The following is a 62,825-nucleotide window of genomic DNA, read 5'->3' as shown; positions in this document are numbered from 1 at the left end:
TATGATCAACCTTTATGCCTAGCTATTTGGACAGTTACTCAGTACTGAGTGCTCTCCTATGCAGAGAAATAAACTGTTGCCTTTTGGACCCAAGTTGGAGGAAGTTTTCCTGCCAGCGCAGGACACTGCCCTTTTACCTGCTTATCTGCCTGGGCAGGCAAAGTCATGGCTTAGCCCCCAGCAGAAAATGAAAGTCTGGTTCAAGATGCTTAAACAGACCCTGGAGGGCCTGAGGTGGATCTTGCAGTCCATCTGCTGCTCTTTCAGAAACTCTCTGCCATCCTATCCTCTTCCTCTTCCCTCTTCCCCCTTCCCTCCAGGTGGCCCTGGGCTATCTTGCCCTGCCCCCTCTCCAGGGCCCAGGAGGCCCAGGTGACTGTCATCAACTGGCCCAGAGCAGATGCTTCCCTAGGACCAACTGTCCCAGCTCTTTTCCCCTCCCCCACCCCGCCTCTTTCTTTCCCCAGTGTCCTACCAATCTGCCCTGCCAAGCTCCAGCTTTGGTCTCGGGTCCCTCTGGAGCGATATTGTGATGGAAATGAGGGAAAGGATGCTGGACGGAGCCGCAAAGATTTACAGCTTCCAGAGGGTTTCCATTAAAATCCCTGACAACTGGTTATTTATGAGAGGGTTGGCGGCAGCGGGAGTTAATAGGCCAGAGGCTGGCACCCCTGTCCTTTCAGGGGTGATGACGGGAACAAACATGGGATGAACCGTACACCTGCCCTCACTGGAGAGCAAAGCCGGCTTCAACCCTGTCAGGCATCCCCTCCAGGGCCAGAGTGACAGCCAGGAAATCAGAAAGCATCAGTGATTTGTGCCAGGCAAACCCAAAACAGAAAATTCCCTGAGATCCGGAGCACCTGGGGGGTTAGGTCAGTTAGCATCTGACTCTTGATTTCCACTCAGGTCATGATCGGGGGGCTGGGGTGGGGGTGGGGTCCTGAGGTTGAACACCGTGTGGGGCTCAGTGCTCAGCAGGAAGTCTGCCTGAGAGTCTCTCTCCCTCTGCCCCTCCCCTTCATTCCACAAATAAATAATAAATCTTAAAAGGGGGGGGGGAGACAATCCCCTAGGCAAACACCCAGGGTTTTTCTGGGCCTGGGTGTGAAAGTTTGAAGGAGTATGTTGGAGTCTCCCTTCCAGGAGTCAGAAAATTGGGACTGTGTCCCCTCCCCTGAGCTCAAGAGGCCAGAGTGTACAAGGGAGACAGCAGGACATAGAGGTATGAAACTTGTTTTCGCTGTTTGTTCCTAAGACACCTACCTGACTAACTAACAAGACAATAACAAAATCCTCGGAATGTTGTTTGCTTTACAGTTGACACACACACTCTTTTTTCTCAGCTTAGGACTCTTCCTCTAAGGTGTTTTGTTTTGTTTTTTATTATTCTATTTATTTATTTGACAGAGATCACAAGTAGGCAGAGAGGCAGGCAGAGGGAGAGGAGAAAGCAGGCTCCCCTCGGAGCAGAGAGCCCGATGTGGGGCTCCATTCCAGGAATCTGGGATCATGACCTGAGCCAAAGGCAGAGGCTTTAACCCACTGAGCCACCCAGGCAATTTCCTTCTAAGGTGTTAACGGGGAAATCAAAGAGCGTCCTGCTCCTGTCTGTGCCAAAGAAAGTCTTGGTATATGTACCCGGAATGGAATAGGGAGTGGAAATGAGACAAATATTCTTAGAAAATCTTTTTTCCCCCCATACCCCAGTTTTGGGGTTTCGTTGTTGTCTTGTTGTCTTGTTTTTGTTTCTTTGCTTTAGGTCTCTGCAAGGTATGAGGGCATGTTCTGGAAGTGTGTACAATCACAGAATCAGAATTCCTGTTAAATCAGAAACGCTCTTAAAAACCAAGTATTTCCCTTGAATTCTATTTAGAAAAGGAAATCAAGGCCCAGAAAAATGTAGTGGCTCGACCAAGGCCTTGCAGTGAGTTCTTAGAACCCACTACTCCCTCCTTCACACAATCTTACTACCCGTTACTGGTGAAACAGAAACAGAGACTACTGCCCAGCACTCGCACGTTGCTGTGTAGCTGATGGGGCTGACAGAGCCCCAGGGAATGGGGCTGCTTGCCCTCGAGCAATGGAACTTCTGGGCTTCTGCCTTTATCTTGTCCTTTGTCATCTTCCCCTTTTCCTTCTGGGGGAAACCACTCTCCCTGAAATGAGCTGTTCATGGTTGTTTTCAGCCCATCCTCTTCCTGGTGTGGATGGCTCTTAGAAGCAAGTTCTATAGAAAAGTGTCCTTTTGCATGTGAAGTCGAAGGTGCGTTTCTTGAGTACTTCCTGTGTGCAAAGCATTTTGCCGGGCACCTTGGAAACCACACAGACACACGCACTAATGTGTGTACCACATGTAGCCGAAGGAACCCCTGCGGTCACACTTGCCTTTTTATTTTTCTTCAAAGAGCTTGGAGCATCCATTTCCTGTGAACATTTATTTTTGGTGGGTCCAACAATACGTGTGTGCATGAAGTGAGTATATAGTATGAAGTCCTCTTTCTTGCCCAGTGGTATCATTTTATACGTAAAAAAAATAGTATCTAGTCTAATCCAGACTTACAGGCAGTTAAATTCACATAGAATCTTTGCTCTTCAAAAAATTATTTAATGATGGGGCACCTGGGTGGCTCAGTGGGTTAAGCCGCTGCCTTCGGCTCAGGTCATGATCTCAGGGTCCTGGGATCGAGTCCCGCATCGGGCTCTCTGCTCAGCAGGGAGCCTGCTTCCTCCTCTCTCTCTCTCTGCCTGCCTCTCTGCCTACTTGTAATCTCTCTCTGCCAAATAATAAATAAAATCTTTTAAAAAAAATTATTTAATGAAGAACTTAAATATTCAATGGTTAGAGAATGGTGAAGTAAATTATGGTAAAATCGTTTATTGTTGGGGCACCTGGGTGGCTCAGTCATTAAGCATCTGCCCTGGGCTCAGGTCATGATCCCAGGGTGGAGCCCCACATCGCTTCTTCCTCTCCCTCTGTCCCTCCCCCCACTCTTGCTGTCTCTCTCTCTCAAATAAATAAAATCTTTAATTTAAAAAATGTGCACGTGTTAAAGATTTTATGTAACTCAGTCAGTGAGGGAACCAACGGTTCAAAAAAAGCAGCAGAATTTGCCTGGCAAAAGGAATATTGAAAGAAATTGTAAATGGATGCAAAAATTGCCCCCCCACCCCCCCAAGGGAAGGAGGGAAAACAGTCAAACCAGACAGGAATTCCTTGCCTATCAGTTACCTACAATTTACAGAGTTGTAAAATAATTCTTATAGAATCAATTCAAATCAGCTAACCAAGGGAGGGGGTCCAACAGAGAGGTTTTTCTCTACAGACAGCAGTTTTGAAAGTATGGGTGGGATGAAGAAATCTCTCTCTTTCTCCTTTTTAGTTTATTTAACATTGTGTTTTAAAACAGATAGCCCTCCCAAGTTCTTACAGGGACCCCTGCAAAACACCTTTTTTTTTTTTAAGATCGTATTTATTTATTTGTCACAGAGAGAGATCACAAGTAGGCAGAGAGGCAGGCAGAGAGAAGGGGGAAGCTGGCTTCCTGCTGAGCAGAGGATGGGGGGGAGTGTGGGTTCAGGGTTCAATCCCAGGACCCTGAGATCATGACCTAAGCTGAAGGCAGAGACTTAACCCACTGAGCCGCTCAGGTGCCCTGCAAAGCACCTTTAAATATTAACATTCCCTGAAGTGTGTAACAGGTGACTTAGTTTGCCCACACATTCTAGACACAGGATTAAGGTGAGGCATACCGGCTCCTGTTTCTCCAGAAGGTGATAAAACACCATAGCTGACCTGCACATGGAGAAAACCCAACAGCATCCTAACCTAGTTAGTAGTCTCCTTCTTTCCAATGATTGTTCAGTCCTCCTCTTTCTCAAATCCAGGCATAGAAACTCTCTGTACTCTGTAAGGCCTCCAGTTAGAGTTCTAGGTGGGTTACAGAGACAGCAAGCTTCCGTGATAACATTCCTCCCTCACCCTCTCTATTCATGGAGTTGAGAGTCCAAAGGCCAGAGTCATTGCCACTGGGTAGAGCCGGGCAGGGCTGGAGCTGAGGGCAGAGGTGAAAGTAAGCAGCTACTACTGCTGCGTGGACACCTTGTAGGCTGCCTGCCTCTTCTCCCCATAGTCCACTCGCCTGTCACCCAGATGCTCCAGATACGCACCAGCAAGGACAGTGATCATGTATGTCTGTTTAAACTGCAGTTTCAGGAGCGCCTCGGTGGCTCAGTCGGTTAAGCATCGGACTCTTGAATGGGGCTCAGGTTATGATCACAGCGTCATGAGATTGAGTCTGAGTAGGGCTCGAGAACAGGCAGAACTCTGCTTGGGATTCTCTCCCCCCTCCCTCTCCTGTCTCTCTCCCTCCTCGTGCACTCTCTCTCTCTCTCAAATAAATAAATAAAATCTTTTTAAAAAATAAATTTCTGGGGCACCTAGGTGGCTCAATCGTTAAGTGTCTGCCTTCAGCTCAGGTCATGATCCCAGGGACTTGGGATTGAGCCCTGCCTCGGGCTCCCTGCTCTGGTAGAAGCCTGCTTCTCCCTCTCCCACTCCCTCTGCTTGTGTTCCCTCTCTCGCTGAGTCTCTCTTTCTATCAAAAAAATGAATAAGATCTTTGAAAATAAATAAACAAGTACATGAATGAATTTCAGTTGAATAGAGAATTTCCACGTCTGTTTGGCTTCCCCATACGTACATACATATCCTATTAAATCTGATTTTCTCCCGTAAAATAAATTTAAACTCCATAAAAAACCCAGTTCCCAGTTGCAATAGCCACATTTCAAGCACTCGGTAGCCACATGTGGTTAGTGGTTACCAGATCAGATAGTGTAGGTAAGGAGCATTTCCGTCACCGCAGAGAATTCTACTGGACAACACTGCTGTAGATAACTATTCCCTCCATGTCAAATTTTGTTCCCATCCCTTTTTCTGTGGTCAAGCTTGTTATTCAAGTAAATCAAAGGTCTCCTTTGATAAAGACTCTCTCTTTGACCAAACTTTAGTCACTTAGGCTTCTCTGAGCCTTCTTCTGGATGAGGCCTCAACCTTGGGCTTTTGTGTCTGTCTTTGCCAAGTCTGCAGCTGGGGTCCAGGGGTGCAAGGGCCCTGGGTTCTGGGATCCCCAAACAGACCAGGTGCTTCCACTCACCACTGACAAAATCCAAAGGCAGAGAGACAAGTCATGGAGAAACAAGAAAGAAATTTATTTCAGGGAGGCCAACATGAGGAAGTCAGTGGACAGTCTCAAGGACCGTCTCCAAAGTCCTGAAAATAGTTAGAGGTTTAGATAGGGAAAATGTGAGACAAAGGGTGGTGGTACAAACAGGTGGGCAGTAAAGGTCAGGTCGATCATTGTCTTGGGGGTTAGTCCTGTTGGGTCCTGCTGGCTCTGGGCGGTCCTTGTAGCTTGGAGAGGGGTGGGGTAGTTTCAGTTCCCGTAGCGGGATGCTTTGCCTGCAGGGCCTTTTGCCTGAGTTAAGAGATAGGTGGGAAAGAACTTAATTAGAAAGTACAGACTGAGGTCAAAATGGAGGTAGTTGAAATCCTCTTTCAAGTCCAATTTCAGCAAAAATCAGCTTAGAGAGAATCCTTATTTATTTATTTATTTATTTATTTATGATTTTATTTACTTATTTGACAGAGAGACACAACGAGAGAAGGAACACAAGCAGGGAGAGTGGGAGAGGGAGAAGCAAGCTTCCCAAGCAGCAGGGAGCTGGATGTGGGGCTCCATCCCAGGACCCCAGGATCGCAACCTGAGCTGAAGGCAGACGCTTAACCACTGAGCTACCCAGGCGCCCCAAGAATCCTTATTCTTGAAATTTGATCGATCCTTAGTCTGCCGTCAGCAAGAATCCTATTAAACCAGTTCAGGAAGAATCTCCCATCTTTTTTTTTTCCAATTTATTTATTTTCAGAAAAACAGTATTCATTATTTTTTCACCACACCCAGTGCTCCATGCAAGCCGTGCCCTCTATAATACCCACCACCTGGTACCCCAACCTCCCATCCCCCTGCCACTTTTTTTTTTTTTAAAGATTTTATTTATTTGGGGTGCCTGGGTGGCTCAGTTGGTTAAGCAACTGCCTTCAGCTCAGGTCATGATCCTGGAGTCCCAGGATCAAGTCCCACATCAGGCTCCCTGCTCGTCGGGGAGTCTGTTCTCTCTCTAACCTCTCCCCTCTCACACTCCCTCTCTCTCAAATAAATAAATAAAATCTAAAAAAAAAAAAAAAAAAAAGAGCCTTCTGAAGGAAAAAAATATTTTATTGTCAGAGGGAGAGAGAGAGAGAGAGAGCACAGGCAGAGGGAGCAGCAGGCAGAGGAAGAAGCAGGCTCCCTGCCAAGCAAGGAGCCCGATGCAGGACTCAGTCCCAGGACTCTGGGATCATGACCTGAGCTGAAAGCAGATGCTTAACCAACTGAGCCACCCAGGCGTCTCAGAATCCCCCATTCTTGAAGTCTCTTCTTGTAATTTTCCGTCCATTGACTCCCTCATCCTCCCTGATAGCTGTAAATCCCCACTCGTCCTCATTTTGGGGGGAACTAAGCACAGTCTCTCTCCCCTTTTGTAATGTTCTTATTGCAGTCATCCCAAATAAAATTTTCCTTACTGTTTTAATAGGCTTCAGAATAATTTTTTCTCTAACACCTTTTTTTGAAGCTTTAAAATTAATGCCATGCTACCTTAACACTGTGTAATCCCTCTTCTAAAGCCACTGTCATGTGGTATCATACTCATTTATGCCCTGGTCTTCCCTTATGGATTACTGAACTCTGGTACCAAAGAGTCTAGTGAGTGTCACGATTAGGACCAAAGTTGCTGGAATCAGAATGCTTGGTACAGAGCCTTCTGATAACACTAGCCAGGTGAGCCCATGCAAGTAACTGTACATCTCCAAGCCTCAATTGGCTCATCTGTGAAATGGGGATAATAAAAGGGCTTCCTTATAAGGAGTAAATGAGAAAACCCACTGTTTCAGGCACAGAATAACTACTCCCAGCCCCAGTCTTTGTTTGTCTCCATTCCTAACACTTGAAGATAGAAATGGAGGATTTTCCCTGTAGGTGTGATATCAATTCCCATTCCTTCACTATCCAGTTCTAAATGGTTGTACTTGTAGCCCTCCCTTGACACTCCTATCAGAAATAAATCAGACTAATTTTTTAATTCTATGCTATCAAATTTAGCTTCCCAAAGTATCACCAAAACAACCTACTGATAAGACAAAACTGAGGGACGCCTGGGTGGCTCAGTTGGCTGAGCACCTGACTCTTGATTTTGGCTCAGGTCATGATCTGAGGGTCCTGGGATCCAGCCCTCTGTTGGGCTCCACGCTCAGGGGGGAGTCTGCTTCAGGATTCTCTCTCTCCCTCTGCCCCTCCCCTCCTTGAAAAAATAAATCTTTTTTGTTGTTGTTAATTAACATATAAGGTATTATTATCCTCAGGGGTACAGGTCTGTGAATTGTCAGACTTACACACTTCACAGCATTCACCATAGCACATATCTTCCCCAACGTCCATAACCCAATCACCCTCTCCCTATCCCCCCAGCCCCCAGCAACCCTCAGTTTGTTTTATGAGATTAAGAGTTTCTTATGGGGCACCTGGCTGGCTCAGCTGGTTAAGCAACTGCCTTCAGCTCAAGTCATTATCCCAGCGTCCCAGGATCAAGTCCTGCATTGGACTCCCAGCTCCACGGGGAGTCTGTGTTTCCCTCTGACCTTCTCCTGGCTCATGCTCTCTCTCACTCTCTCTCTCTCAAATAAATAAAATCTTAACAACAACAAAAAAAGAGTCTCTTATGATTTGTCTCCCTCCCAATCCCATCTTGTTTCATTTTTTCCTTCCCTAGCCCCCCCAACTCCCCCCATGTTGCCTCTCAAATTCCTCATATCAGGGAGATCATATGATAATTGTCTTTCTCTGACTGACTTATTTTGCTCAGCATAATACCCTCTAGTTCCATCTACATCGTTGCAAATGGCAAGATTTCATTTCTTTTGATATGCATTATATATATATATATATATACCACATCTTCTTTACCCATTCATCTGTTGTTGGACATCTTGGCTCTTTCCATAGTTTGGCCATTGTAGACATTGCTGCCATAAACATTTGAGGACACTTGCCCCTTCGGATCACTACATTTGTATCTTTAGGGTAAATACCCAGTAGTAGTGCAATTGCCGGGTCATAAGGTAGCTCTATTTTCAACTTTTTCAGGAACCTCCATACTGTTCTCCAGAGACGCTGCACCAGCTTGCATTCCCACCAACAGTGTAGGAGGGTTCCCCTTTCTCCGCATCCTCACCCGCATCAGTTGTTTCCTAACTTGTTAATTTTAGCTCTTCTGACTAGCATGATGTGGTATCTCATTGTGGTTTTGATTTGTATTTCCCTGATGCCGAGTGATGTGGAGCACTTTTTCATTTGTCTATTGGCCATCTAGATGTCTTCTTTGCAGAAATGTCTGTCCTTGTCCTCTGCCCGCTTCTTGATTGGATTATTTGTTCTTTGGGTGTTGAGTTTGATAAGTTCTTTATAGACTTTGGATACTAGTCCTTTATCTGATATGTCACTTGCAAATATCTTCTCCCATTCTGTCAGTTGTCTGTTGGTTTTGTTGACTGTTTCCTTTGTTGTGCAAAAAGTTTTGATCTTGATGAAATCCCAGTAGTTCATATTTGCCCTTGCTTCCCTTGTCTTTGGCAAAAAAAAAAATAAATCTTTCTTAAAAAGACAAACCTAAGATTATTCTTACCTTAGTGAGGAATACACCATCTTGGCAAAGTTGTAGTACCAGCTCGGGGCAGAAGGACAAAATAGTGGTATTTATTGAGACTTTGAAGTTTGGTTTGGGGAAGGGGGTGGATCTTTCAATGTGAGGGTAGAGGCAAAAGTTGACTAGGATAGGGTAAGAGTCATGATATAACAGCTTGGGATTGGTGGGCACAGCCAAACAAGGATTTTGAGGCCGGGGGTTCTAAGAGTCTTGAAAAGTATAGAGCTATCATCATGTGATGCTTTCTATTGAAGAATTGGTGGCTCTGGGTGATCCCAGGGTCCTGGGATCCAGTCTCACATCTGCTTCTCCCTTTCCATCTCCCCTGTGTTTGTGTTCCCTCTGTTGCTCTCTCTCTGTCAACTAAGTAAATTTTTTTTTTTTTTTTAAGATTTATTTGACAGAGAGACATAGCAAGAGAGGGAACACAAGCAGGGAGAGTAGGAGAGGGAGAGGCAGGCTTTCCGCGGAGGAGGGAGCCCAACATGGGGTCAATCCCAGGACCCTGAGATCATGACCTGAGCTGAAGCCAGACGCTTAACAACTGAGCCACCCAGGCACCCCAAATAAAATCTTTTTTTTTTTTAATTGGTGGTTCATCTAAAATGCACAGTGGATTCATTTGCATTTTTAACATCCAGGCAAAAAAGTTCCATGAAATAGTTGTATTAATATGGATGGTAAGGTGTGTGGGTGTAGGAGATGTCAATAATAAGGGCTTTTTAAAAAGCCAGTAAGTAAAATTAAAGGAGATATATCCAGGATACTGAAGACACTTATCCCTGTAGACAGAGTTTAAAATGGAAGAGCATAATTTTGGTGACACAGAAGGTGATTTGAACTTTCAACAGAACCCCGAGTAAAAGTTTGCTGGCTTACTATTTTCTGCCATCCATTCTTCTCAATTGAATGCCACCGATTTTGTGCTAAGGCAGTATAAGGAATGCTTATTCTTCTGCCTGAAATGTAAAGTGTCTTCAGGGGCATAAATTCCCCAGTTAGATGGCATGGAAAGTTTCTTTCCAGACTTAGAAGGATACTACACCTTGGAGAAGAGGCACTTCTAACCACCCATAGATAGCAATTGCGGTGTTAAAGAAGTAATTACTCTGACACTTGTTAAACCACCAAGAAAGGCTTTATCTAGGAGTATTGCCATAGGAACATTACAATAGATAAAGATTGCGCTCCACTCCAAATACAATAAGGACAAGTGGGTGGAAAATTACTAAGAAAAGACATCAAGGGTGGGGGAGGGGGATTCCTGCTGAACCGACTTAACAGGATACTTGCTGAAGACAGGCCAGGGATTGATCACTTATCAAGGATAAGGAATTCCCTCTAATGACTTTATTCTTATTGTATTTAAGAACACTACCTTGGCAGAATTAATGCTAAAAAATAATTTCTTTATAGGAAGGGAAAGATGAAACACAGAAACAGGGGCATCCAGGGATATTTCTGGGTCTCCTTTAGGAGCAGGCGGAAGTATGACTAAATGCCAAAGAGGGTCTCATCTGTAGGGCTCTTAGTGAAGTGCTATGTAGAGGCAGGAGAACAATGAAGAAGACCTCCAGATGGCCCTTTTTTGTTCAGGACTGAAAGAAATAAACTTCTGTTTTTTGGGTTTTTTTTTCAAGGTAAGTAAACGGCTCATTCTAGGGGAAGAAATAGGCTCCTTGGGGAACTCTTCCGGATGAGCGAAAACCACAGAGTGCAACGGAGCACCCCTGGGGCCCAGTCACCTGAGCACTACAAATCCCAGCAAGCGCCGCTTCAGGGGCGGGGCTTGGTAGCCGTTGTGACGTAGTGGGCGGGACCAGATGGGATCGGCTCTCCCCTGGGCTTTTAGCCCCGCCCCTGTGCCTTGCTCTGCCCTGTTGCTGTTGCGCCGACGCCGGCTGCTACCCCCGGTGAGTCCCTGGAGTGAAGGAGGGCAATTAGGGGCAGTTGGGCCTTCGGGTTCTCCAAATTAAGATTTCCACTCTTCAGAAAGGACCTTGGGCAGGCAGTGGTGCGGCTGGTTTCGGTTTTCACTTCCTTTCATCCTTACAGGGTAACAGTGTGTGTGTGGCGTCATGGGGCCCCTGGAGCCCCTTCCGCGGCCTTGGAGGGTCGAGGGCCAGTTTTCTCCGGAGGAGGGCAGAATTTCAGTGCTTGTGGCCGAGTGGCAGGCTCCCTGAGCAGAAGGGACCGCTCTGACGGGGGTCGGGGGTCCTGACGTCACGCCGTCAACGCTTCCCTCCCCCCGCGGGCCGAGGTCTGGGTAGTTACTTAATCCCTGTCCTTGAAGGCTTCAACATCGCTGTTTGCTACGAGGCCGAGTTACACGCTAGGCAAGTTCCCTTCTCTTTGGGCCTCAGTTTCCCTGTCTATTCCCTGATCGCTAAGGTCCCTTTCCTTAAGAGGAGGCCTTCTCTAATCGGAGATATTCTAGGCAGAACAAAGAGCAACTGGAGAGTAATGACCTGCTGCTTTACCGCTGATCTCCGGAAGCCCCTCCCCACCGCTACCATGAGCCCAGTTTGGGGGCTAACGTTCCCCCATTAAGATTTCAGCGCCTTCCGGGCATGTTAACTTTTTTCTATCACTTGGATTCTTCGCTCCCGATGCAAGCCAACAAGTGGTCTTCGCTGGTGCTGAGTAGAATAATACAGATGCTGTGTATTATAACTTACTTACCTGGTTGCAAAAACCATCAAAAACCGAGGACTTTCAATGTCTTTGTAGATTATATATGGAGTACATGATTAGGGAGTATCCAGGTGCCTCACTGTCACAAATATTTCCAAAGGGCCGCTACCTGAAACTCTACCTTTTAGTAGGTATGACAGCTGTGGAGTGGAAAGGACCCCAAGAAAGGTGGTGAGAGTTACATAGCCCTAATAGGTATCATCTTTCAAGTCAGATAGTACCTCTAGGGCTCTTGAAACACTTTGTGCTTGTTGATACAATGCCGTGGTTCCTTATTTCCTTAGATGAAAGGAAAGACTGTTAAAACAACCTCTTTCACTTTCTTTTTCTTTCACTTAGGATCATCATTGTAGCTGGAAAGTTTCTTGGAGGTTTTCTAGCCTGATCCGTGCGTTTTACTGATGAGGGGACTGAGGCCTAAAAGGAGGTTGTGCGACTTAGCCAAGACGTCAAAGCTAGTTAGTGGCAGACCTAAGACAGGAACCCAGGTCCCTTGGCTCCCAGCCTGGTTCCCTTTCCACAGCACTTTAAACCCGTCACCACCCATGTGACTTCAGCGGTTAGCCCTGTCACCCCTTTTCAAGGAAAAAGTGTACCATCTCAGTTAAGTTAAAGAGAGGATTAGAACACAGCGTTGAGGCTTTCACACAGTTTCTTCTGATTGCCCGCATCTCATACCCCATGACTGTTTTTCTTTCCTTCTCTCCTCCTGCTGGTACTGCTGGCGTGGGATGTCAAACAAGCGGGGGCAACCAGTCCCAACAGTTGTGGTCTCCTGGAGGTATACGCATTCTCTAAGGCACTCTGAAAGATACTAGGTAAAGAACTAAAACGAACTTGGAAATTTGGGTTTAGAACAAGTAGCTCAAGGGGCGCCTGGGTGGCTCAGTGGGTTAAGCCTCTGCCTTTGGCTCAGGTCATGATCTCAGGGTCCTGGGATCGAGCCCCATGTAGGGTGCTCTGCTCAGTGGGGAGCCTGCACCACCCTCTCTCTCTGCCTGCCTCTCTGCCTACTTGTGATCTCTCTCCGTCAAATAAATAAATAAAAATCTTAAAAAAAAACAAAAAAACAAATAGCTCAAGAATTTAAAGACAAGGGATGGTGAGTCTTTGCTTTTGCTCAGGGCCTTAGGAGCTACTGTCCAGGTTCTCTGAGGGTGGTTTTGAGCAAGCATCTCTTCCAGGGCCCGGGAGGAGTGAGATTCAGATCAGTTCATCCGTTTTGCTAATGGCTACTAGTTTAGAAAGTTAAATCAGCAGGATGAAGGAATTAAATGAAATGCGGTTTGGATTTTTTTGCTTATCTTTTGTTTTTACTGATCCCAGATGAAGAATTGATTTGCATTTCTTTCTTGGCTGTGGGAACTTTCGGTTTCCTTCTGTGAACTAATCCGGATAAACTACTGATAGTCTTTGATTTCTCTAAAACATGTGCCCATGGGCATAAAAGGCTAAGGTAAAAATGTTGAGCATACTCTACGGTAGAACTTCAGTGTTGTTTTGTTTTGTTTTTTTTTTTTAAAGATTTTACTTATTTATTTGACAGAGATCACAAGTAGCTACAGAGGCAGGCAGAGAGAGAAAAAGAGAGAGAGAGAGGTGGGGGGCGTGGGGAGCAGGCTCCCTGCTGAGCAGAGAGCCTGATGCAGGACTCAATCCAGGACCCTGAGATCATGACCTGAGCCAAAGGCAGAGGCTGAACCCACTGAGCCACCCAGGCACCCCAGAATCAGTTATTTTTAAATAAGATTATTTCCTCTTCGTGGTTCAGCACACAAGGGGATAAACTTTAGGAAAATTGGTGAATTGACTTGGTTGCGTATTTGCATTGTTAGAACCTGAACCAGGAAGGTTTATAATATTTTAAAAAATTTTCTGCTAAAAAGCGTATTAGTGTATTTTACAGATTGGCTCAGAGCAGAGGCTGAATTAGCTGTTCCTTTTCATCAGAAGAATGTAAGAGAATGTCTGCCCTCATGGAACAGTCCTGGGACTAGTATATTAGGCTTGAAAAGCTCATTAGATGAAAATGTGTCAGGTTTTCATAGAAGCCAGAAGCCGGTTCAGGGGACTCATTTTAAAACATGTTGCCTGTTATTGCATACATCCTCTGAGGACCCTAATCCGTTTGGAAACTGAGCTGGAAAAAAAAAATCAGAGTCCGAGTAAAGTGCTTCTGACAGTCCATAGACTCTCTGCATTATTTTCCCCTACTCAGTAGCTGGCTTTTGGACATCCCCGTTTGTTTTCCCTGCTCACTCCTCATGTGGCTGGCTAGTCTTGGGCATGAGAGTAGGAGGAGGGAATTAGGTTGAATACCATCCCATGATTTCCAGGGGGCCTAATTCATCCCCCTGCTTTTTTATGACTCCACAGCTCTCCAGGCTTCTAAATTTAACTTTTGCTCTTTTCCTACTTCTTTTCATTTCCCTCCATGGATATGGTCAGAACTACAGATGGTTGGCAGACAGGTTCTATAGTGGAAGGAGCAGTTAAAGAAGGGGAAGTTGAGGGGCACCTGGATGACTCAGAGGGTTAAGCCTCTGCCTTCGGTTCAGGCCATAATCAGGGTCCTTGGCTCAAGTCCTGCATCAGGCTCTCTGCTCAGCAGGAGGCCTGCTTCCCTCCCCACACCTCCCTCCCTCTCTCTCTCTCTCTCTCTCTCTCTGCCTGCCTCTGTGCCTACTTGTGATCTCCGTCAAATAAATAAAATCTTTAAAAAAAATAATTTAAAAAAAGAAGAAGAAGGGGAAGTTGATTCTTAAGTCATTCTGCTTTTTCTTCCATATCCTCTCTGTCCCCTCCACAAATGGTCCTTTCTGGACTGTTTCGATAGCAAGGTGATTTCCCCAGCCATTGTCAGAACCTATTTCCCCCAAGGAATCTGATACTGGGAGGGAGGAAAGGGTTTTAAGGGTCACTGACCTTAAAAATTAGAGTAGATCCCTTCCTTCCAGGAAAAGTTAAATGTGGTAACTCCTCACTGACCCAGTTCAGATTAGCTTGGTTATGCTCATGGCCTTTCACCCTGTGGCCTTTTCTGTCCTCAGCTTTGGTAAGAAGCAGAGAAGCAGGGCGCCTGGGTGGCTCAGTGGGTTAAAGCCACTGCCTTCAGCTCAGGTCATGATCTCAGGGTCCGGGTATCGAGTCCCGCATCGGGCTCTCTGCTCAGCAGGGAGCCTGCTTCCTCCTCTCTCTCTCTCTCTGCCTACTTGTGATCTCTCTCTGTCAAATAAATAAATAAAATCTTTAAAAAAAAAAAAAAAAGAAGCAGAGAAGCAAAGCCATGGCTGCTCTCCACTCCAACTCCTCAACCCCTTCCCCAGTCTCGGTAGAAGAGAGTTTCCTATTTCAAAAACAATTGAATTCCAAATACCTAGAGAGCCACTAGGTGCCCTCTGAGTCATCCCAGGAAGGTGATGAGATCTCTGAAATGGGAAACTTCATGGAATTTTATTTTCTAAAAAAATTTTTTTAGGGGCACCTGAGTGGCTCAGTGGGTTAATCATCTGCCTTCAGCTCAGGTCATGACCAGCGGGAAGCCTGCTTCCCCCCCACCCTCTGCCCGCCTCTCTGCCTACTTGTGATCTCTCTCTGTCAAATAAATAAATTAAAAAAAAATTTTTTTAAATTTTTAAAGATTTTATTTATTTATTTGATGGGGGGGGAGCAGGTCCCCACTGAGCAGAGTGCCTCGACCCAAGGACCCCGAGATCACAACCTGAGCCGAAGGCAGAGGTTTAACTCACTGAGCCACCCAGGTGCCCCGGAATATTACATTTCTAATAAGGAACCAAGACTGTCGACTTTTCCAGATAGATGATTAGGTGTTCAGATGAATGAAAAGAGCTAGTTTCCACTGGCTATACCTACACTCAGGCCTCAGAAAATGAGCTCTTTTGTGCCTGCCTGTGTGTGTGTGCGTGTGCGTGTGTGCGTGTGCACACATGCATGTCCTTTCTTCATTGTTCTGTTCATGAGCTTATAGATTGATTGTTTTTCTAGTAGGAAAGAGGGTATACGGAGCCCTCATACCCTTGGCTGGTCTTGCCTTTCAGAGTAACATCCATTTGCAAAACAGCTTGCCAGAGTTTGAGTGTGTAGAAGGTGGGTAATGGAGTGTGAATTTTATGGGTCCTTAAGGAAATCAAATCTGTGCCTTTTGTTTTTTTGGCACTGTGCCACTTGAACCAGCTATGCCAGCTGAACCAGCCATACCAAGAATTGACATAGCACTTGGAGATTATCATCTCTTCACTCTATTTTATTTTTATTTTATTTTATTTTTTTAAAGATTTTATTTATTTGTCAGAGAGAGAGAGGGAGAGAGAGCGAGCACAGGCAGACAGAATGGCAGGCAGAGGCAGAGGGAGGAGCAGGCTCCCTGCCCGATGTGGGACTCGATCCCAGGACGCTGGGATCATGACCTGAGCCAAAGGCAGCTGCTTAACCAACTGAGCCACCCAGGCGTCCCTCTTCACTCTATTTTAGAGAAGAGAAAGCTGAGAAACAGCAGCTTCTCCAAGGGTATCCCACAAATGAAGAGCAGGGCTTAAAAAAGAATTAGCCCCATGGTCATTCCCACCATTGTTTACCTACAAAGCCCCTTCCTTTCACTTTTTGATGAATCCCATGCATTTCACTTATTCTGTGAATAGTTAATCAGCAATTACTATGGGCTAGGCATTATGTCATGTGTCCAGGGGTGATCCTGTTAGGAAGTAAAAGAAGTGAGAGTTGGGCACTTAGGTTAATTAAGAGACAGGCCCTGAAGCCACTCTTACCTGAGTGTTCTTTATGATCCACGGACAACAGATTAAGTCATTTTATGAGCTCAGATGAAAACTGCTCTGTGCTGAGGACAGAGGGCTATGCTGACCTCAGGAAGACTTGAGACCCCTAGGAAAGCGAGGGGTCTGCAAGCTGAGAACTCTGCCTACCCTCCCTTAGCATCCAACAGATCACACAAGCAGCTGCTTATATGAGGAACTAGTTCTGACCTCGACTGGAATGTGACCACCCCCTTCCTCGGAAAAACTGATCTGAGGTTTGAGGTTAAGGATGTGGCAAAATTGTCACAAACCAGAAAGCTAATACATTTCTTGGTTCCTTAGCTCAGTCCCAAGAACAGATGGTTCAGTGCCACCAAAAAATCCCCTTGCCTTCTCTATGAGAAAATTGACTACTAGGAGAATTGGAAGAGGAGGCCTGGTTGTTTATAGTTCGAAATAAAAGCAGGAAATAAGTAGGGTTAGGCAGGACTAGAAGGGCTGTGGTTTTTGGTTGTTCTTATTTTTTAAAAATTGAGTTGTAGGGTGTCTGGGTGGCTCAGTGGGTTGAAGCCTCTGCCTTCGGCTCAGGTCATGATCTCAGGGTCCTGGGATCGAGCCCCGCATCGGGCTCTCTGCTCGACAGGGAGCCTGCTTCCCTTCCTCTCTCTCTGCCTGCCTCTCTGCCTACTTGTGATCTCTGTCTGTCAAATAAATAAATAAAATCTTTTTTTTTTAAAGATTTTATTTATTTATTTGACAGAAATCACAAGTAGACGGAGAGGCAGGCAGAGAGAGAGAGAGGGAGCAGGCTCCCTGCTGAGCAGAGAGTCCGATGCGGGACTCGATCCCAGGACCCTGAGATCATGACCTGAGCCGAAGGCAGCGGCTTAACCCACTGAGCCACCCAGGCGTCCCAATAAATAAAATCTTAAAAAAAATTTTTTTTTTAAATTGAGTTGTATACAATCTCCCAACATGTTCCAGCAGCCGAATTTGTAAGGGATCACGTGGTAGTCCCCTGTATGCAGCTCTCCTTCAGCCCCTGTATAACAGCCACGATATTGTTTCCATTTCCCCATGAAATCCTGGGTTGAGGATCCTGGACTCACTAAATGTTAGACTCAGGGAGCATTTAGAAGATGGAACATGTGACTTTTGAGAGGCAGGAAGTGTCAGATCTCAGCAATTCAAAAGACTTTATTTCTTTTCTGTATTGTTTTTACCTTCCTGATAGTTTGCCATCCTTGATCACATTCTCTCTGTACTGTGACCTGCAAAGGTGAAATACAGGTTATATCCCCAGTGTTACAAATAGGAATCCGACTTGCTTGCTGTCCTCCAAACATGGGCAGCATCTCTCTCTCTCTCTCTCTCATTGCTTTTATGCATGCCATTTCACTCACCTGGAATTTCCTCACCTCCAAATCCTAAGGCTCATCTTCCTTGAGGGCTTATCCGGGACTCTTCTCACCCCTCAAAGCTCTCCTTCATTTTCCTAGCCAGTTGCATCTCTCCCTCTTTTGAACCCCAGAGTACTTTGTATTGATTGCATTCATTTGCTGGTCACTCGTTTTCTCATCTAACTGCCATATTGCATCAGGACCCTTCCAGGGCGAAGACTATGCCAGGAAACCAAACAAAACACCCCACAATGTTAAGAAAATCACTAGCATCTGGCAAGCCCTTTCCTCTTGTAGACTCTGCTTGTACGTTATTCTGTCATTCTACATGTTTCTACTTTGTGTGACTCTATGGCAGGTAGTGATTTAAAGGCCTGCCGACTTTACATTATTTCAGTTAACGTTCATGAAAAACCAAATGACCTAGGTGTTCATAGCCCCGTCTTACAGGTGAGGCAGCAGGCAGAGAACCCAGCTGATGACGTGAGTTGCTCAAGCTCATGCGTTTATAGGTAGCGAGGCTGGAATTGGAACCTCACCATTCTGGTTTCAGAGCCCGTGCTTGTTTGATATGCCCGTGCTTATCAGATAATCTCTCAACCCTCCCTTTCTTCCTGCACCCATGCCCAGCTCCTAGCAGAGTGCCTTAGTATGCATGTGCAAGGACTCGATAGTTACAGGATGAATGGAACTGAAGGTAGAACCCAGCTCCTAGCAGAGTGCCTTAGTATGCATGTGCAAGGACTCGATAGTTACAGGATGAATGGAACTGAAGGTAGAAGCCGAAATGTAGAGCAACTGATCTTCAGAAGTCACAGGACTTGATGGGATAAAAAATCAAGACTCTAGGTCTTATTGTTCCCAGCTCCGGTTCTTTTCCTCCTCTAGGCTGCCTTGCTTATTTAAGGCATTAGAAGAAGTGCCACAAACAGCCATGAGCAGAGGGTATGTGAGGTATGAGAGGGTGGTGGGGCCTGTGGTGGAGATCAAAGACATTCTTAGAAAGTTCTTTTAGCATAGGAAGCTATGAAGTGAAACAGAAAGCAAGTTGTATGGTCTCAATCCCTGTCAGGCTTTTGCTTTTCCTGACTCGCCTCGAATGGAATGTTCCCTGGGTGAGAGCCCAGAAATCTCCCAACATTGCAGACAACTCTAAGCCTTATTCTATCCCGTATCTCATAACAGGACGCCCACCATGGAAGAGACAGTAGAAGATCCCCCCACATCAGCTGTCTTGCTGGATCATTGTCATTTCTCTCAGGTCATCTTTAATAGCGTGGAGAAGTTCTATGTCCCTGGAGGGGATGTCACATGCTATTATACGCTCACCCAGCATTTCATTCCCCGCCGAAAGGATTGGATTGGCATCTTTCGAGTAAGTGGTTAATTTAGTACCAAGTGACTGGGAACTAGAGGTGACTCTTCATTCCTGACTGTGTGACTGTCTGTGTGTTATAAGCATTTTGCCTCTTCTGTCTGGCCTTTTTTTTTTTAAATCTATTTATTTGAGAGAGAGAATGAGAGTTTTGGGTGTTGCACAGGGACAAGCAGAGTCCCTGTTGAACAAGGAGCCCGACACGGGGCTCGATCCTAGGTCCTCACTGAGATCATAACCTGAGCCGAAGTCAGATGCTTAATTGACTGAGCCACCCAGGTGCTCCCCCCCCCCGGCCTTTTTTTCTGGTCTGGCCATTTAAAAAAATTTTTTTTAAGATTTTATTTATTTATTTGACAGAGAGAGTACACAAACAAGGGGAGCAGCAGAGGGGGAGGGAGAAGCAGGCCTCTGCTGACCAGAGAGTCCAACATGGGACTCGATCCCAGGACTCCAGGATCATGACCTAAGCCAAAGGCAGACGCTTAACCCACTGACCTACCCAGGCATCCCTGGTCCAATTTTAAAATCCTAAACTCAATTCCCTGGTACTTCCCTACTTCCACCTTCACACACCAACATGTGCTGTGGGACTCAAGTTTTAATTTAACTTTAATTTTAATTTAAAGACCAATTGTAAATGTTTTAAAATTATCCTATTTTGAAATACTCATCTGTGAATTGACTAGGATGAGTGGCCCCTTATGTAATTTCTGTGACCTTAAACATTGCTTTCTTACTTAGAAGAATGTTTAACTTGTTTTAATATGAGTATTACATATCTAAAAAGGAGGTTGAGAAATTACCGGGTTTGACATGCTGCATCTAAGAAGTTTGTTCCTGAATAAGTATGACTTGTTTCTTTGTAAAGATTTCCATGGATAGAAATTTTCTGAGGTCCCTCAGGGACCTCTCCTGGTGCCTAACACCCTGCCAGTTCAAGTACAGAAATGGTACTTTGTTTTAGTATAGTCAGCTTATTCTTTGCCTCCCTTTCTCCCCCTATCTGTGTCTCTCTCCATCTCTCACGTCACACACACACACACACACACACACACACACCCATAATGACAGATCTTCCTATTATATCTAGAGACAGGAGATAAAGGTCAAATTTAAGTAATTTACACTGCTGAGTTCCAACATCAGTGACCTTTGTTTTGACATCTCCATATGTCATGTGATTGTTTGCCTTGTTGTTCATCCTGAAACCAGACATCATTCTTGACTGCACTGTGGAGGAGCTCATGCTCGTTCCATCCTTCATAGAGTTACTTTTCCATAATTGTTTGGAATTCTAAGCTAACTAACGGAACCGTGGAAGCTGGCGTTTAGAGGCAAGGAGAGCAGACAATCAGAGACACACTGGCGAGTATCAGGGACACCTCCTGAGATGCAGGATATGGACTCGTTAGACTAAAGGATGTCTTGACACACTGGACTGTTTCCTATTTTGGAAGATGATTCTTGGTTTTTTTTCTTCTCCACATGTAGCAAAACTGTCCAGTAGAACTTTCTGCAACGGAGCTGTCCTTCACTGTCCAGTACAATGGCCTCTAGCCATTTGTGGCTGTTGAGCACTTAAAATGTGCCTAGTGAATTAACTAAAATTTAATTAATTTAAATTTAAATGGCCTCATGTGGCTAGTGGCTATCATTCTGGACAGTGCAGATAGAGATAATTAAGAAAGAGGACAATTTGAAAATTGCTTGTTTGCCTTTGAAATGTAATCCTGACCCCCCCTAACAATTATAATTCTGTTTTGTCTAGACTGGTTGTATTTTCCAGGGACTTAGCAATTTCCAGTGAGGACTTGACCATAAACCAGATGAAAATCTTATGCTTTTTAAAAACAAATGTTTAGGGGCACCTGGGTGGTTCAGTGGGTTAAAGACTCTTCCTTTGGCTCAGGTTGTGATTCCAGGGTCCTGGGATAGAGCCCTACATCGGGCTCTCTGCTCAGCAGGGAGCCTGCTTCCCTTCCTCTCCCTCTGCCTGCCTCTCTGCCTACTTGTGATCTCTTTCTTTCAAATAAATAAATAAAATCTTAAAAAAAAAAAAAAGGATTAAAAAACAAACAAATGTTTATTTGCTTCTTAGCCTTTTGGCTAAGATCAAGTGTAGCATCTGTTCTTATCAGTTTAAATCTGATATGTCCTCTATCTGAGGACAATACATTAAATGGATTTTTGGAGTAGGGAGTTGGAGCTTGCTCCATCCACTCCACACGTCGGCCTGGCACTGCAGTACCTCCAGGAATAGTCCACCCTCCCCACTAAAATAGTAAATAAAAGATTTGTTTAGTAAATAAATTAATTAAATAAAAACAAATGTTTAAAATAATTTTTAAGGGGCGCCTTGGGGGCTCAGTGGATCAGACCTCTGCCTTCGGCTCAGGTCATGATCCCAGGGTCCTGAGATCCAGCCCTGCATCGGGCTCTCTGCTCAGCAGGGAGCCTGCTTCCGCCTCTCTTCTCTGCCTGCCTCTCTGCCTACTTGTGATCTCTCTCTCTGTCAAATAAATAAATTCTTAAAAAATTTTTTTTGAAAAATGCCTCTGTATTTGGAGTGCTTTGTGCATTTCAGAGATAGCGCAGTGATTCCATAAAGAAAACCATTAATACAAAAAGTGTCCCCTTGTGTTCATTATCCGTAAAGCTATTGACCTGAACAGCTACCTAGAAGCCTGAAAGAAAGTGTTAAGAGAACTTAGTAACACAAATTTTTAAGAACATATGATGCGCTGTGTCTTTGATGAGGTTTTCTGTGTGTGTGTGTGTGTGTACGTGTGCACGTGCGTGTATGTGCTCACTGAGCCTCATGGTCCAGCAACACCCTCAGACGGGGGGTGTTACCTCGTGCACAGATGAACAAAATGGATATACTCAAGGTGGTGACTTTCCCAGTGAGTAAGTGGTAAATGAGTTTGTTTGTTTCCTAAACCTCTGCTTTTTTTTTCCTCTTCTGAATTCATCTGAACAGCTGGTAAATTGGAAAATTAAGAACTGATTTAAAGTGTTATCTTCCGTATCTCCCTTGGAAAGCTCACCTGTGTGAGCTTTTTTTTTTTTTTTTTTTTTTTTAAGATTTTATTTATTTATTTGACAGAGACACAGCAAGAGAGGAAGCAGAAGCAGGGGGAGTGGGAGAGGGAGAAGCAGGCTTCCTGCTGAGTAGGGAGCCCAACCCTGGTTGGGCTCAATCCTGGGATCCTGGGACCAAGACCTGAGACCTGAGCCAAAGGCAGACACTCAACAACGAAGCCACCCAGGTGCCCCTCACCTGGTGTTCTTATAGTGCAGTCTCTCTCTCTCTTTTTAAAGGTTTTATTTATTTTAGAGAGAGAGAGAGAGAGCAGGGGGAGGAAGGGCCAGAGGGAGGGAGAGAATGTCAAGCAGACCACACGTTGAGTGTGGAGCCCAGTGCATGGCCCAGTCCCATGACCTGAGCCAAAATCAACAGTTGGACACTCAACCAGTGGAGCCACCCAGGCGCCCCTCTTTTTAATTTTATTTTAAGTAAACTCCACACCACACATGGGGCTCAAACTCACAACCCCGAGATCAAGAGTCGCACGCTCAGGGTGCCTGACTGGCTCGGTCGGCAGAGCTGCACAATCCTTGATCTCGGGGTTATGAGTTCAAGCCCCACATTGTGGGTAGAGAGCACTTAAAAATTTTTTTCTTTCTTTCTAATTTAAAAAAAAAAAAAAATCGCATGCTTCATCAGCTGAATCATTTGCAGTGCCGGGCTCAACCATATTCCTTAGCTCCTCAGCAGTCCCAACACGGGTCCTTCCTGGTACCAGGCAGGCGCTTGTGAACTGGTTTTGAATGTGCTCTGTGCTTCGTCTTCTCGATACAGCAAAAGCTACCAGCAACGATAGAGCCTAAAGTAGGAGTTACCTTTCCTGCCTTTAGTGCACAGTCCTGTGCTCCAGTTCCCCTTCCCCTGGGCATTTAAATATTTCGAGGGGCTCCAAGAGGGGACATGTTGTGTCACGAGAGGCCCGCCGGGCCCAGGACCACGCAGGTGAAAGGACCGAGGGCAGAAGTTGCAGGTGCCCAGAAGCTGTTTCCCTGCTCCAACACTGCAGTAATTCTTGGGCCTTCCCATATGATATTTTGGTCACAGTGCATTAAGAAACTCCAGGATGTGAATGAAGACTCCATAAAATTCCCGCTTCCTGTACCACCACAGGCCGCGGCGGCTGTGAGCTGCTTACAGCAATGGGGTGTGTATTAATGAGACACTAAAACATGCCCCGGTATGTTCTCAGGCGCTTTCAGTGTAGCCTTTTCAACCCTGCACTGATTCCTTCATATATAAAAATGGAATTTATTTTTAGTTCTTGTTCCTCCCACTGAGCTCAGGCAGGGTCAAAATATGGCAATAAATGCAATTTTGCTTCTCATTTGCTGAGTGCTCTCCCCTCGAAGACACAGTGGCTCCCTTTCTAGTCTCTGGTGTGCCCTTATCTTCCAGATATGGCTTGAGCCATCTTTTACCCCTCTTCACATTTACTGAGAGTATTTTCCACTTAGCCAGCTTTCTGCTCTGAGGCATATTTTATAGTATCCTTATATCGTGACTTACCGCATTCAAGACCTAGAAGAAGTCTCTGTGACCACCAGATTGTTGTCAATATCTGCCACCAAAAAGCCTTCATTAAGCTCGCATTAAGAAAAATACTGATGTGGGGCGCCTGGGTGGCTCAGTTGGTTAAGCGACTGCCTTCAGCTCAGGTCATGATCCCAGAGTCCTGGGATCGAGTCCCGCATCAGGCTCCCTGCTCCTTGGAGAGTCTGCTTCTCCCTCTGACTTCCTCCCCTCTCATGATGTCTTTCACTGTCTCCCTCTCAAATAAATAAATAAAATCTTTAAAAAAAGAAAGAAAAATACTGACGAAAATTCTGTAGACTGGACTGTTACCTGGGACCTACCTCATAATTTAAAAACCCTTTTGCCCCTCCACTCCTGCATGCACATGATTCAAAACCAGCATTTTAAAAAATGCATGAGTATAACCAGGTCAGTGTGGGTGACAAGACTGGCTGGCACACAGGAGAGGACTGACCCACAGAGACAGCGGGTCAGAAGGGCTTTCTGATTAAGAAGTTCTAAGAACACTGGGGAGAAGGTAGTGGGATCAGAGTCACAAGCCCAGAACTTTCTTCACTGTGTTCCCCAGTCACTGACCATTCTCTGTCTGAAGTGGTGACAGGATTTTTGGAACCTTCATCCTGGGTGTCATGTCAGTTTTCATTTCCTTCTGAGCCAAGTATTCTGAATGGGGTGTGTGTGTGTGTGGGTGTGTGGGTGTGAGTGCGCGCGCACGCACACGTGTGCACATGTGTGCCAATTCCTAGTTGTATCATAAGGGACTCATTCTGTTGTATTTTCAATATAAACAAATGAAAAGTAAGTGCTTTTTAAAGAGACCTCGCCCAAATAAGGGTTTTCCCCCGAGCACTTTCAGATGCTGAGTGAGAGCCTTCTGTCATTGCAGGTGGGGTGGAAGACAACCCGTGAGTATTACACCTTCATGTGGGTCACTTTGCCCGTTGACCTAAACAGTGAATCAGCCAAACAACAGGAAGTCCAGTTCAAAGGTGAGAAAAATCCTGGATCAAAGGTGTTTGAAGACAGCCCCTAAGACAAATTCCCTTGAGCTGAAGCTTTCTGGGGCAGATAAACGACTGGCAGATTTTTAGTTTTCTTAACGGACCTTATTTTGGTTTAAAAATCATGTTGTATTTTCAGCTTATTACCTGCCCAAGGATGATGAGTATTACCAGTTCTGCTATGTGGATCAGGATGGTGTGGTCCGGGGAGCAAGCATCCCTTTCCAGTTTCGTCCAGAAAATGAGGAGGACATCCTGGTTGTTACCACTCAGGTCTGTGAACATCTCACCCCCATCCTTCCTGCCAGTAAGAGTAGTAATTTCAGGATAGGGTGGAATTGGGATCAATAAAGCCTTTATTAAATGTCTTAATAGATACTATGGGGAGAAATGCATACAGTACCCACTCAAACCTACTCAGGAATAACTTAGGAATGTTGAAAAGAATCACAACAATAAGTGGTTCCTCCTTTCTCAAAAGCTGCTGTAACTCAGTTGGCATTCAGTTATTTCCTTAACTTTGCCAGTTGCTTAATTTTGGTCATCTGCACATATTACCACCACAGTAAATTATAAGCTCCTTTGGGGAGGGACGCACCAAATATGCTTTGTATCTTTCAGTTCTGTCTTTATTTTTTTTCTTAAGATTTCATTTATTTATTCAACAGAGAGCACACAAGTGGGGGATGAGGGAGGGGGAAAAGCAGACTCCCCACTGAGGAAAGAGCCCGATGTGGGATTGAGATCTTGACCCTGTCTGAAGACAGATGCTTAACCAACTGAGCCACCCAGGCACCCCATCTCCATTCTGACACAGAGCCCATCCTACTCTGAGTATTAGATCCATTTACTTACTCAGTTATTTCACAGGACACCCTCTTTCCGTCCAGCACTGTGGTAGGCAGTGAAGAATCAATTAAATCACTTGGCTCTCTTGGCCTCTAGGAGCTAAGTCCATTAGGAGAGACAAACAGTAGTAAGTGTTTGCAAGAAGAATCTACATTCTTCTGTTATTCCACCTTTTAACTCTTTATGGTCTTAATTTTGTTTGTCTTTCTTTCTTGGTAATGACAGGCTCAATGTTGCAGTTATATGGACGTGCCTCCATTATCCCCTACCCTACATACTGAGCAGGTGCTCCCATTCAGGGGACACAGATGTCGCCGTTATGAGTGGGAATCCACCAGACCCTCAGCATCCCAGCCCATGGGAATGTTCCACTAGAGGGACTTGAATATTTTATCAAGCTATAAAGGGTCAAATATGAATTCATGGGATGCTCTTTCGTAGGGTGAAGTGGAAGAAATTGAGCAGCACAATAAGGAGCTCCGCAAAGAAAACCAGGAGCTGAAGGACAGCTGCGTCGGCCTCCAGCAGCAGAACTCAGACATGCAGGCTGAGCTCCACAAGAAGGAGGTATGGCTGCTAGTGAAACACGAACCTGAAAACAAACAGACAAACAGAAAACATGAACCTGGACCACAGAGGTCAGAACTGGATGGTGTCTCTTATACAGCCTCACCTCTTTTGCTTGTGATCTTACTCCCCTATACTAATATCTTTGAATAGGCACCGTGTTAAAATTTTTATATGGATTACTTTATTTAAACTTTGGATTAGGTACTGTTATTACCCTGATTTTACAGATGAGTAACCTGAGGCTTAGAAGGGTACATAATCCCTTATATGGCTAATCTGTGATGGAGCCAGGATTCAAACCAAGCAGTCTGACTGCTGCTTCCTTATTCCTATGTAGAATGTAATCTCTTCGCTTTGGTTCGCTAGACTGTGGACCTCGAGAGAGTAGAGAGTATAAAAGCAAGGCTGCAGGTTATCCAGACTCTTTGCTACTTCTCTTTTGAAACATCCTTCCAGTTAACAGGTGGCAATTGAGAGTTGATAATGCAAGGAGCTTTAAAGAAGAGAGTCTTCTCTTGGGACTATAAACTAATTACACTGAGGTCGTACCTTATAAGTTCCAGAACATGCAAACCTTGGCAGTCACCATCTGTAGAGCCCTTGATATACAGGTGAGCAAACTGAGACCCCAAGGAGAGTGGAAGAGGTCAGGTTAGTGATCACACTGGGCTGGGACCCACTTCTCTTGTCTCCTAGACAGACTGTTTTTTAATACATTGCTGTCACACAAATGCCTTGTGTGATATCCTCAGCCCTGGGCTGGTTGAGAAGTGTGGGTAACAGGTCCAGGCTAGAGATCTGGCCTCTTCCAGGCAGTTAGATAACAGGTGGCAGAGGTATAATTCACAGTCTGTCTGTCAAGAACCAGTATCTGGCCACGAGCCCTACAGCTCACCTGCCAGGTTCTAGCCAAGGAATCAAAGGGTCTGGCTTCTCGAGTTAGCTCTCCTGCCGATTTGCTACTAGTTATGATAACACAAGCCAGTATTTATTTAGTACCTACTATGTGTACTGTTAGCGAGGCACTGTAATTAAGCAGATCGCTTCACTTAATCCTTAAAACCACCCAACAGCTCAGAGTTTAGGTGACTTGCCCAATGTTAAAGTCAGCTCATGACTTTGAAAGGAGCTTGGATTTGACCTCAGACTTTTCTGATATTAAAACCCATGTTTTGGGGCACCTGGGTGGCTCAGTGGGTTAAAGCCTCTGCCTTTGGCTCAGGTCATGGGTCCTGGGGTGGAGCCCCGCATCAGTTCTCTGCTCAGTGGGGAGCCTGCTTCCCTCTCACTCTCTGCCTGCCTCTCTGCCTACTTGTGATCTCTGTCTGTCAAATAAATAAATAAACTCTTTTTTAAATAAATAAAGCCATGTTTTTAGGAATTAAAATTAAAAACAAGAATGGGGAAGAAAACGCATGTGTTTTAGAGCCAGGACCATTCACTGGTTAAGAACCCCGTCTTTGGAGTCACACAGACTTGTTCTCCCACTTAATGTCTGATGAAGCAGGGGAAATTTTTTAACATCTCTGAACTTCAGTTTCCCCTTTCTATAAAAGTATTGCTGATATTTGTTTTCTGAGAGACTAGTACACGCATGTTCATAACACCATCTTTCCCAACAGCTAAAGGGAGGAGGCAGGTGTCCAGTGACAGATAGAAGGATACACGTTGTTTGGCATGTAGATAACAATGGACTGTTATTCAGCTTTAAAAAGGAAAGAATTTCTGACACATGCTACTAAATGGATGAACACCAAGGACATTAGCTGGGCAAAATGGGTCAGACACAGGGAAACAAATAGCATGTGATCCCACTCAGGAGGTACCTGGAGTAGCCAGCTTCGCAGACACAGGAAGTAGAGTAGTAGTTGCCGGGAGAGGGGGTGGGTGGGGAGAACAGGGAGTCAGTGTTTTCACAGGACAGAGCTTTGGCTGTACACATGAAAATAGTTCTGTGGGTGGTTATAGGACCAGTCGTACAACAGTGTGCATGTACTTAATGCCGCTGAACTAGGGGCTTAAAGTTGATGAAGGTGGGAAATTTTATGTACATATTCCTACAATTTCTTTAAATTATTTTTTAAAAGGATGATAAATGTATAAATCTTGGAGCTAAAAGCAGGGAGTTGTTATTGATGCACGAGGCTGGCTTTGGTGCAGAATGGAGTTGGGGGAAAAAAGCAAATGTATAGCCTAGTGGCAGGGCTGCCAGCCGCCTGTGGCTCTCGAACACTTGAAACATGGCGTTTTGTGATGCACCGTAAACATAAAGGGTATATCGGATTTTGAAGACGTATTATGAAAAAAGTTAAAATATTTCCCTCTTATTTACATATTGAAACAATATTTTAGATATATTGGGTTAAATGTACTATTAGTAAAATTAAGCGTAGCTGTTTCTTGTTGCTTTTTATTTTCATATATTTACTTTTTTTTTTTTTAAAGATTTTATTTATTTATTTGACAGAGATCACAAGCAGGCAGAGAGGCAGGCAGAGAGAGAGGAGGAAGCAGGCTCCCCGCTGAGCAGAGAGCCCGACGTGGGCCTCGATCCCAGGACCCTGAGATCATAAAGGTTTTATTTATTTAACAGAGAGATCACAAGTAGGCAGAGAAGCAGGCAGAGAGAGAGGGGGAAGCAGGCTCCCTGCTGAGCAGAGAGCCCGATGTGGGGCTCGATCCCAGGACCCTGAGACCATGAGCTGAGCTGAAGCCAGAGGCTTACCCCACTGAGCCACCCAGGCACCCCTCTTTTTGCTTTTTAAAATGTGGCTCCTAAACTTGAATTACATATGCGGCATCCATGAACTTCTTGGCCAGCACCTTTCCAAGAGAAAACCCACTTTATTTCATTTGCTGCTGTGTCCGTAGTGCAGGAACAGTGCCTCATATGCGCTCGTTAAATATTTGTTTACTGAGTTAATGGACAAATACAAGCTCCAGTGGAAGAGAAATTAAGGTGAATGCATTGCTTGGAGAAAATAGATTAAGAACAGTTTAATATGGAAACCCCTTTCCTTGGATATTTCATTCACCGTCGTGTCATGACATTGAATAAGGGCCTGACATGCAGTAAATGCTCAATAAATACATGTCAGCTGGCCTCGGTACTAAAAAGTGACTTAGAAATGGTCTGTTCCTTTGATGTCTCAATCTGCAGGAGGAGCTGGAAACTCTAAAGGGCACCAATAAGGAACTGGAACAGCAGCTGAAGGCGCAGAAGGACCACTGGGAGACCGAGCTGCTCCAGTGAGTGATTCCCAGAGGGGGGATCTGCTGTGTTCCCGGGTGTCACAGATGAGATCTCCAGAGCTCGTTAGATAGTCTTCCTGTTACGGCAGTGATAGGTGCGATTCTAGGTTGGAGCATTAGTATCCGAATGGTAAGGTAAAGTAACCTGAATTCAGGTATTAATGTGAAATGTCCAGTACATGTGGCTTGAGGTCAGGAAGCCAAGAAAGGACTGAAGAAGAATGGATTTTTTTTTTTCCAATTTATTTATTTTCAGAAAAACAGTATTATTTTTTCACCACACCCAGTGCTCCATGCAAGCTGTGCCCTCTATAATACCCACCACCTGGTACCCCAACCTCCCACCCCCCCGCCACTTCAAACCCCTCAGATTGTTTTTCAGAGTCCATAGTCTCTCATGGTTCACCTCCCCTTCCAATTTACCCAAAAGCACATACCCTCCCCAATGTCCATAACCCTACCCCCCTTCTCCCAACCCCCCATTTGGATTTTTTTTTTAAAGCTGGTGTTTTGTTTTATTTTTAAAGATTTTATTTTATTTATTTGACAGTCAGATCACAAGTAGGCAGAGAGGCAGGTGGCGGGGGGGGGGGGGGGGAAGCAGGCTCTCTGCCGAGCCGAGAGGCCAACCCGGGGCTCGATCCCGGGACCCTGAGATCATGACCAGAGCCGAAGGCAGAGGCTTTAACCCACTGAGCTACCCTGGCACCCCAAAAAGAAAGGATTTTAAACTAATTCCACAGCCTTAGGGCCAAGGCAGCCTTCACTCATTGAAGGCCCAGGGGATCTGACCCGGAATCAGCCTATCCTTCACGCAGTCCTCTTCTCCTCCACAGACTGAAAGAACAAAACCAGAAGATGTCCTCAGAAAATGAGAAGGTGGGAGTCCGAGTGGATCAGCTCCAGGTGGGTAACGCCAGACCTTTGCCAAAGTGTGTCATCTTACCCTGCCCGTGCTGCTCCGTGAGTTCCGCTGTGGGGGTGCCTAATGGTCAAAGCGCTAGTCTGCAGGTTCACAGAGTTTTCTGTTCTGGACCCCCCACACACACACACACACACACATACCATTACTCTTAAAGTCCTGGCCCTCAAGAACTGAATAATTCATTCAGTTTATATTTATCATGAATTCTTAAGATGGAGCACTGTCAGCTCTACCACTGCTTTTCTTTCTTTTTTTTTTTTTTTTTAAGATTTTATTTATTTATTGGACAGAGAGAGATCACAAGTAGGCAGAGAGGCAGGCAGAGAGAGAGAGAGGAGGAAGCAGGCTCCCTGCCAAGCAGAGAGCCCGACGCGGGGCTCGATTCCAGGACCACTGGGATCATGACCTGAGCCGAAGGCAGAGGCTTAACCCACTGAGCCACCCAGGCGCCCCTACCACTGTTTTTCTTAACTTTTTTTCTTTTAGCTACAAAATCTCTTCAAAGTCTTTCTCAAAAGCCTAGAATGAAAAAAAAAAAAAAAGCTGGAATGTAAAGCAGATATCAGATGAATCACTATTGGTTTTAGGAAGCTGTGCCTTAAAGAGGGGTGTGTTGACTTTTCCTCATTTGAGTCTTAGGCGCAGGGTGTGAGGGAGAGCTGAAAAGTGGGTGTTCTAGGGATATTTGGCAGTCAGGCGTTGCCAAGGAGTACGCATTTCTTTGTGTGAGTGTACATTAAACAGCATTGTTACTGTTCAGTTTTCTTCCTTTTATATCTTGATTATATTCGCTGTTTTTGCTTTAGGCCCAGCTGTCAACCCAAGAGAAAGAAATGGAGAAGCTCGTGCAGGGAGATCAAGATAAGACAGAGCAGTTGGAACATCTGAGGAAGGAGAATAGCCAGCTCCTCCTCACTTTGGCTCAACAGGTAGAGTCACAAATGGAACCAACATTTTTAGGCATTCGCGAGAAAATACGTACATGGTTCTTTGTTTACTCTGTCACATACGCCGACCATTGGTGGCTGTGGGAAAGGTCTCAGAGGAAGCCATCTGAGATGAGGGAGCTTATGGCTCTTCTCAGAAACCTAGGAAAAGACTTGCTTCTCTCTCTGCCGGCTGCTCGCTCATTAGCTCACGTGCGCGTGCCTGTGCTGGCCCAGCAGTGGTCCTGACATCTGTTTTTGTGCAGAGGGAGCACCAGAAGAAGATGGAGCAGACAGTAGAGGAGATGAAGCAGGAAGCAGCAGCTGCCAAGAAGAAACAGCAGCAGTTAACGGCACGTCTGTCTTTGGATGGCTTTGTGGGAGGGAGCCTGCGGGAAGGAAGGGATGGGTCTATTTTCAGGTGGCAGAAAGGATAAAAAAGACAGAGGAGAATAGCGTTTACCACTGGACATCATCCCAGACGGAAAGAGAATTTGTCATTTGCAAAACGTTGAAGAAGGAGAGGTGGCCATTCCTACTGTGTGATGAATGGCGGAGGGGGATTGAAAGTACTTCGTGACAGGTTGTCCAGTAGAGCCTTGAGCCAGGAATCACCCAGAGTCACCCCTACCCCTTTCTTATCATGGGGGCAGACAAATGAATAATGATAAAGTCAAGCTCTATGGTTAGAAAATATTACAGCAATCAAAATTTTTGTTACGATTAATATAATATTAGCAATTATCATTCTAAATTCTTCCGAGCTATAGTAATGTAGTAGTGAAAGCCTAATTGATAAATTTCTAGAATAGCTTGTTGGAAAAGAGGCCTCGTGGTGATGACGGGTGCCAGGAAGCCCCATTTTCTGAATTTCGCAAGGGTATGAGAAATCCTGCTGTCTGGAGGATATCCAGCTGTTGGGATAAGTCATATCATTCACTCCCTTGGCCATTACTCAGTCAGCTAGAGGCATCCCTCCCATATGTAAGCTACTAGATACCATCGCATGAAAAAGAGGAGAACAAAGTTAGAAAAGCAGCTGCTCACAGGTTGAGTTTGGCCCAGAGAAACGTGTTATTTAGCCTAGATGGTGTTTTTCAAAAATCGAATTGGTTGCCACATCTAAAAATGGGAACACTTCCCATTTAAAAAAAAAGTGTATTTCTAGCTTCTTGAAAACTTGGGCTCTGGCAGCCCAGAGCCCCCATTCCCGCACAGCAGCAACGCCCAGCCTGCGTGGCTACGGCTCCCTCTAGACGGGCCCCATGTTCTCCACTCCCCTACTGCCTCTACCGGCCCCCGTGGCCTTCACCTCCGCCTCTCAGCGATGTCACGGGCCTGGCCCCCACCAGCACACCGCAGCTCGTGGCCTCTGCTGTAGCGAGAAATCACTATTTCACATAAGCTGCCGCCCTTCAAAGGTTTGAACCTCCTTGTGGCAGGTAGGGGTTTCCTGGGTTTCTGTGGCCTATTTTTCAAGACCCAGGGGCTCGATTCTTGATTCCTCACATACCCAGAGCGCCCCTCACTGTGAGGACTGTGTATCTTATGCTTCAGGCGCCTAGGAGCAAGAAAACAGCAGTGGAGGAGCAGTTAGTACAAGAGGTGGAGCGCCTAAAGGCAAAGGTAGAGGCCGGGAAAGCCTGTTGCTTAGAGAAGTACAAAGAGTGTCAACGACTCCACAGGCAGATCAGGAAACTCAGGGCAGCTGCGCAACTGGTAGGTGCCAGAGCTCAGGGGGCCCAGGAAGCCAGGGGTGTGAAGGTCTGCGGTTCCTAGACCAAAGCCCAGAGGACTGCCCATCCTCATTGAGGAGAAACACTTCTCTTCCTGTTAAAAAGAGGAGGGATGAAGTGTGTGGCCAGAGACCAATCTGGGGGTCCCCGGAAGTAGAGGCCCCCGTCCAGCCATGGGTCTCAGGGAAGGTGGTGGTAACCATTGAGCAGGTTTCTGTGCAGACTCAGATAGCCCTTTCTTATTTCTGCCTTTTGAGGAAGTGAAGCAGGACCCGAAGAGCCAGCAAGAGCCCATGGGGATGGGGAGCCAGGAGCCTGCAGTCAGCCCTGTCATCCGGTAGCCCCTCTCGCATTCCTACCTCAGGGTCGGCTAGAAGCGCACAGCAGTTTGGGCACCAGCGTTCAAATAAAAAATCTTGGAAAAAAAAAAAACCACAACTAGTAGGATTAGCTTAAGTGTGTCTGTGAGGTATGTGCACGTGTCTGTCTGTAGGTAGGAGATGGGAAGCACGGACGCATGCCTGCCAAGTGTGGGGTTTATGAAGTTAGGTCCACCTGTCACAGCGGGACGCCCAAGGCCTCAGTCCAGGGTCCTTGTAGCCTTGGATAAGTGCCTTCCGAGGTTCCTTGTTCCTCAGTGTTAACTTTGAGTCCAGATGTCTGTCCTCACTGGGAGGACGTCCCATCAACCTAAGTCCCTCACGCTACATTGAGTGAGGTGTTTATTCCAGACCAAGATGCTTGTTTCCATGGTTGGGTGCCCTTAAATAGGGCTCCGGTTAGCCCTAATTCTGATAAGTCAGTCTTGGGGCTTTCCCCAAGTCCGTCTTTGTGACTTGTCCCCTCTTTGGTCACTTTCACGACCAGCTTAACCAAAAGACATCAGCATCTCTGATGCCGAGCCAGGCCTTCAGGCATTTTGTTAAACCACGGCATCACCTCCACCGTGCGCCCTCCGCACCCCCCAGCTGCCTTCTCCCCACCTCAGTCCCACCGCGTGGGGAAACCAGACCCTCTGCAGGCCCCTTGTGGTACCCTACCCTGGATCCAGATTATAGTATGTGAGCCTAATCCTAACCAGTTTTTGTTATTGACAGGATGAGAACTTGGGCCTGTCAGAAACACTGAATGAGAACAAGATCGTATGTAATGTTCTACAGAGAGAGAAGGAGAGATTGGAAAGAGAAAACGACGTGAGTGTGTACAACAGGGTAGAAAGTCCAAGGTGTTTTGTTCTGTTTAAAGATTTTTTTTTTTAAAGATTTTATTTATTTATTTGACAGACAGATCACAAGTAGGCAGAGAGGCAGGCAGGAAGAAAGAGGAGGAAGCAGGCTCTCCGCGGAGCAGAGAGCCCAATGCGGGGCTTGATCCCAGGACTCTGGGATCATGACCTGAGCTGGAGGCAGAGGCTTTAACCCACTGAGCCACCCAGGTGCCCCTAAAGATTGATTTATTTATTTTAGAGCGAGCGAGCATGTGGTGGGGAGGAGCAGAGGGAGAGGGAGAGAGAGAATCTTAAGCAGACTGCACGCTGAGCACAGAGCCCAATGTAGGGCTCTTTCTCACGACCCTGAGATCATGACCTGAGCTGAAATCAAGAGTCGGCTGCCTAACTCACTGAGCCACCCAGACGGCCCTGGAAACCCCAAGGTTTTAAGGAGCAGGAGGAGGGTGACCCAGACATGTGGTGATTAACAAGTTAAGTAAAAGAGCCCTTTCTGGGACTGTGGGTGAAACCATTGTTCCTACGAGTAAATTTAATCTAGTCCTCATCTACCACGAACCCTCTCTTGGTTCTGTAACTGAAACTTGTTTGTCTGGCAGTAGTCAGCTTGAAAGGAACACCTGGACGGAAGATCTGTCTTAATTCATTTTGCTCTTAACTCCCCACCTGTTGTAAGTATTGTCTTTGCAGGATAATATCCGATGTCATTTCTAGGCTAGCTAAGGGACCCCTTTCCTTCAGCGTGACTTTTTCCTTTTCTTCTGCTTCCAGACCAGGGCAGTAGTGACGGCCTGTGCCTGCCCTGGACCCGTGGTCGGCTCCTAATAAAATGCTCTGCATTCGTTCCCTCACTCATTCATACCTTCCTTTATTCATTCATTCATTGATCCAGGCAGTATTTATCTTCTGCTGTGGGTTAGACACAAGCTATTCTTGGCTGATTGAGGATGATGGCAGCAAATAAAGAAGCTGCACCTCGGGGCGCCTGGCTGGCTCAGTTGGAGAAGCGTGTGACTCTTGATCTCGGGGTTGTGAGTTCAAGCCCCATATTAGGTATAGAGATTATTAAAAACAATAAATAAAAACTTTAAAAAAAAAAAAAACTACTTAAAGGCACTTTCCTGCCCTTGCATCAAAGTCAGGTGTCCCAGCACTCTGGCTTATGCTCCTAGAGCTACACCTGCCACGGTTCTCCAGCTCGCCCCGCTCTCTAAGCCTTCAGGGCTGTGCCTCCAAGTGATCATCTCTAGCTTTGACTATGTCATTTATACCAATGCCTTTCAGCATTGTAGGGGCCTTAGGAGTCTGTTTCCGTCACCTTTATCCTCTTGATTTAGATAAACAGAGCTTAACTTTGAAATCTCTATTTTCCGGCACCTGGGTGACTCAGAGGGTTAAAGCTTCTGCCTTTGGCTCAGGTCATGATCCCAGAATTCTGGGATCAAGACCCACATCGGGCTCTTCTGCTCAGCGGGGAGCCTGCTTCCTCCTCTCTCTCTGCCTGCCTCTCTGCCTACTTGTGATCTGTATCTGTCAAATAAAATCTTTAAAAAAAAAAAAAATGAAAAAAAAATCTCTATTTTCTGGAATAGTCTGATGGGGCGGTGGGAGGGAGGGAAGAGGACACACACAATTGGCAACAGGGAGGAAAAGAGCTGATATTTGAAAGCTTTGTTAAGAGCTATAGTAAAGCCCTCTTAAGATATGAAGAGGGAGTTTACTTTTTTTTCTAAGAACTTTCAAAGTGCAGTCTGTCCTCCATGTCGCTTATTTTGTCTCATTCTCTCATCCCCCCACCCTTCCTCCTTTCACTCTCTCTGTTGGTATAACCCTTTGAAAGGATAAAACACGAAGAAGGGAAAATTGTATCAGATGAATATTCCATTGTGTAAGACAATTATCCTAGGAAAGAAACTAAAAGAAGCATTTTGCTCTCGGTAATGTGCAGCAGCTTCGACCTTCATATAGGTCCCGCCCCCTCATCTGTGCACACAGCGTTTGTACCCCATCTCGGTTGGTATATATTGAGAGACTTAAAATTCTTTTTTGCAATTAATTGAAACAAAATTCAGTATACACTTAAGTTCAAGAGTAAAGAACTCAGATCTTCCGAGTGCGGAGGCTACTACTTCCCCATTAGAATTACGACTTGTCGGTTCCTGGGATTCTCCAGCGCCACACTGTTCATGGAGAAGTACCCGTAACGGGCATCCCCTAGCCAGTTGCTTGTGGCCCTTCTTTGTTGTTGTCTTCCAACGTGTGTCTCTGAACATTCTCTCCCTAGCTTTTGAAGAGGGAGAACAGCAGATTGCTGAGTTACATGGGTCTGGATTTTGACTCTCTGCCCTATCAAGCGCCTACTTCGGATCAAGGAGGTGATGGACAAAATCCAGGACTTGTCTATGGAAACCCATATTCTGGTAAGATAACTGCCGTTTGAGCTAGAAGGCCCTTGCTTGCATCCCTTTCCCCCACTAATTTTTTTTTTCTTTTTTGTGGTCTGAGATGCTAATTAAGACCAGTCTCATTGTTAAGACTTGCTGGGCAGAAGCCGAGGACCCAATAGAAAGATTGCCAGGCGAGAAGTGTTAATTGAGAAATAAATCTGAATCTAGAAGACGCAAATCAGATCATTCGCCTAGAGGCAGCAGACACAAATTGAGTCCCGTGGCTATATTCCAAATATATAAATCAGAGAAATGTGTCTGTGTAGAAGATATACACATACAAAGCTGAGGAAGCTAATTAAGGTTTGGAAATGGAAGCGTAAGAGGTGGGGTATGCCGCCCAGGAATGGGCAGTTAGGGCAACCTCTCGATGGCCTGACCCAGGGTAGCAGGAATGTGCCCCACAGAGAGCCCGGGGTGGTTTAGAGGACAGGAAATGGGGATGAAAACTAGTCTTGTCACTCAAGGATGGAGGGTCAGATTGTTCTTGCCAGAGACGAGGGAACAGGGAACTTTTCCTCTTTTGTCTCCAAAAGTGGTAGAAGACCTCGTGTCCTTTTCTTGGACAGTGTAAAGCAGTCATGTTCTCCTTGGAGTCACAGTCAAATCTTTACAGAAGGCAGGAGTATACATTTATTTTCTCTTTAAAAATATTTTTAAGCATTTTCATTTAAAAATATCAGTTTATGTGGCTTCAGTCTTAAAATCTATTCTCAGCTTTGCACAGTGGCAGTATCGTAGCCAATGAGGTTTATCCGAGGCGCGATTGTTGCTAATTGAAAATCTATTCTCAGATTGTTTTCTTATTCTTATTAAATTGTGACTTTTTTTTTTTTTAAGATTTTATTTATTTATTTGACAGACAGAGATCACAAGCAGACAGAGAGGCAGGCAGAGAGAGGGAGAGGAGGAAGCAGGACCCGATCCCAGGACCCTGAGATCATGACCTGAGCCGAAGGCAGCGGCTTAACCCACTGAGCCACCCAGGCGCCCCAAATTGTGACTTTTTATTTAAATCTCATTTTGTCCATACTGAGAAGAGGTTGGGGTTGGGTTTTTTTGTTTTTTGTTTTTTTTGTTTTTCCTGATTCTGTAGCATAAACATGGCTATCGAAAGTCTTATTTCATTATTTTTTCCTCTTTTCCCTTCAGCATTGACCTAGATCCCCTCTATCAGCAGTTAATGGTACACAGGAGAGAGAGAGTCAGAGGCAGTGGGGAGAAAGGGAAACGAAGGGAGTTATAGAAACCAGCTAATAGATCACAGCTGGAGAATCCAGGGATGGTATTTCTCTCATTGAATGAAACCTTTTTTATGATCCTCAGGTATCCAGGAAAGTTCGGCCCCAGGCCTGGTAAGTATGCGAATCTGGAGACTGCCCACATCAGATCCTTGAAAAGTGCCCCTTCCTGCTCCAGTTCATGGGAGAACCCTAGGGAGACTGGTTCATTTTGATAACTCCAGAAGTCCCCTGGATCAGCTGGGTCAAACCTCAGCTGAGGGAGCCTGTTGAGGTGGGGAGAAGAAAGCCCAGTTCGCCCGTCAGCTTTCTGCTCCTGGGACCTCCGCCTGTGAGCTGGGGTTGGCACCAGAACTAGGGAGCAGATGTGAACTAGGCAGGCAGCCCAGCAAGGTGTGTCCGCTGTCCCCTCTGGGCTGGAGGCTCTTCGAACGCTGTAACAAGTTGTAGGTCCTTTCACTCCTGGGGTAGAGAAAGCCTCAGTGTCTGTCTCCCAATGTGACTTCGTTCATTCACCCTCTACTTCTTGAGCACCTGCCATGTGCCAAGTGGTACGCCCCGTGCTGAGGATGTAACAGAACTTGAGACATGGCCTGGGGCCGCAGAGAGCTTAGACCTGTCCTGACGCCTGTGCTCTTCCTCCCAGCTCGCCATCAAGAGATGCCCCACCTGCAAGTCAGACTTCACTGATGACATTTTCGATCACACCTTGGAGCAGCAGCGCATGCAGACCCTGTGTCTGAATTGTCCAATCTGTGACAAGAGCTTCCCAGCAACAGAGAAGCAGATCTTCGAAGACCATGTGTTCTGCCACACTCTCTAAGTGTCCCAGACGCGTGGATCTATACTGTGCATCGATTTTTATAGAGTAGAACCTATAGCTTCTACTTAGAGCTCTGACCCACGATCCTGCCTAACATGAAATTCCTAGGGATTTAATCAATCCTGGGGCCCTACGGGTGGAGTCGGAGTCATGGTGATTATCTGCAGAGTAGTGGCGAGGGCTGTCACTTCCATCCCTGTGGGTTACTACCTTTTAAATCCCATAACTAGCTGCACCATCCTCACGTCTGGTGCCCCGCCTTCTGCAGGTCTCCAGTACAAGGGCCCTGTACAAGCAATCGAGCTGGCCCTTTTACAACAGGCTTGACTTGAGTACTAAGCAGTTCATTTCCAAGTTGTCCCAGTGCCCTTCAAGGTCAGGCCTTGAGTGTGTTCATTGTCGGTTCCCAGTCTTAACCGTGCGGCTGGTGATCGAGCAGAGGTTGAGAATTTCTGCTGCCTCCTCAGGTCTCTCTCTCCCACTGATTGCATTAAACTAGCCACAGATGCCACGGCAGAGAACTCCGACATCCCAGTGGGATACCAAAGGTTTCTCATCTTGACTTCTCAGCGCCCAGCCAGAAGCATTTTATTCCTGAACTATAGACACAAAGTATTTCACTCACAGAAAGCCTTCTCTCTCTCTGGATACCTCTGTTTGGCATTTTCTACTCTTCGATCTTTCCTGTGCACATAACTGCACATAACCTTTATTGTAAGTCCGTCCTTAATGATTAGTAGGACTTGTTAGAAACTGTCGGGGTCTGCAACTTTCTGAGCAGGTGAGTTTGACTATGGATAAGTCAGAATAAGAACTATTGTTAATCTCTTTAATACTAAAAATAAACTCGTCCTATCTCGGGGACATTGTTCATTTTAAACTGGGTAATTGGGCTTTCTGGTCCTTTGTTTTAAGCGTCTGAGAAAAGGGGAACCAACAGGCTAGTGGGAATTGTAGAGCCCACTAGTCGATTTCACTTGTCTTAACTAGTCAACAAGACTGTCCTGGCAGTGACCTGGAGATGGAGAGGAAGGTGGTGGAACATTCGTTCGAGCAGTCTGGAGCCCTGGCTGCTTGCTCGAACCTTCCACGCACTTTGTGAAAGGGGTCAGTGTGCGTTTGGGAACGCTTTATGATCTAGGTTCAATTCCCTCCATTCAGATCTGCCTAATAGAACGATAAGAAAGAAATTCCATTTTCTCACCACCACCCCCAACTCCCCACCCCCCACCTCGGGATTGAACAAATGGAAATGACTCCAGGAAGTCAACCAGCTGGCCACTCGAGAGACTTCTGCAGAAACTTCTGAATGATGTAAACCATGATGTCACAAATAAGGTTGAGTCAACTTCCTTCTGGGGCTTTCCCTGATGTGAGTTATGCCCTAGACTAGCTGTCTAGTATTGTCCTAGTCATGGTTCCTTGTCTTCATTTCTCCTTTGATAAAATGAAGATGAAACTACACTCCTCCGGGGGCTTCTGGGCGGCTCAGCTGGTTAAGTGTTTGACTCTTGATTTCGGCTCAGATCATGATCTCTAGGTCCTGAGATCAAGCCCTGCCATTGGGCTCCACACTCAGTGGGGCATCTGCTTGGAGATTTTCTCCCTCTGCCCCTTGCCTGTGCTCCCTCATTCTCAAAATCTTAAGAAAAGAAACCACTCCCCCTCCTCCTCTATCACCTCACGGAGATGTCTCTTGGACTCAAGGCTTTTGCCCCTTAAGAATCCTGTGGCATTAAGACTAACTCCAGTAGGTGCGCCTGGATGGCTCAGTTGGTTAAGCCACTGCCTTTGGCTTAGGTCATAATCCTGGAGTCCCGGGATTGAGTTCCGCATCGGGCTCCCAGCTCTGTGGGGAGTCTGCTCCCCCTGACCACCTCCCCTCTCATGCGCGCTCTCTCTCAAAGTCTTTAAAAAGAAAAAGAAGAAGAAAAAAAAAAGACTACAATACAGAAATGTGATGGGGAGATGGTACCACTGTTTTCCTGGCAGACACCCTCCCTCCCTGCAGAATTGCTGCTGCTCCCCAGATCGGTCCAGTGAAGAAGTGCAGTTTCATTTATTTCGTACTCGTCAGCTCTTAATTAAGCACATGAATGGAGAAGAGCAGCGGTGCACATAATCCGAATGAGTGAATACCATTTTCTGGTGAATTACCGACCCCTTTGCCCCCGCTACCCTGAGGGTTACCGTGATTATCAACAGCAGCAGGAGCCCTTCCACAGGCTTGGTTTAAAAACCCGAGTGTTAATGATCCTTTTTGCTGGATGTAAAACAAAGCATCTTTAACCACTGTTCATTATCCCCAGCTGCTCTTACCAAGGCTTTGAAGGGGAAATTCTGCTCCAGGCAGCTCTTAGCGAAAGGAAACAATCATTCTTCTATAATCCACTCCTCACCCCAGCCTCCTTCTGCTAACCTCCTCGCACCCACACATGTTACGGCTGTAAAATACCTGCAGAAAGGAGCAGGAAGGTGTGGGAGCAAACCACATGTGCCTAAATTGGATTTTAGCATTTTTGTATTTACGCAACAAGCTTTCCTTCCTCATTCACCACTTCTAGGTTTAATATTAAAACATTTTTGCATTACTTACACACTCAAGTGACGGGCAGTAGGGGAAAAGTCAGCCAGGCACTCTGTGTGTGTGTGTGTGTGTGTATGTGAGTGAGAGAGAGAGAGAGAGGTGAGAGGAAGCGAATTAAAATCAGAAAAGGGAGGGGCGCCTGGTGGCTCAGTGGGTTAAGCCGCTGCCTTCGGCTCAGGTCATGATCTCAGGGTCCTGGGATCGAGCCCCGCATCGGGCTTTCTGTTTGGCAGGGAGCCTGCTTCCCCCCCTCTCTCTGCTTCTCTGCCTACTTGTGATCTCTCTCTGTCAAATAAAATCTTAAAAAAAAAAAAAAAATCAATAAAGAGAGTTGGCAAGATATTCTGGAAGCCTAACGCCCCCCTCGCCAGAACACCTGTAGCTTCAGCCCTTTTCCTTGGTCTTGCTAAAAATCGGGATGACATGAAACGGCCTTGTTGTTTCAACATCCTTCCCCTGCGATTTGGGTGATCTTCGGCAGCGGCAGTGGACCACAGCGAGCTCAGCTCTAACATGGTCTCCTAGCAACAAACGGTAATGAGATGCCAGGCCCGGCCTGAGAGATGCAGACTGCCACCCAGGAAAAAGCAAACTGCCCTCAACATGGGGATCTGACCCAGAGACCCCCAACTGCCCAGAGGTAACCGACAACGGGCCACAGACGCTGGGCCACCAGGCCCAGCCTTCTCAGTGGCTCTCATGTAAATATTAATACTTTGTCTCTGCACGCATGCTTCCTAGTTCAGACTATGTTCATATATTCCACATATACTTTAGTAATCTCTGAAGCAGACAGCTATTAACTCCCATTTTTATAGATGAATAAGTTGGAACCTGGATAAATAACTTGCTAAAAGTTGGAACAACCCAAATGTCCCTCAGTCGATGAATGGATAAATAAAATACAGTATATCTAGAAGATGAGATATTATTTGGCAAAAAAAAAAAAAAAGATTGAGGGGTATCTGACTGACTCAGTCAACGGAGCGTGTGATTCTCAATCTCTGGGTTGTGATTTTGAGCCCCACATTGAATGTAGGGATTACTCAAAAATAAAAATTTTAAAAAGAGGCACCTGGGGGGCTCAATTGGCTAAGCAGCCAACTCTGATCTCAGTGATGTGAGTTCAAGCCCCGTGTTGGACTCCACGCTGGGCCGGGAGCCTACTTTATTTATTATTTTTTTTTAAGATTTTATTTGTTTGACAGACAGAGGTCACAAGTAGGCAGAGAGGCAGGCAGAGAGAGAGGAGGAAGCAGGCTCCCTGCTGAGCAGAGAGCCCAATGCGGGGCTCGATCCCACGACCCTGGGATCATGACCTGAGCCGAAGGCAGAGGCTAAACCCACTGAGCCACCCAGGCACCCTTGGAGCCTACTTTAAAAAAAAAAAAGGAATTGAGTAACTTGCTTCACAACATGGAAGGACCTTGAAAACATGCTAAGTGGAAAAAACCGATCCCAAAAGAACACATAGTGTGTGATTCCATTCATATGAAACGTCCAAGATAGGCAAATCTGTAGAAACAAAACAGATGAGTGTTTTCCTAGGGCTGAGGATTGGCGGGGGGTACAGGAGAGTCACTGCTCATGGGTATGGGATCTCTTTTGGAGGGTAAAGAAAAATTTATTGTGGAGTTGTTTGCACAACTCAATACACTACAAACTACTGAATTACACACTTTAAGTGGGTGAATTCTATCTCAAGTATCTCAAGTTCTATCTCAAGTATTTTTAAAAGGTTAGAGAAAGGGCGTCTGGGGGGCTCAGTCGGTTAAGCGTCTGCCTTCGGCTCATAATCCCAGAGTCCTGGGATCGAGTCCCACATCAGGCTCCTTGCTCAGTGGGCAGCCTGCCGCCCTGCCTCCCACTGCTTCTCCCCCTGCCCGGGATCTCTCTCTCTCTCTCTCTCTCTCAGTCAAATATATAAATAAAATCTTAAAAAAAAGAAAAAAGTTTAGAAAAATAACTTGTTCAAGTCATCCACCCACTGACTGAAGGTAGAATGTCTTACAGAGAAGGTAAAATGTCTTAATGTGGGCTGGGCCCACATTACCGGATTTGGTTAGAGCGTACTTATTCCAGGAGAGCCCGTTGCCACAGCAGCCTGGGGTTCTCCCCCTCTCTTGGGCTGGAAGCAAGCAGCAGCTTTGGTCATGACGGAATCATGACGAACAGGGTCAGGGCAATCATCAGTAGTCCACCATTTGGCCAGCAGCTTTAGTGCTCTCTGGGAATATCTATTCTGTGTAGATGAATGTACCCAATAAAGTTGGGGGAGAGAGTCACCAGCCACAAATTTCAGATAATCATATTAAGGGAGCCAGCCTGCTCTGCCTAATGTTATTACTTTCTCCCTGTGGAAAGAAGGAATATGACACTCCGGGGACTAAGTCTATTGTTTACTCAGTCAATCAACATTTATTAAGCACCCACAGTGTGCAGAACGAGCACAGGGCCAGGATTTAAAAAAATAGAAAATTTCTTCCCTTGAGGTAGTTGCAAGATTAATGAAAACAGTCCCTCTGTCCTCAGGGAATGCTTAAACTGCTGGGAGGGAGAGGCTCAGGGCTCAGGGGTCTCCTAACCTGATGGGGAAAAGAGACAGTCACCCACAAAAGCGATTTAAGGAGGCAAAGATAAGGGAAGTCTTCTCACAGACTGAGGACAGAAGGGCCGTGAGACCTGAGTGTTAACAAAGGTGTGACCAAGGCCCAAGTCAATGATGTCTGATAAGAGAGCTTTTGGGGACACCTGGGTGGCTCAGTCGGCTAAGCTTAAGCATCTGCCTTTGGCTCAGGTCATGATGCCAGGGTCCGTGGACCGAGTTCTGCATGGGGCTCCTTGCTCAGTCGGGAGACTGCTTCTCCCTCTCTTGCTCCTTCCTGCTTGTGTTCTCTCTCTGTCAAATAAATAAAATTTTTTTTTTTAAAGAGTGCTTTTGGGGACACCTGGGTGGCTCACTGGTTAAGTGTTTGCCTTCAGCTCAGGTCATGATCTCAGGGTCCTGGGATCAAGCTCAGCGGGAAGTTTGTTTCTCCCTCTGCCTGCCACTCCCCCTGCTTGTGCTCTCTTGCTCCCTCTCGCTCTTGCTCTCCCTCTGGTAAATAAATAAACACAATCTTTTTAAAAATATATATTTTATTTATTTGACAGAAAGCACAAGCAGAAGGAGCTGCAGGCAGAGGGAGAGGGAGAAGCAGGCTCACCTCTGAGCAGGGAGCCTGATGCGGAGCTCGATCCCAGGACCCTGGGATCATGACCTGAGCCAAAGGCAGATGCTTAACCTACTGAGCCACCCAGGTGCCCTAAGTAAAATCTTTAAAAAAAAAAAAAAAAAAAGACACAGGATGGAATATTACTCAGCAATAAAAAGGAACAAACTTGGATCCATGCAAAAACTTGACTGAAGTCTCCAGAGAATTGTGCTAAATTTGCAATACATTTTACATTACATGCTTTATGTTTCCTTTACTTAACACTCTTGGCTTCAACATTAGAGAGACAGAGACTAGACCAGTGATTGCTGGGGCTCAGCTGCAGCTAGGTTCAGAAGGAAAGGGAAGGGGGGGATGGTCTGAAGGGCTAGGCCAGGGGTCCTTGTGGTGACAGAGCTGCACCGTGCCCCTGCTGGTGGATAAGAAACCTCCACGCAATACACTTGCACGAAACTACACATGAATGAGAACCAGTAAACTGGGACATCTCAGTTGACTGTCGGGTGGTATCCGTGTCAATATCCCAGTTGTGAGATTAGACCAATGTTTTCCAAAATGTTGGGGGAAACTGCATAAGGGGTACATAGGATCTCTCTGTACTGTTTTCTGTAACTGGCCTGCGAATCTACAATTACCTCAAAATTAAAAGTGTTATTTTAAGGGGGGGCACCCAGGTGGCTCAGTTGTTAAGGGCCTGCCTTCAGCTCAGGTCATGATCCCAGAGTCCTGGGATCGAGCCCTCTCTCACCGTTTCTCTCCCTGTCAAATAAATAAATAAAATCTTTTTTTTTTTTTAAATTTTAAAAATTTAACAAAAGAACAGGAGCTTCGAGAGAGCAGGTTGGGATGAAGGAATTGCTGCCGTCCATGTGATGAGAGCACAGTGTCCTCTGCGGGGCACAGGAAGAGAGGAGGCTGGAAAGAAGGTCCAAACCAGTCCGGGAAGGGCTTTGTGTCCCATTCCGAGGAATAAGGTGGGCTTGGTCTTAACAGAGGCAGGAGAGAGCTTTTGAGATTTTTAATAGGGGAATGATGTAATCGAGTTTGTCTTCTAGAATGATCCCTGTGGTGTGGTTCTGGGTTGTACAAACCCTGTGGAGAATGAATGGGGTGGTAGAGATAGGAAGCAGGGGAAGCCTGGAGGAAGAAAGACCAGTTAGGAGACTACTCCCTGCGGTGGTTCCTGAGTACAGCCAGGGCCTGGACCAGATTAGAGATACACAAGGGGGCAAAACCAGAGCTGTTCAAGGAGTTGAAATCAACAGGATTTGGGGGAGCCTGTAGATGCCAAAGAATGGGGGTGTGTTAATTTCCTAGGGCCGCCATAACAGATGAACACTAACCGGATTCCTTATAGCAACAAAATTATTCTCTCACCCTTCAGATCCCGGAGGCCCTTGGATGTTTAAAACCAGGGCGGTGTTGGCAGGGCCGCTCCCTCCAGAGGCTGTCGGGGACAGTCTGTTCTTTCAGCAGCTGTTGGCATTCCTCGACTTGTGGCTTCATTCGATGTCTGCCTCCATGCCCCTAGTTCCTCCCCAGTGTGTGTGCTCTGCATGTCTCTTGAGGACACTTATCATTGGATTTTGGAGTCACTTGAAAAATCCAAGAGAAAAGATGATTACATCTTCTGTCCTATAAGGCAATACTCTCTACTCTCTAGCCGTTTAAGGTAATGATCACAGGTTCTGGGAATTAGGACGTCGAGAGCACCATTCAACCCACTATAGGAAGGTAGGGAAGACCTACTCCTAGGCTTCTGACCCAGGCCATCAAGGAAGACGATACAGAAAAAAAGAAGGCCTTCAGAGAGGGAATTTCAGTTTTAAGCATGTTGAGTCTGAGGGACTCATAGGGATAGTCAGTAGGCCATGAGAGAAATGTTCCAACAAAGGGCTGGGTTGGGGCTAGAAGTCACTGTTGACATAGGACAGGCGCTGGCCTGGACGGAGAAGAGGGAAAGGATGAGTTGAGGACAGACCCCGAATAGCATCAACTTTAGGGGTTGGGCAGACATCCAAGAAAGGGAGAAAAGCCAGGCAAGGAGTCACAGCCTGGAAGTCAAGCAAGAAAACAGCTTCAGGAAAGGGGTTCAAGCCACAGTGTCAAATACTGGGCAGCTAGGCCTGGAAAGAAAACTTGACTTTAGGAATTGAACAAACATGCAGATGTGCCTACTTTCTCCCTTTTTAAAAATCAAGAACATTTGAAATGGGGCGCCTGGGGGAGCTCAGTTGGTTAAGTCTCTGCCTTCCGCTCAGGTCATGATCTCAGGGTCCTGGGATAGAGACCTTCATCAAGTCCCTCAGACTCCCTGCCTATCAGGGAGTCTGTGTCTCCCTTCACCTCCCCCAAGCCATGCTCTCTCTCTCAAATAAACAAATAAAATACTTTTTTAAAAAGAATGTTTGAGGGGCGCCTGGGTGGCTCAGTGGATTAAGCCGCTGCCTTCGGCTCAGGTCATGATCTCAGGGTCCTGGGATCGAGTCCCGCATCGGGCTCTCTGCTCAGCAGGGAGCCTGCTTCCTCCTCTCTCGCTCTGCCTGCCTCTCTGCCCACTTGTAATCTCTCTCTGTCAAATAAATAAATAAAATCTTAAAAAATAAAAAATAAAAAATAAAAAGAATGTTTGAAATGCATGAAGTGCGGAAAGAGTCAAGTATAGTTCTAGCAAGCAAACACAATCACTACTAACATTTCCAGCTGTGTTTTTTTTTTTTTCCTATGAGCTTAAAAAAAAAAAAAAGACCAATTTTTTAGATCAGAGTGCACAGGTAAGGTGCTTGGCTTGATTCCCAACCTAAGCATCCTTCTCTAAATCCCCCAGCTTCGGGGAATGTGTTCCTCCAGACCTCTGCGAGGATCCCCCAGCAAGCCTGCGGGAGCGTGGCCCTCTGGACTGGGGCCCTTTCCTGCACCTCCTCCCACGGAAGCTGCCGCCCTGCTTTGGGCTGGATAAACACCAGGCACTTTTCCCTTTCCCTAGGTCAATATTTCACATCCGTCTTCATTCATCTTCAACATCTGCTTGGTGGGAAGGGGAGGTCGTGTTCTGCCCTCCCACCTCTGATGGCCTCCTGCTCTGTGCCCTACCCCCAGCTGACCCCTGAACTCATCATTATCATATTATTTAAATCCAACACATACTGAGTATTTGTGCTATTGTTATCCTTTTTTTTTTTTCCCTAAGATTTTTAATCTGTTAGAGAAACAAAGAGAGCACAAGGAAGGGGAGGAGCAGAGGGAGAGGTTAAGGGAGAAGCAGACACCCCGCTGAGCAGGGAGTCCTACAGGAGGCTTGATCCCAGGACCCCGGGGATCATGACCTTAGCCAAAGGCAGACACTTAACCTGCTGAGCCACCCAGGTGCTGCATTATTCCCTTTTTATAGAGGATGAGGAAGGTGGCAGAGCTGGGCAGGCGGGGCCAGAGCGGGGGTGGGGGGGTGGGGGGGTGGGGTGGGGTTTAGGTGTGTAACGCTCTTGTTTGGGGAAACAGCAAACCCCCCTGTGGGGCATGGGAGGAGTGGGTGTGGCGCCGAGCCTGACTTCCTCTCACCCCGCTGTTCTCCCCTCTGCAATTAAGTTCATAGTCCAGGAAAGTCCCAGCAAGTGACAATGACCGTGAAACTTTCCTGGAAGATAAGAACTGCTTGGCCAGAGCCTGCCTCACCGCTTACCGACCCCCTTCAGTAACCCTTTCCTTGCCAGGCTTTCCAGCCTACCTTCAAGTCAGGATAAATCCTTCTGAAACCGCCCAGATCCCCATCACCCCCATCATGGGGACCCAACCCCACCGCCCCCGCAACACAACCCCACTGCCCTGCAGCTCAGCCCCCACTCAGCCCAGGAGAAGCAACCATCACGTTCAGCAGGAGGGCGATTAAGGCAGGGTGTTGGAGTACTTGTAAAACAGAAATGTACCCGTGTCCAGGAAATTGCTCTAAGCGGGCACCTTGGCAATACAGGCGCTCCGTCTCCTGCTCGTAAACCCCAGGCAAAGCCAAACAGATCATCTGTTTATCAACTGCCGTGGATTCAGGAAGCCAAACAGCCGCACCCATCACCAGGGCAAGTCCTCCAGTTCCCAGCCTCCAGAAATGACCACCCCCCTCACCCACCTCCACCCCACCCTTGGGAAGAAACCAAGGAGTTTTTCCAATATGCTCAGGGCTTCACACCCTTTGTTGTGGGTAAATTCTTCCTGGAGCCAACTTCAGTCTCTGTTCCTAGAGCCCGGAACAATAGGATTGTTTCTGTTTTGTTCCCCATGATACAAAACGTGCTTTTGCTTTGGATCCCAGTGAGCTAGTTGGCATTGAATGCTTGCGGTGGTGGTAAACCTGTGGGGTTAAGCACTTTGTATTTGGTGATTTTAATCCCCACAACAAGCCATTGATCTCAAAGGAATGAATGAACAATTAGTGGTTAAAGATATCATTGATATACCCATTTTAGAGATGGGACATCAAGACAGAGAGGTTGAGTAAATTGTTCAAGTTCATATAGTAACCGAGTTGGGATCTGAGCTCAGACAGTCCAACTTCAAAGCCCATGAGCTTCATAATTAATGCTCTGTGTCTCACTAGTTTTCACCCCCATCAACCTGCCATTATTCTCCTTTGAGCCAGGAAACCTACAACTGGTGCCAAAGAAGCTGAATAGAGTTATTAGGGACCAGACCCCAGGCTGGCTTCCTTCCCATCACTTAAGGCCACCTCTGACTAGGTCCACACCAGCTGCTGCCTCTGGACAACCGTGTCTTGGTCCCACCCTTCTCGACAAAGTGGTTTCCTAACCCTGACTGGAGGACTGTGCTAGACATTCAGGAAAGCTCCAGCCGACTGGCGGCCCCGGTCTCAGGAGGAACACGGAACCCCTATTTTAGGCGGGGTCTTGCAAGGGTACTATATGGCCATAGACAAAGGGGCCCCTATTTCAAAATGGCTGGGTTTGCTAATTAAAAACCACTTCAACCAAACATGCACTCAGTAGTCTTGTTGGGAAGTCAGCATTGAATTCCTTCGGAGGAAACAGCAGAGGAAAACACCCCGTGTCTCCTGCGGCTGGGGTGTCCTTCCTTAGCTCCCTGCACACCTCATAAACCACCCCGTCTCTAGCCCCCTGGGTCTGCGGCCGGCCCCGCGTTCCGGCCGCCCCACACCTGTGTCTCCATCGAGGAGGCTGGCTAGTCGAGTACCTCGGTCAAGAGCCCAGACCCTGGGTTGCCTGGGTGGCTCAGTGGGTTAAAGCCTCTGCCTTTGGCTCGGGTTATGATCCCAGGGTTCTGGGATCGAACCCAGCATCCGACTCTCTGCTCTGCAGGGAGCCTGCTTCCCCCATCCCTCTCTCTGCCTGTCTCTGCCTACTTGTGATCTCTGTCAAATAAATAAATAAAATCTTTAAAAAAAAAAAAAAAAAAAAAAGAGCCCAGACCCTGGGACTGGACTGGACCATCTGGCAACAACTTCAGGCAAATTATTTAGCCTCTCTCGGTCTCAGTATCCCCATTTGGCAATGACGATTACAGTCTCTACTGTAAAGAAAATGTGGAAAGCATTGAGAACAGCGTCTGCCTCAATGATAGTAAGCTCTTGATAAATGTTCCACTCTGCCACTTAATTAAGAGCTTCATGAAATTGGGCAGGCCTCCTTGAAAGAGGGTACGAGGTCAGAATCAAGATCACTGCATTCGGGGCACCTGGGTGGCTCAGATGGTTGGGTGTCTGCCTTTGGTTCAGGTTGTGATCTCCAGGTCCTGGGATGGAGACCCACGTCGGGCTCCTTGATCATCAGGAGTTTGCTTCTCTCTCTCCCCCTGCCTGTGCTCTCTCTGTCTCTCTCTCCCTCAAATGAATTAATATATATATATATATATATATATATATATATATATATATATTGGTTTGAAATCAGACAGCCTTGCCCTTGAATTCTGACTTGCCACAGCTTCCTTAAGCTCTGTTAACTTCAGTTCCCGTTCTGTCAAATGAACCCAATAACATCTACCTTGCATTAGTGTTACCAAGAAGATTAAATGAGACAATATATGTCAGGGGCTTGACACAGGGTCTGGCTGGAAAGGGACACTCAGCAAGTAACTTTTGTGACAATAACTAACTCACCGAGCTTCAGGCCTTTCCTGTGTCAGCTGGAAACAAGGCCTGGAGGGTCGGGCTTGGAGTCTCCCTTTCCCTCTCTCCTGCTCTTTTAGGATGCTGACTCATCTGTCAAGGCCCACTCAAAATGCTGCCTCCTCCCAGAAGCCTGCCTGGGTCCCCACCGGATGCCGACTGGTTCAGACTTAAATTCAGAGTCACTCAGTTCTCTTCTTGCCTCCTGTTCTTGCCACCCCAGAAAGTCCCAAGTCCCAGGGGACAGCATCTTTTCCTATCCAGCATCTCCCCAGGGTGGGAATTTAAGTAAATGAAATACCACCCCTCTTCCATCTCATCTCAAGATCGGGAAAGGGTGGTTGAGGGCAGCCTTTGTTACTGATCCTTACCTTCCTGGGCTTGGCTCCAGAGCCCTCAACAGGAAGGGGGGCTCTGGTCAGGCATCCTCTGACCCAGCCACTCAGCGGCTGAGCTCTGGAGCGGTGCCCAGAGCCCTCTGGCGGGGAGTCCGGGCTTCCACAGAGCACTCTGGTGGGTTTACTCCCTCCCAGACCCTTTTCAAGGGCATCAGGGCCCTTGACACTTGTGCCCACATTATGTCAAAAATGCTAAGAGGCACACCCATCCCACATGCAGTGTGATTTCGAGACAAACCGTACAAATGGGACAGCTGTGGATTGGCTGAGGTTTGGTTTTGTCGCCATTTACTGTAATACCTATGAGTTTCCATTTCGCAATCTTCTCTTTTTATTTTGAAACCAATAACATCATTCTATATTTCAACCATGATCTCTAGGCCTACGCCTACATATCTAAGGGATGCGGGGCGGTGCCTCTGGCACCTGAACCGGCTTGGTTAGATCCTGGGTCCCAGAGTTTGTCCACTCCAGAGCCCACCGGGACCACACACACCCTACCTGTCTTTCCACGCACCCACTGATCTCTCCACAGATTTCTCCCCAATAACCAAAACTGGAGCGATCCTGAGATCGCTCATTTTGTAAGCCAAAATAACACAAAGGGAAGAAGCAATTATTATTAATTTATATGGTAAATTCGTTTAGGCCTTTGTGATACCTTAGGACACTTCTTGCAAAGGGATGCACAAAACAGATGGAGAAAAAGAGCCCTGGAGGCTGCCGGGTGCTGAGATGCTGAGTGTGGCTGAGAGGAACCGTGGCAGGGGGAGTTTGGGGGGGCCGCCGTGCTGCTGGGGGGGTCTTCCCTACAAGACTAAGGCTGAGCAAGGGCTATTTTCCCTTTTTTCATAAAAGCAAAGATCCTCTTTGGATTTCTTTCAGGTAGTGAAAACAACTGCTACTGTAGATCTTTCGGAAAAGCGAAGTGGCCTGATGACTTTGGAAAAGCGTGGACACCTGTGTCTAGGTCTTTGCCAAGGACGGAAAGGAAGCAACTGGGCGGGGGTGGGGGGTGGGCAGAGTCTCAAGAAGCCGCGTGTGGTGTGACTGCCCTCTAGAGGTTGCGCCAGGAAGGTGCAGGTGGGGAGAGCCCTGTCCACCAGGGTATCCAACCCACCACTCAACTCACTGCCATTTACTAAGCACCTACCTGGACCAGGCCCGGTGCACCTGCTCTAGGAACAAAGGCTAACACAAAGAGGCATAAAGCTCAGCCTTATCCTCCAGGAGGTCACCATTTTGTTTATAGCCGCTGCAAACACATAACCCACAATGACAGCTCGGTACAATGAGTACCCTACCAGCGGTGTGAACCAAGTTCCACGGGAGCACGGGGGGATGGGAGTAAGTGTGGAACAACAATGGAAGGCATCACAGGAGAGGTGACATTTAACCTGGGCCTTGAAGGACGAGTAAGGAGGCCAGGCTGCCCTGGGGAGGAAAGGCATTCTGGGTACGGGGACTTCATGAGCCAAGGCAATGCTCTGCTGAGGGGCAAGCTCCTGGGAGGCCAGTGACAGGTGTGGTGTGGCTGGAATGCGCACAGTGTGGGACAGCGCGAGACCCATCTTGAGAGGCAGGTGGGGCGGACAGTGAGGAAATTCCCGTTTGGAAAACAAAAATGCGTGTTTCCAAGCAGACGAGAGGGAGCCGTGACCCAGCTGTGCAGAAAGACACAGCATCAGGAGGACTCAAACATACCCAGGATCATGACGTCAGATACGGAGACACAGCAGCTGTTCTCAAAGGGATATAGTTGAAAACATGAGTGCTGAGCCCATGGTAGGGGGGAGCCGCATGTGAGTTGGGGGTGGGACAAAGCAGGAGAGGACCCAGGAGAGCCCTCTATCCTCTGGGCACATCCCATATAAAATGAAATTTATGTACAGACTACGTACAAGTGGACTGGCGGGTGACTGGCTTTCCCACCAGCTTGCTGCCAGACTTTGAGCAAGTCGCTTCAAGTCATTTCTTCAAGACGGAGCCAGTTTCCTCTTCCCTAAAAGGGGACTATCAACATAATACCCCCACCGAAGTATTATTAATACCACATATTATAATAATACCACATATAGGGGATGTTTGAGGATTAAAGGAGATAAAAGTATGGAAAGGAGGAACACCTGGGTGGCTCAGTTGGTTAAGCAGCTGCCTTCGGCTCAGGTCATGATCCCAGCGTCCTGGGATCGAGTCCCACATCGGGCTCCTTGCTCGGCGGGGAGCCTGCTTCTCCCTCTGCCTCTGCCTGCCTCTCTGTCTGCCTGTGCTCGCTCTCTCTCCCTCTCTCTCTGACAAATAAATAAATAAAATCTTTAAGAAAAAAAAAAGTATGGAAAGGACGTCCTTAACTTGGTGCCCAGCATATGGTAGGAGCTCAGTATATGTTCCCAAGTTCCCACAATTTTATTCTCGAACCTCTTGTCTTCTATATTAACTCCTATTCCTTAGTTATGGCTTTCCCCCCATACCCTCATGCCTCCCCAGTCTCTCTCTAGACCTCTCTCATTTGAGCTCCAGACCCAGCTGCCTGTAGGACCCCTGCACCCAGAGGTCCTTTGGGAACCGACATCCAGCCCCCGAGAAGGAATATCTCTCCCCTCCACCCCAGCATGCGTTCTCTCTAACTTGACTGATGGCACCCCGCCAACCACCCTGGAAACCCGAAGGTCTAGACTTCTTTAGACCTTCCCGGTGACCTTCACTAGACTTCTCTCCCCTTCCCGGTGACCTGTCTGTTCCCAAATTCCCAAACACCTTTGAACTTGCTGGTTCCTCCCTTGCCTAATGTCTTGGATTGGCCTCCTTGTTTCTCCACCGTTCCCCATCCCACCTGGCCTCTACCAAGCTACCTAAGGATGCTTCTCCATCAAGGGGCTACTCCTGGCTTCCCCCCACTGAAACCATTTCAGGGCATAACAACATGCACAGGAAAAAGGCCAGACTCCCAGCCTCACACACAAGGGGGTGAGGTTCGGACTCTTTCAAGGATCAAGGACCTGAGCCACACTGAAGTTATTTGTACAATGGGGGGTTATTATGAGGCCACACAGGGAAGGCAGGAGGACAGGAGTCTCAGCCACCAAACAGCCCCAACATGTGGTGACTGGAGGGTGACCAAGTAGCCATGAGGCTCCTGTGGGAAGGCAGCCCTTTACTGGAAAACATTCACATTTCCACAAAAGTGTATGAACATCATATTTCTGGAAGTGGAAAAATAGATTTATGTGCTGGAGGAAAGAAAGTTCTGGTCCCAGAGAGCAAAAAAAAAATCTCAAAATACCTAAGTATGGTTCAGAAGTGGAATAAAATAGTGACTAAGGGTATTGCTCAGAACCAGACTGTCCTGGCTCCATCCTACTACCTGGGTGATTCCAGACAAATTAATTGTTCTCTGCCCCGGTTTCCTTTCTGTAATAATAGCATACTACCCATTCCATACATTACGGGCAGATAAAATGCTTTGCAGGTGCCAAGTGCTTAGAGTGGAGTGTCCACGTAGTAACCACTCAGTAAATGTTCTCCACTGTGTGTCATCCAGGCAGGATGAATTCATCATCTCTCTCATCTCATATGGGAGCAGAGGGATCTAATCACCCACTGTAGTGCTCCGCATTTCCCATTCCCCCTTCCTTCCGGTTAGTAACGGAATCGCCATCCTTAAGCCTCAGTGGGATGAGTGGTGGCCCAGCAAGAGGCCAGATTTCCTTCCTTTCTTGCCGCTAGGTGTCCTGGCCAACCGGAGGTGTGAAGCAGTGAGGTGTGCAGCCCCGGGATCCCCTCCCTAGAAGCAAAGTTGCTGGCTCTTCATGTTCCCCTCCCTGAGAAGCAGCCGAGACTGAACAATGGAAGCCACATGTTGAGGGCGACAGGGACCCTCTAGAAGCCCCTGGCTGTCCACCTCTTACCACTGTTGCGAAAGAAATGATCTCTGTTGGGGCGCCTGGGTGGCTCAGTTGGTTAAGGGGCTGCCTTCAGCTCAGATCATGATTCCAGGGTCCTGGGATGGAGCCCCACATCAGGTTCTCTGCTCATAAGAGAGCTTGCTTCTCTCTTTCCCTCTGCCTGCCGCTCTGCTTACTTGTGCTCTCTATCTCTCTGTCAATTAAAAAAATTTTTTTAAATCTTTAAAAAGAAAGAAAGAAATTATCTCTGTCTGACTTAAACCACTGTGCTATGGGGCCTCTTTGTTACAGCAGCATAATGTGTACCTTTAAAGAATACAACATCTTGGGCGCCTGGGTAGCTCAGTGGGTTAAAACCTCTGCTTTCGGCTCAGGTCATGATCCCCGGGTGCTGGGATTAAACCCCGCATTGGTCTCCCTGCTCAGTGTGTAGTCTGCTTCTCCTTCTCCCTCTGCCTGCTGCTCCCCCCGCTTGTGTTCCTTCTCTCTCCCTCTCTGTCAAATAAATACATAAAATCTTAAAAAAAGAAAGTGGGCAAAGGCATGAGGTGATAATTTACTCATACATTAAAAAAGCCCTACAAATGGCCTTTAAAGATATGAAAATGTGGTCAATTCACTCACTGAGAAATGCAAATTAAGACCACGCTGTAGGGGCACCTGGGTGGCTCAGTTGGTTAAGCCTCTGCTTTCGGCTCAGGTCATGATCTCAGGGTCTTGGGATCAAGCCCCACATTGGGCTCCCTGCTCAACAGGGAGCCTGCTTCCCCCTCTCTCTCTGCCTGCCTTTCTGCCTACTTGTGATCTCTTTCTCTCTGTCAAATAAGTAAATAAAATCTTTTTTTAAAAAAAAGATGACAAACGGTAAACATAACGATTTCGTTTGTTAGAGTCAGAATAGAGCAGTATGCTATAGCACCTGGGCCGCTCAGACTTTGGATTTTGGCTCAGGTCATGATCTCGAGGTCCTGGGATTGGGTCCTCTGCACTCAGCAGGGAGTCTGCTTAGAATTCTTTCTCCCTCAGCCCCTACCCCCTCCCCTCTCTCAAATAAATAAATATTATATATATATATTTTTTTAAGATTTTATTTATTTGACAGAGAGAAAGATCACAAGTAGACAGGGAAGCAGGCAGAGGGGGAAGGGGAAGCAGGCTCCCCACTGAGCAGAGAGCCAATGTGGATGCGGGGATCTATCCCAGGACCCTGAGATCATGACCTGAGCGGAAGGCAAAGGCTTAACCCACTGAGCCACCCAGGTGCCCCAATAAATATATTTTCTAAAGGTGCTAAATACTATAAAGGATATAATAGAGCTAAGGAAGGAGTTTAGGGAGAGTGAGAGGTGGTGGTTGTAATTTTAAATAGGGAGGTCAGGGCAAGCTTCATGGAAAAGGCAAGCTTTGAGCAAAGACATGAAAAAACAAAGACAAAAAACAAGGCGTGAGTTCCATGGACTTAAAGAGGAAGAGCAGGAACAGGCCCAGGTGTTCAAGCAACAGGAGGGGAGCACTGGGGAGCGGAGGCACAGGGGCGGTCAGGCAGGCGTCGGGGGACCAAGGGGGATGGGCTTTAGGACTTTAGCTTTCGTTCCAAAAGAAATGGCAAGCCCGTGCAGGATTTTGAGCAGAGGCATGACGTAATGTGTGTATATCTTGAAAGGATCTCTCTGGCTGCTGGGCGGGAGGAGGAGAGATGTTAAGGATGTAAGGAAAAGCAGACGTGTTAGGCATTCCATGCAGTGATCCAGATGAGAAACTGGAAGCGGCTGGGACCAGAGCGGTAGCCGTGGAGGTAGACAGGGAAAGTGGCCAGACCCTAGATGCATTCTGGAGGCAGAACCAGCATGGTTTCCTGGGACGGAATATAGGGCGTCAGAGAAAGCAGCTTTGTTTAAAGGACAGAAACAAACCCCCCAAAACCAAACTTCAGATTTCTCCAAAGTATCTTCCCGTTGAGCCCCCTCTGCTGGACAAATGCGAAATTGCCTCCCTTTTAAAAGACCTCGGACTGCTGCGGAATGCAAAAGTGCAGGTTAATTAACCTTCCAGGCTGATTAACGGAGAAATGCTCCCCTTAGATACTTCCACCCCCGCCATGCGTACCATTCATACCCTGGGGCTAAGACCCTTAACTGAAGAGGAATTGGTATAGATGAGCAGAGCACCCTAGCCAAGCCAGGTTCTGACTCTTGACTCTTTACCGGGCCTGGAAATTATCAAAGAAACATAAGATTTCTGGTTTGGGCTTTATAGCAGAGACACCCCCCCCCAACACACACACCAGATAAAATGCTCAGGTCAGCAAGGTTTTATGGGAATTGTAGCACTAGTAAGAATATGTACAATGCTGGCAAGCAGAGGTCTGAGATTTTTCTTAACCAATGTTGCTGAGATTTTCTTAACCAAAGACTCTGTTCCAAAGCACATCAAAAGGGTACCAGCAGTAGTAGTAGGACGTGAAAGGCACAATCCTCACAACTCCCTGTAGGAAACCCTACCCACTGGTCTTCTTTGGGACAGTCTTGAAGGATGCAGGTTGTACAAAAGCCGTCCTCCAAGCGGGTAGATCATAGGCACCAAGGAATTCGCTCCAACTGCCCAGAGAGTTAGTTATATGATGGCACCTGTGCTATTTGCTTGTTCTGTCATTTACCTGCACGGACTTGTTCAGCAAGCTAGAGCATAGCTTCTAGATCAATGGCCAAGTATGGCGCTTTCATAGAGCCTTCCCACTAAATCCTTTGCTTAAGGGTACCTTTTTTCTTTCCCACTACTGTATATGAGTAATGGTTAATGGTAGGTACTCCCAATCAGAACTAAAATTGGAATTTTGTTAGGGTTGGTAATATAGAGGGAAATATACCTTATAATTGATGCTAATGTGAGCATGGATGTTTAGGAATATTTTGTGTCAGGAAAAATGCAAGAAAATTAGATGAACACCGCTGATGGTCACAAAACAGTGTGAATGTGTTTAATGCCCTCGAACTGTAATGGTGCGTAAATGTAAATGGTTAAGTTGGAGGTGCACCTGGGTGGCACGGTTGGTTAAGCATCTGGCTCTTGGTGTTGGCTCAGGTCCTGATCTCAGCATTGTGGGATTAAGCCCTGCATCAGGCTCCCCGCTCAGGGTGGAGTCTGCTTAAAATCTTCTCTCCCTCTGCCCATCTCCCCTGCTCACATGCGTGCTCACTCTCTCTCTAAAATAAATACATCTTTTTTCTAAAAATGGTTAAGATGGAGAGAGAGTGTGTATTAAAAAATGGCTACAGGGGCGCCTGGGTGGCTCAGTAGGTTAAAGCCTCTGCCTTCAGCTCAGGTCATGATCCCAGGGTTCTGGGATCAAGCCCCGCATCAGGCTCTCTGCTCAGTAGGGAGCCTGCTTCCCTCTCTCTCTGCCTGCCTCTCTGCCTACTTGTGATCTCTCTCTGTCAAATAAATAAATAAAATCTTTAAAAAATAATTTTTAAAAATGGCTACAATGGTAAATTTTATGTGATGTGTATTTTTAAAGATTTTTTAAACTTTCCTTTCTAAATTTTTAAAAATTTATTCATTTGAGAGAGAGAGAGAGAAAACAAGCAGGGGGCAAGGCAAAGGGAGAAAGAGAAGCGGATTCCCCGTTAAGCTGGGAGCTGGCCATGGGGACTCCATCCCAGAACCTAGAGATCATGACCTGAGCTGAAAGCAGATGCTTAAATGACTGAGCCATCCAGGTACCCCTCATTTGACATTTTTTAAATCATGAGAGAGGGAGGAACTGGGCTGGAAGTCCCAACAACTTCATTATCTTTGTGCAAAGAAAATGACAGATGTAAGTTGTGGATAAAATGAAATACAATAAACCCACGTGCTCCGAAAGGACTTGACACTACACCTTCACAAAGGAACCAAGTGTCCATGAGTCTATCCTGACACTTTGCATCAGCAGAGAGCTTTGCTGCATGGCAGGAAGCCCACATGAGCATCAGGGAACAATAACTCCTGTCCTTTGCAAGGGTCCCTCTGGCTGGGCCAACAATCAAATTGACATGAGACAGATTAACAGGAGAAAATCAAATTTAATAGCATGTGAGTGGGGAATCCACACAGACGTGGAACTTCCAAAGACAGTCAGGCAAAATGAGGTCTATATGCCGTTCCGAACTAAAGAGAAGGGGTAGAGGTCTGGGTAGAGGTCTGGTAGAGGACTTCAGAGGGAAGAAATGCAATTCACAGGAGGGTGGAAAAGGGTCAATGTTTGGTGAACAAATGTGCGCCCTGCCAGACAGATGGGTTCTCGGATAATACTCATCTCTGCAAATAATCCTTATTCTGGAAAGACCTTCCAGTTATATGCAGTTAAGGGAGGGGCAAAAGTTTGTATTGAGCTCATAGGGTCTCCGTTGTCATCAGAATAACCTTCATGGCAAAGTAGCCATCTTGGGGTGGCCTGCCCTTGGCCCCTACCTGAGCATAGGGTGGGGCAGGTGGACATTATACTCAATGCTTAGTCTGGAGATGACGGGTGATGTGGAGCCATACCGAGGTGAGACTGAGCCTGAACTACAAGACATTCGTAGGTTACGTACTTGGGGAACAGCCACCTCATCATGGTGCCTCTGGAAATGAGCTGGACGTGGATGATTTTTAACTTTAGGAACATGAGTTGTAGTTGTCCTTGAGGTGATTGGGTCATGCTTCGTGGGCTCATCTTGGGCTGTGCTGGGAGAAAGGTGTGTGTGTGTGTGTGTGTGTGTGTGTGCATGTGTGTGTGTGTGCACACACACACATGACTAGATGACATGGCCTAGAACATAGTGAAGACCTTTTGGGGTGTCTGCTTGGTTAGGACTCTTCACTTACCCTTTTCCCGAGACAACCCCTCAAGACTTGATATGACTCCAAGTCGTATTTGAAAGGTGTTTTTTTTTTTTAATGTCTAAATGCATAGATTCTAATGTCTTTTTTTTTAAAGATTTTATTTATTTATTTGACAGAGAGAAATCACAAGTAGATGGAGAGGCAGGCAGAGATAGAGAGGGAAGCAGGCTTCCTGCTGAGCAGAGAGCCCGATGCGGGCCTCGATCCCAGGACCCTGAGATCATGACCTGAGCCGAAGGCAGCGGCTTAACCCACTGAGCCACCCAGGCGCCCAGATTCTAATGTCTTGATTTCTTATTTAATTACATTGTGGTCTGAGAGTGTGGCCTGTGTGATATTGATTCTTTGGTATTTATTGAAGCTTATTTTGTGGCTCAGTAAGTGGTCAATTTTTATAAGTGTTCCATGTGTGCTTGAAAAGAATCCATATTCTCTAATGACTGAGTTCTATGGAAATTCAGTAAGTGAAGGTAGTTAATTGTGCCCTTCAAATCTTCTTTACCCTAGTTAATTACTGGTCTGCTAGATCTGTCTGTTACAAACAGAGATGTGTTAAATCTCCTACCATGCTGATGAATTTCTGAATTTCTCCTTATAATTCTGTCAGTGTTCACATTGCATGCATATTATTAGACGCATACAGTTTAGAACTACTATAGTCTCTTTATGAATTGAACCCTTTACTAATATATATGTGACCCTCTTGTCTATAGTAGTGCTTTCTGCTTTACAGCATATTGTGCCCGATATTAACATACTCACCGAAGACCAGCTTCTCGATCCCAGGACCCTGAGATCATGATCTGAGCTGATAGCAGAGGTTTAACCAACTGAACCACTCAGGTGCCGCCTCCCAAATAACTATGTTCTTAAACCCACCCCAGTCATTTTTCACACCCAGGGATCCACAAAATTTCTCTTGTGAAGTTCACCAATCACCTCTAGGCTTCCACATTCCTTCCTTTCTTTTTCTTTTTTTTTTTTTTTTTCTTTTTAAGATTTTATTTCCTGGGACACCTGGGTGGCTCAGTCAGTTGGGCGTCTGCCTTCGGCTCAGGTCATGATCTCAGCATCCTAGAATCTGAGTCTTGCATTGGGGTCCTTGCTTAGCGGGGAGCCTGCTTCTCCATCTCCCGCTCCTCCGCTTGTGCTCTCTCTCTCTCTATCAAATAAATAAATAAAATCTTCAAACAAACACAAACAATTATTTATTTACTTGAGAGAAAGAGCGTGCACAGGAGCAGGGGGAGCAGGAGAGGGTGATGGAGAAGCAGACTCCCCGCTGAGCTGGGAATTCAATGTGGGACTTCATCCCAGGACTCTGGGAATCATGACCTGAGCCAAAGGCAGTTGCTTAACCAACTGAGCCACCCAGGTACGCTGATCACTGCCTCCTTAAAACACACTTCAGGGGCCTGGGTGGCTCAGTGGGTTAAAGCCTCTCCCTTCGGGTCAGGTCATGATCTCAGGGTCCTGGGATCAAGCCCCGCATTGGGCTCTCTGCTTTGAGGGGAGCCTGCTTCCGCCTCTCTCTCTGCCTGCCTCTCTGCCTACTTGTGATCTCTGTCTGTCAAATAAATAAAAAGAAATCTTTAAAAAAAAACAAACCAAAAAACCCACTCTCCATTTGACTTTCAAGACAACACTATGCTTTAATTATCCTCCTACTTCGCTAACCATTCCTTCTCAGCCTCCTTTGCCAGTTCTCATTTCCCTGACCTCTCAGTATTGGGGTGCCCAAAGCTCCCTCCTTGAACTTCTCTATCTATACTCATTCTTTTTTTTTTTAAGATCTTATTTATTTATTTGACAGAGAGAGATCACAAGCAGGCAGAGAGGCAGGCAGAGAGAGAGAGGAGGAAGCAGGCTCCCTGCCGAGCAGAGAGCCTGATGCGGGGCTCGATCCAAGGACCCTGAGATCATCATCTGAGCCGAAGGCAGCGACTTAAACCACTGAGCCACCCAGGTGCCCAATACTCATTCTTTTTTTTTTTTTTAAAGATTTTATTTATTTATTTGACAGAGAGATCACAAGCAGGCAGAGAGGCAGGCAGAGAGAGAGGAGGAAGCAGGCTCCCTGCTGAGCAGAGAGCCCGATGTGGGCCTCGATTCCAGGACCCTGAGATCATGACCTGAGCCGAAGGCAGCGGCTTAACCCACTGAGCCACCCAGGCGCCCATCATTCTTTTTTTAACCTTGAACCAGAATGTATGTTTTCTTCTGAATTTGTATGCCATTTATTTATTTATTTATAAATTTAATTTTTTTAAAGATTTTGTTTATTTTTTTGACACAGAGAGAGCAAGTGAAAGAGAGCATGCAAGCACAAGCAGAGGGAGTGGGAGAGGAAGTAGCAGGTTCTTCACAGAACAGGGAGCCCAATGTGAGGCTCAATCCCAGGACCCTGGATCATGACCTGAGCCGAAGGCAGCGGCTTAACCCACTGAGCCACCCAGGTGCCCCTGTCTTAGAACCCTTTGTGCAAATGAGCTGACTATAAATGTAAGGATTTATTACTGGACTCTTCCTTCTTTTACCTTGATCTGTCATCTCTCCTTACACTAGTACCACACTGTCCTGAGTACTGTCGCCTGCAGTAAGTCTTGAAATTGGGACGTATGAGTCCTCCAACTTTGTCCTTCTTTTTCAAGATTGTTTTCAAGATTGCATGCTTTGAATTTTCATTTGGATTTTAGCATCAGCTCTTCCATTTCTTTTTTTTTTTTTAAGATTTTATTTATTTGTCAGAGAGAGAGGGAGAGCGAGCGAGCACAGGCAGACAGAATGGCAGGCAGAGGCAGAGGGAGAAGCCGGCTTCCTGCTGAGCCAGGAGCCCAATGTGGACTCGATCCCAGGACACTAGGATCATGGCCTGAGCTGAAGGCTCAACCAACTGAGCCACCCAGGCGTCCCGCATTTCTTTTCTTTTCTTTTTTTTTTTTAAGATTTTATTTATTTATTTGAGAGAGAGAGTGCAGAGCCAGAGAGAGAGAGCACAAACAGGGGGAGGAGCAGATCCCAGGACCCCAGGATCACGACCTGATCCAAAGGCAGAC

At 46.5% G+C, this 62,825-nt stretch overlaps 1 protein-coding gene, 1 non-coding gene and 1 pseudogene across 2 annotated transcripts; all 3 read left to right on the top strand.

Annotated features, from left to right (window-relative positions):
* Positions 1-10,643: 10,643 nt before the first annotated feature.
* On the top strand, positions 10,644-39,553 carry CALCOCO2 (calcium binding and coiled-coil domain 2). Its single transcript, XM_044248770.1, has 13 exons — positions 10,644-10,715; positions 18,854-19,043; positions 24,554-24,656; positions 24,808-24,941; positions 25,959-26,084; positions 29,248-29,336; positions 30,176-30,245; positions 31,071-31,193; positions 31,457-31,543; positions 34,024-34,119; positions 36,439-36,574; positions 37,928-37,956; positions 38,489-39,553. The coding sequence occupies exons 2-13, from the start codon at positions 18,864-18,866 to the stop codon at positions 38,663-38,665; spliced, it is 1,350 nt and encodes a 449-aa protein (XP_044104705.1). The 5' UTR covers positions 10,644-10,715; positions 18,854-18,863; the 3' UTR covers positions 38,666-39,553.
* LOC122907931 lies at positions 21,133-21,316 on the top strand. Its single transcript, XR_006384799.1, has one exon. It is a non-coding gene; the product is annotated as a U2 spliceosomal RNA (small nuclear RNA).
* Positions 37,317-37,442, top strand: LOC122907967 (annotated as a pseudogene).
* Positions 39,554-62,825: the final 23,272 nt, after the last annotated feature.

This window comes from Neovison vison, chromosome 5, assembly GCF_020171115.1.
Source record: "Neovison vison isolate M4711 chromosome 5, ASM_NN_V1, whole genome shotgun sequence".
NCBI lineage: Eukaryota > Metazoa > Chordata > Mammalia > Carnivora > Mustelidae > Neogale > Neogale vison.
Note: the sequence above shows the minus strand (reverse complement) of the source record. Positions and strands in the feature narration are given on the sequence as shown.

Excerpts from the sequence above, each read along its gene's own strand:
- CALCOCO2 (XM_044248770.1), top strand. The coding sequence starts at position 18,864 with ATGGAAGAGACAGTAGAAGATCCCCCCACATCAGCTGTCTTGCTGGAT. Across the intron at positions 30,246-31,070 it reads TCCGAGTGGATCAGCTCCAG|GCCCAGCTGTCAACCCAAGA; the intron begins GTGGGTAACGCC and ends TTTTTGCTTTAG. Across the intron at positions 31,194-31,456 it reads TCCTCACTTTGGCTCAACAG|AGGGAGCACCAGAAGAAGAT; the intron begins GTAGAGTCACAA and ends GTTTTTGTGCAG.